At 35.6% G+C, this 72,089-nt stretch overlaps 1 protein-coding gene and 1 long non-coding RNA gene across 2 annotated transcripts; both read left to right on the top strand.

Moving 5' to 3' along the window:
* The first annotated feature begins 47,975 nt into the window (after positions 1 to 47,975).
* Positions 47,976 to 56,547, top strand: LOC145665745 (uncharacterized). Its single transcript, XR_014127631.1, has 2 exons — positions 47,976 to 48,081; positions 56,443 to 56,547. It is a non-coding gene; the product is annotated as an uncharacterized LOC145665745 (long non-coding RNA).
* A 13,447-nt stretch (positions 56,548 to 69,994) lies between these two features.
* On the top strand, positions 69,995 to 70,720 carry LOC145666024 (uncharacterized). Its single transcript, XM_081733127.1, has one exon. The coding sequence runs from the start codon at positions 69,995 to 69,997 to the stop codon at positions 70,718 to 70,720; it is 726 nt and encodes a 241-aa protein (XP_081589253.1).
* The last annotated feature ends 1,369 nt before the right edge of the window (positions 70,721 to 72,089 follow it).

Genomic DNA, 72,089 nt, shown 5'->3' with positions numbered 1-72,089 from the left:
TTTGGAGAAACGAGAGGGTCCACCAAGACTTACGTCGCAGACGCGACGCACACACACACATGTGCATATTCATCTGTTTGCTGAGAGAAAATCTCTTCAGTGTGCTTTTATACGAGGTTCACTTAAAAATTAAAATTTTCTTAAATAACATTCAAGGAGTATATGGTTACAACTTTTTTACTATGTTTCTAAAAGGAAAATTCTTCTGTGGTCACCGCGGTGGTTTTAAGCAGAAGAAAGCTGCAGCGAATAGAGGCAGACAGTTAGACTGCCGAAACAGTATCATAAACAAGATAATTGCTCGAAAATGTTTCTTGTGATTTAACTGCCGGTTCTCAAACCTAAGTACCATAATAATACAATCTCGTACATCGGCCTACATAATTTTATTTTGAATTTAATTTATTTAGGAGGCAGACTCGTGTTTCTAATCGCTCTGACTTCCTGGCGCCTAGGATTTTTCGAACTTGAACAAGAGAAATATTGACAAAAATTCGTTGTATATTAGATCTCCTGTATTGTTATCAGGAAAATCTCTCGTATAGTTCTTACTCTTACCACAGTTGAAATGTTCATTCTATCAGACTTTAAATTCTATCCAACAACTAAGCAGAATTCTATAACGTGGTTAGCAGCTAATACGATACAATATATATTATACACCTCAAAACTACGCTACAGCATCAACTATCGAGATTTTCCGTGCATTCAATACAGACACTTTCCTCCTACTAGAAAGAAAAAGTTATTTGCAAACTACTTGAACATTGCACTTTCTTAATATATATGAATTTCCAAATCAAGAAAAAACTTGTCAAAAGACTTCGGTAGTTTATTCTTTCACACTATTATCTATATCTGTGTGTGATTCCCTTTCAGTATATACATTTTTCCTTTCCACTAATATCATATTAATCCTTTAATTAATGTAATATTAATGTTAATGTATTGCTGTTATATTACTATTGTATTTCATATGTAAATTACTATGTAACAATAAAACAAGTCTAATAATAAAAACTGAAAAAAATGATTATCACATTTTACTTCTACTCGGGACATCCGGGTTCAAAACCCCACCAGTTTCAAACTTTTTTCAAATGTTTCAATTTCAATTTCAGTGCATAATCAGTGACAAGCAAGATCTTCTCTCCAGAAAAAAAAATGTTGAAATGAGGAGAATTGGAGGAGGTCTGTCAATGGAGGCAATGACTTACAAACTTTTTCCTGCAGTTGTTTTAGATTGATATTTTCAAGCATTTTCTGATTCATGCGTAGTTTGAATATACTGTGTATAATGAAATAATACATTACGTACACAACAATATTAAGATTAATATATGGTGCTCCATTGAACAACACACTCTGAACCATAGAGATTGATTTTAGAATGAAGAACTGTTTCGTTTGTCGCCTACTCTACAATTTTACCTATATAAACACCTGGCTCAGTGCTATCAACTGCTCTCAGTGCCGAGAAAAGTTACGTGTAATTTGTGTTGCATCTGTATGGGCGTTTTCACAACTGCAAATTATATGTACATCAAGTAATGGAATTAGAGCACTCAGGTGGGAGGGGAGATATTTCTGCTGGTGGCTGTACATTATCATTTCAGGATGAGGTGCTTCAATATTTTTCTTCTTGCTAAGTATTGGATTCTGTTCATATATTATATAACACACGATTGTTATTTCTCTTGTAAGTATGTATTCATTATAATATAATAAAAGAAGAAGGTCGCTTTATTCCAATAATACTTTAGTTACTTTTGTCTTTAACCCCTTACCGCATACCGTGCCATACTCTTTTTTCACTTTAGCTTTTGTGTGATTTATCAAAGGCACCAAATGACTGTTTTGTCTGTTGTGTGAGATATTGACGTGTATGAATAAGAGATTTTGGTCTCATCTGGCATGTTCTTTGTAAGTTGTAAGTGTGTCATATATGGCACTTATTTCTCGTCGGAATTAAGTGAAAAATCTAAAATTCAAGTTTTAATTCATTTTTCAAGTTCCCATATGAGGAGTTCCAATACTGATTGTTTTTTTTTCGCTAAAAGAAAAAAATCATGCAGAAAGGGGTTAGTGGGAAACCTCTACTAATATTAACCTGTATATTATTACTTCAGAATAATTGTCTGTAATTTACGTATACGGGTCATTCCATGTCAAATCAGCTAGAGCACTGTGCTTCAACGTCTCAGATTCTCTTCAATTTTTTTCATACATAAATAATAATGAAATTATGCTACCTTAATTTTCTTCCGATTTTTTGGATGAGAAATGGACCGGTGAGAAATTTTTAAAAAATGTGAATTTTGCTTTAATTTCACTTTTTCGCACTTAGCATCATGGAATTAAATTACCAGAACTTCCTTATTTTTGAGGTTTCCAGGTGTCAAATGAAAAAATAGTTTTTGCTCTTTCAGTAGATCTTAAGCAACCTTGCCAAAGGTTACACTATCAGACATTAATGGGCATACAAAGCAAATTTCAGGCATTTTACAAATTGTGCCATTACTCAAAAGTTACAACTATGAAACTATTGAAACTTCTTTTGTACATTCATCTTAACACGTACATGGTAGGTTTAAAAAAAACAAAGAGGGTGTTTTTTGTATTTTTTGTAATTATTATTTTTTATGTACGGAAATACACAGTTTTAAGTTTTGTTACAAATTGTGTCATTGCTCGTAAGTTACAACTATGAAACTTTTGAAACTTTTTTAATAGAATCATCTTAACACATACATGACATGATTAGAAAATAAAAAGGCTGCTTTTGGTATTTTTGTAATTATTATTCTTTTTGGTATTTTACATGTACGGAAATATACAGTTTTAAGTTTTGTTACAAATTTTGTCATTGCTCGTAAGTTACAACTGTGAAACTCTTGAAATCTGTTTTATAGGATCATTTTAGTACATACATGATATGGTTAAAGTATAAAAAGGGTGCTCTTGGTATTTTTGTAATTATTATTTTTGTTCGTCAGAGTGCAATTCATGAATCGCCCTGGGCTTTCTATATTCTACTGACCAGAAAATGAAGACTTTTGTTGGATACCTTTTGAAAATATCGTCTGGGAAGTTCCTGTTCCCTCTCTTACAAGCCAATCAGCCCGGACCTCAACTGAAAACAAAATTAAAAGAAGACATATCTTCAATGAAAAGAATGAGCTGTGAAATAAAGGACACAACATTTTGTATGTAAATCTATGTAATTCTAAGAAGTATTACTGGTATGTATGTTTATTGTTTTCATCTATGTACACAATTCTATTATTTCTTATTTCTGTTGATAGGGTTTGTAATAATCACTCAATCCCTTACATTGGTAGGCCTATATTTTCCATTCACAAAACTGCAAGATTATTACAAAAAAGGTATCTCTTTTTGTTATTTAATCATACCTAGTAAATTAATGCTATAAAAAGTTACAAAAGTTTGATAGTTATAAGCGGTGGTAGGTACAATTGGGAAAAACGTTGAAAGTCATAATGAAAGTACAAAAATATAATATTATGGTGATACCAAAACTACACATTACACCAGTTCTATTTTTAAGCATACCTAATATTTACTAAGATGATTATTTGAAAGTTTTAAAGTGTGACAGTTGTCACTTCAGAGCAGGGATGGCCAAAATTTTCCGAAATGGGAAATTTCCTGAATTTTTCCGAATTCCATATTTTTGCGAATTCCGAAATGTTTCCGATTTTACTTTCCGGAATCCGGAAAGAAAAATTACTGAATTGGCCATCACTACTTCAGGGGAAAGGTATAATCTGTTAACAACAGTAAATCCGTATATTTCTGTACATTTAAAACACAAATAATAATAATAATAATAATAATAATAATAATTACAAAAACACCAAAAGCACCTTTTTTATTTTTTAACCATATCATGTATGTGATAAAATCATTTTATAAAAAGAAGTTTCAAGGGAATCATAGTTGTAACTTATGAGCAATGACACAATTTGTAACAAAACTTAAGACAGTATATTCCCATACACGTAAAATTAAAAAAAAGAAAAAAATACAAAAATATGAAAAGAACCCTTTTTACATTTTAACCATATCATGTATGAGCTAAGATAATTCTATTAGAAAGTTTCAAAAGTTTCATAGTTGTACCTTCCGAGCAATGACACAATTTGTAACAAAACTTAGAACTGTATATTTCAATACATGTAAAATACCAAAAAAATAATAATTACAAAAATACCAAAAGCACCCTTTTTATTTTTTAACCATATCATATATGTGCTAAGATGATTCTATTTATAAAGTTTCAAAAGTTTCATAGTTTTAACTTACGAGCATTGACACAATTTGTAACAAAACTTAAAACTGTATATTTCCGTACATAAAAAATAATAATTACAAAAATACAAAAAACACCCTCTTTATTTTTTAACCATACCATGTACGTGTTAAGATGAATGTACAAAAAAAGTTTTAAAAGTTTCATAGTTGTAACTTTTGAGCAACGGCACAATTTGTAAAAAAAAAAAAAAAAAAAAAAAATGTTTTGTATTCCCATTAACGATTGATAGTGTAACTTTTTGCAGGGTTACTTAGAATCTACTGAAAGAGCAAAAATTAACCTTTCATTTGACACCCGGATGAGACCAATAACTTCAAAAATACGGAATTTTAGTTCTATGATGCTGAGTGCCGGAAAGTGAAATTGAAGCAAAATTCACATTTTTTAAAAATTTCTCACCGGCCCATTTCTCATCCAAAAAATCGAAAAACAAAAAAATAATTTAGCATAAGTTCATTGGTATTAATGTATAAAAAAAAATTGAAGAAAATATGAGACATTGAAGCACGGTTATGTTTCAAAATTAGGTGATTTGACGTGGAATGACCCATACTCTATTTGAGAAATAATAAATTCTCACCGCTTTTGCATCCAGTGGCGGAATAAAGTATCTTAAAATTCTAGAAATTTATACATTTCTAAAAATTGACGCAAGAATTAAATTTTCTTAGAATCTTAAAAATTCATAAAACGTAATTTTAATAAACTCAATCTATTGCAAGTTCCTAGTCATATATTAGACTGCAAGATTGAATTTCAAATTAAGAGAAAAAAGAAAAAGTAGTAACCAAACTTACAGTGATAGGTTATTCACTCAGTATTGCAATCATTAATGAAAAATCATCGCATAATTTATGAACATTTAGTTTTCGGTAATTTTATGAACTACCTAGAGAATTGATTTACTCCCTTTCTAGCAACTGGTGGGAATATAGCAACTAGTACTTACTTCCCTTGTAAAATCTGAACCTGGAATATTTAAGTCACGACAATTCGCACTTGATCGATTTCTTTTATATTGACAATTCGTACTTGACCAAATGAAAATTCGAAGTCCTCCACTTTGGACATTTAGCATGGACTCTTGTTTCATGCCTCACACCTCAACCCCACAACTATTGAATAAATAATTTCTTCACTGATTTCAGAATCTCTAGAAGAACACTGCTGAAATATGTCAGTACAATTCTCTGCAAATATTGCATCTTCCCTTTAAGTGTTCTCTTTTCAATAGTTCAGAAAACAGTCAATTCATCTGAATAAGATTTTCATTTCGTAGCAGAAAATTGTGTTCTTTTTCCATTAAAAAGAGAAAAAAGTACTTGAATTTGCCAATTGGTTAGAAAATTAATTGTAAGAAAATGTGTCGGCAAGGCAATAAGGCAAACGTAAGGGAATGTGTAGGCAGGGCAAATATTTTCAATGTAAGGAGTGCAAATATTTCCAGTGTGTTGGTGAAATACATAGCAAGAGTACTACTTGTTTATTATACAGTATATTCTTTATCAATTATTTTTGAACTAAGTAATTAATTTGGATTACTATAAAGTCAAAACAATAAAATCTTTCTACATTTAGGATCATTAAATTGTTTCTTTATATCATACAATATCACACAACAATCAATTCAAGTAGTTTGCTCCAACTGTTTTCTGACTGACTTTTGAGAGAACTTTAGTTAAATTGTCGAAATATTTGAAATTATACTATACTAAAACCATATAGTGATGAGGAATGCAATTTCCAAGGTTCTATATTTAAAAAGTTAAATAGAGGAAAACTACAGTAAATTAAACAATAATAGTAATTTATAGTAACAAAAGTAGTCTCAAGAACCTTTCTCGAGGTGACGGGTTCGACTCGTGGAAAGAAATCATTGAAATTTAAACACATTACGTTGATTTAGATTTCTCTTTAAATAGTAGGCCCAGGTTTCACATAGCTTTGTTGCTGGTAGAACTTAATGAATATTCAAATAAGAAACAAATACTTCATTGATGTGTTTCTTGGTGTAACAAATTGAAGCATATCAAACCAACGTTGTTTACGATTCCAATTACTCACTTTAAGCATATTAATTTTAATTAGACTATAAATGTTATCAACATTTAAGTTGTTTATATAATTTGCTCGACTCGGATGTTTTAAGGACGACTTCTGGTCAACTTATACTCCGGCCTATAGAGCGGTTCTCAGAGTGAGGAGCCCAACCTACAGTAAAGATGTAGGCGTGCTAGCTGCAATAGTGGGTAACGACGGAAACCAGTAAAGTATCGGCCAAAACGCGCATTCCTAACCGGTAAGAAGCAACGGGAATACGCATCACTCCCAAGAACACATTGCATGGGAATGTTGATTTTTAAAACTTAACTATCCCAAATGAGTAGAGCAAGAAACTCAATTCTATACTGCAAAAGCATCAGCTTGACTGATTGATGGAGAGCAGAGCACCATAATACATATTGGACGATTGAACAGACTGAACGTGGAATATAGTGAGGATCAGCGAGGTAAAATGGAAAGAACAAGATGATTTCTAGTCAAGAGAATATAGAATTATTAGTTCGAGAAAGGAAGACGGAGTCGCAGGGTTTATAATAAATCAGAAAATAGGACAACGAGTATGAAGTTACTAGATACTAAAGGACAAAGTCACATCAGTTAAACTAGCTACCATATCTCGAGACACAACTATAATTCAGCTATGTATGCCAACGACATTGCACATTAATGAAGAAGTAGAGCAAGCATATGGATCAAATGAAAACATTGTGAAAGTCGTAAAAGGAGAAAATCTTATTTTTACAGCAGATTGAAATTCGATCATAGGAGAAGGCGCAGAAGGGAAAATAGTAGGAAAATACTGACCAGAAAAACAAACGAAACAGGAAAAAAAGTTGAATTTTGGACGAAAAGCAAACTTATGCACGAAGAAGAAACATAGGCGCAAGATTTATATACGGAAAATGCAAGGACGTCAAAATAGATACAAATGGATTACATACTCAATAAGGAAAATTTCAGAAATCAAATTAAAAACTGAGAAAGTTACCCAGGTGCAAATATGGACAGTAGCCATAATTTGATAATGATGAGTAAGTTGAAATTTAAATACAGAATAGCTAAAGAACAAAGGAATTGAAGAAAGTTAAAATCCCCAGAATTAAAGTTGGAAGTGGGTTTACCTTCACGTTCCTGATTGTTGTCAACCTCAATAGACCACATTAACAAGTCTCAAGCAAAGCACACGCATTGTTTTATATCAGTTTAATGATTTCTGGGAAAGGATATTTAAACTTTCTTTTTAAAAATAATAATGGATGAATTTCAGTCCCTTTTCGTAATAGAATTTAACTCCAAGTAATAGACCCATTGGGACAATAAATTTCAAAGATAGCACAGGCTATGCTTTACGAAACAGGGTAATTTTAGTAAAGCTGTCGGTAAGAATGTTTATAGGGATTAATAGAAGGGCAATAGGGTAAATGAAAGAAAAAATAGAGAAGACTAAGATAATAATCATCTCATCACGAAATTAGCAGCGTTATTTCCTCTCCTGAGGGAGATGTAGAACTACATGTAGCTTGAATTCCGCGTTAACTTTCAAATTCTAACTTGATTCACTTCGATGAAAAAAAAAACAAATAAAAAAATAAAAAATAAACAAAACTTAAGTCTGTCATACTATGAAGAGGAAAGTAGTAAAATATGATATGCACTTTAATGTCCTAATACACAACTGTATGTACTGCAAGCAGTATTATCAGAAGACTGTAGTCATCTAGTTATAGAATATTCTATTTATCATCTTAAATTTCAAAATCATATCAATAAGTAACTGTTGCAGTACAGAAACGAAAACCTTACTTTAGTTAAAAATATTGCGTTATATAGAGGTTGTTCAGCCTACGTTTGGCCGATTTCGTTTCTTCCCCCTCCCGGGCAGAATGGACTCACCCGACCTGGCTCGTGGCGTCCTGCAGTGTTGTGCAGTGGCTTCCTGAGAACGGAGTTGTTTTTCCGCGCGGACGACAATAACGCACAAAACAGGACCATTGTTGTGAGTGTTGTATTAAATTTGTTTCCAAGTGTATGAGTTTCCGCTCTGTGACCAAAATGCCGCCCAAACTAAGCCGGTTTTGGGAAGGCTATGCTGCGGCTCTTTATGACGCCCACTTTAGTGTTTCTGTCATTAGAAAACAGTGCAAGAAGAATGGATGCAACATCAGTTTAAGTGGAATAAAAAATGCTATTAAAAAGTACAAGGGCAACGAAGCTCCACCATTTGGATCACAAACGAAGTTGCGTAGGAAGCGGGAATGAACTAAGGCCACCTCCACCATGCAGAGGAAACTTCGCAAAATTGCAATCTAAGAAAATCCGCCAAACACAAAGGTGTATGGCTAATCCTCTTGACGTGTCTTTGGGGAATGTGAGCCGGAAGTTACACCATCAACTCAAACTGGAAAAAGTCATGAAAGCTCGCGGCCATCTCACGGATGCCCACCAAAAGGAACGAAAGTGTAACGCCCGGAAGCTGTACGAACGGCATCTGGCAAGACAAAGGTGGATGTACGTCGTAACGGTCGATGAAGTATGGATTTACCTTTCCGACTGGGGCAAACCGAGAGCCATCATGTACCGAGAGAAAGGTGCCAAGAACTTCAGAAGGTGGGTCCGTGTCTGTAAAGAATCCTTCTCAAAATGGTTCATGGTCATTACTGGCTACTGTTACCGAGTTAAACTGAATATTCGTAGGGTGGCCAAGAACTGCAAAATAAATTCGCAGTATTTTCAAGAGCAGATCATGCGGCCAACCTAGGAGCATGAGATTCCAACAATGTACGGAAATGACGCCAATCTGGTGCACATTCACATGGACAAGGCCTCGTCCCTCGCATTCTACAGGGAGTTGGAGGAGGCAAGTGGTACACAGGTGATACCTTTCAATGAGGTACATGTTAAATCTCCAGATGCAAGTCCTATGGACTATTGTGGATTTGGATTGCTGAAGCAGGCTTTGGGAAAACGGCGTGTGACAACTGTGGAAGGACTTTGCAAAGCTGTGCAAAGGGAATGGGACAAGATTCCCCTCCCAGTTCTTCAGAGAAGACTATTACAGTGGAAATTACGCTGTCGGGCTATTGTTAGGAACCAAGGGAAACACATCGAGCACTTACGGAGCTGGCGCCATGGTTTCTTCTAAATTTTTAGGTAAGTCGAAATTGGCCAAATGTAGACTGAACAAGCTCTGTAGTAATTCCAAGCTTGTGATTCTGCAACCTTACGGTTATTAGAAATACGTTTCACTACTTTATGTATTGTTTCACACACTATTTAGTAAATTTCTCAACTGGGATGACCATATTCAGTCACAATGGAGAAAGGCATTTGGAATATTACGCAACCTGTACAGGTTTTGCAAAGATTTCACAGCTACTTGTAAATTACGGCTCGTTCAAACACTAGTTTGGTCACTTTTTGATAATTGCGATACTCTTTATGGTCCCAAATTACCAAAGAAACTTGCTTACAAAATTCAACTAGTTCAAAATTCTACGTTAAGACACGCTTTCTTACAATGTTTCATAGAAGATGTTTGCTTTATATACAGAATCTTAATAACTGAGAAACCAGATTATTTGTTCAATAAGTTGACTAAACGTTTTAATGTACACAATCATTATACATGTAATAAATACAAACTTGATTTTCCCCATTATAAAACAAATAAACGTCATGCATCCTTTTCAGTGTCAACGCCAAGAGTGTGGAATACACTTGCTGAGAAATTTGTCTCTATTTCGAACTTTGTAATATTCAAAAATGCAGTGCAACATTTACTGAGGCAGAAGCAGAAGCTTCAAAACGGAACACATAACCAATAAATCGAACTGTTTAGCCTTCTTTCCTTCAACTCCCTATTTCCTCGGTCTCTTTTTTTATTACTATATTTTATAATATGTGTTTTGTTCGTATTTGTTATCGTTTATTAATTTGTATTCTGTAACTATGTATATTTTTATTATTCATAGGGTGGCAAGCACCAACCAAGAGTAAGTGAAACTAAAGCAGTAAGTTACTAAGAGAGAAGGAAATCGGCGACTTCCAGTCGAGAGAACTGAACTAAAGGAGTAAATTACTACAGGAGTATTTTTTTCATTTACTCCTGTAGTAAATTTATTTACTCCATAACTGCTGGAGTGCACCATCAAAGAGTACGTTACTACATTAGTAACTTAAGGAGGAAATAAGGCAAAAATTTACTCCTAAGCAGTAGTAGGAGTAAAGTTAGAGAGTAAGATGTTTTCTTTGATTTCTGTGTATTAAATATCGAATTCTATGGATTATCTGGACTACGAAGAATATATAGAGATGTAGGAAGAAGTAGGCAACCCAAGAATGAGGATTTTAATGGATAGAAGAAATCCATTTGCGATGTATAACAACCATGATTTCAAAGAGCGGTTTCGGTTTCGTAAGGAATTTTTTGAGTCGCTGCTTGGTATGCTGGAGCCATTACTGTATCATAATTCTGATAGGAACCGTGCTTTGTTTCCTAGGCTGCAACTTTTTTGTGGATTGCGAATCTTTCGCATTGGTATTTATCAAATCGTAGCAGGGGATCTCATTAACATCGATCATACTACTGCTGGAAGAGCTTTTAACTGTGTGATAAAAATTTTAATTGCCTTAAAGCCACTGTATGTGTCCATTCCACAGAACAAAGAAAATATATATTTTATTTTATTTATTGAACAAATTCCCAGATACAGCATAACTTTGCCATTTTACACAGGGACATGCTAACAAAAGAAAGAAAAAAAGCAAGACAACAATAACAACAATATAGAAAAAAGAGTGTAAAAGTAAAACTATTCCGTCAAAACTCGTTTAATTGCTCTTTCAAACACTGGGTAGCTCGAAAAAATATCCACATCAGTTGTTACTTGATTATAACAATTTGGTATTCTATAAAAAAGAGACATCTGTATAATAGCCAACCTAGGACGGGCAAGATGGAATAGGTGAGATGGAATGGGAGAGCAGTATTCGATCTTGGGCGCTATTAAAGTTTTATAAAAAGTTGCTAATGAAGAAATAGTGCGTAGTTCGGTGAATCGATAAAGAAGTCCCAACATGCGCATTGAATTCTTTAGTATTGAGGGGATGTGGTCAGAGAATGTGAGTTTTGAATCAAAGATGACACCAAGATCATTATGACTAGCAGAATGTGTGATAGGGGAATCGTTGATATGGTAACTGGAGGGAACTGGAGACTTTTTCTAAGTAATAGTAATACTGTCACATTTCTTACTGTTGAGTTTCAAGTGCCACATTTCACACCAGCCTATAAGGTAATTTATGTCTTCCTGTAGAGCAATTGTGTCATGGAGACACGATATTTCTCTGTATAACTTACAATCATCAGCAAAAAGCAGAAGGCCACTAAGTTGAGCTGGTACGTGCGTGTAGACATCATCCATATACAGGACCAACAGCAGAGGCCCAAGTACACTCCCCTGAGGCACCCCTGAGATCAAGGGTTGGGGTTAGAAGTCGCCCCTGAAAGAACAACTCTCTGTTTACGGTCCTTCAAGTAGCTTGTGATTAGAGAGAGAAATTTGCCATGTACATTAAATCTATTGGAGAGCTTATGAAGAAAATGAATGTGACTGACAGAATCAAAGGCCTTCGAGAGATCAAAGTAGAATACATCTAATTGAGTATTTTTATTCATACATTTGACTCTTGACTTGAGAGACTTGAGCTTTTCGGTAGAAAGCCGTGCTGAGAACTGTGGATGTAAGGTGAGGTGAATTTAAGTAGCCTGTCTTTGATTATATTTTTCGCAGATAATTGATATTACAGAAAGAAGAGATTTGGCCTATAGGAGGATACATGGTCTTTAAGTCCTGATTTATATATTGGGGTCACGTGAGCTAGTTTCCAACAGGTGGGATAATACCCTTCCTTGAAGCATCTATTGAATAAGATAGATAGAGGAACTGAAGCAGTTTTGTTGAGAAAGAGAGGACTAATTTTATCAGGTCCAAGTGATCTATGTGGAGATAACGATAGCAAGAGAGCCAGAACTTTGCCCGGGTTGGTAGAGAGATTGGATAAGGTGTCCGAACAGATGAGGCGGAGAGGGGGAAGATGGGTTGTAGAGGGAAGGGAAGTAAATGTTTTGCAGAAGTACTTATTGAAGAGGTCGGGTCTTTGATCACTACTCGCTTCAGTATTTTCATCTTGAACTGTTGCCGGTGTGCCCGGAGATTTTGTTCTAGATTTAATTACAGACCAAAAGACTTTAGGGTTACTAACAGCAAAATCACCAATTGAGTCCATGTATTCAAAATACTTACGCCGCTCTACCTTCTTGGCAAGACTTCTAATTTTAGCAAAATTTTTGTATGTGTAGTCACTCGGATGTGATTTCCATAGAGTCCAGGCAAGCTTTTTGTTTTTAAGAAGTTCATGAAGTTCATTGTCGTACCAGACCGGAAACCTGTTCGATTTTGATGCTTTCACCGGTACAAAGTCCTTTATGGCTGAGTGGACAACAGATGTAAATAAGTCCACAGCGTCGTGAACAGTTCCTACCTCTAACAAACACCAAGGAAACAATTCAATAGCCCGGCAGATGTCACCCCAGGGGGCTTTCTTCCAAAGAAGTTGTGACCTACTTTTGAGGGGCTGGGTTGTAGTAGTGGAGGGGAGGAAGTCGAAAGAAACATCTAAGGAATCGTGATCCGAGGGAAAAAGATTTCTGCATGGGACAACACAACGAGGTTCTAAGTTAGAGAGAATATAGTCAAGATTGCTATTATTGCGGGTATTATGCATATTATGTTGACCTAGACCAAGTCCGTGAATAAAATTGTCCATGAAATAACTGTCGTTTTCATCTTTAGCGACGCCATGTTTGCTGTCCTGCCACGTGATGGAAAGGTTGAAATCACCCAATAGGATGACATCACCGTGTGACAACGCATGTAACAGTGAGTCATGGCAAGCTTCTAAGATGTGCTGGAGGGTGTTCTTGTGCGACCTATAGAAGCACCCAATAAACACAGGACGACGCTTTGGAATAAACATTTCCTCCCAAATGGCAATCCCGTTCGAGATCCAGTCTTCTCTTGCTCTTCCACTTATTATTTACACAAATCATCATTCCACCTCCACGAGTTATGCGGTCTCTACGATAAATGGTGAAATTATTACAAAAGCTAATTTCACTGTCGTTCACTGATTCATTCAGCCACGATTCGGTCACTGCGAAACAATGCAGTTCCCTAATCTCACCTAGGTTGAACGAGCACTCAAGTAATTTTTTTTAATACTACGAACATTTTGATAATATATATTGAAAGCACTGATGTAATATGGACAGGGTGGGCCAGGGTTTACATGAATATCACCACAAAGGAGGAGAAAACAAACGAGAATGAGGCACTGTATTTTTGCTTTTGACTCATACCTTGGCACAAAATCACTGGTAGTTCCTCCGTCACTGTTAGCAGAGAGAGCACATGACGGTCTTCTTGGTATGAAGGCAGCAGCAATAAAATGGAAAGATCTTCCACTACACTTCAGTCCATGTTTCATTGGCAGTGCTTCACTTGGGAAAGTCACATCACCGATGGCGTGAAGACAGTAGAGCACGCACATAAACACTACACAAAACCACGAAAAAAGGTAAACAATAAGAGCACCACTTTGCATCGACTTCGAGCTTGACGCCATTGTGAGAAATCGGAGGAATATATCAAGGAACAAAAAGAAATTTAACGAATTGGTGGATTCTCGAATGTCATAGGGCCATAGATTATGTACACTCATATCCAAAATTATTGTCGCATGTCTATAAATATGTTATTCTAGGAATATAATTTGATAACGAATTCACCCGGTATTTCTTATAATGTTCATATGTGTATAATCGTAAATAAGAACAATAAAACGAAAATAAAATTTTCTTGTCCATTTAGCAACATTTTATTTTACTTATTATATTTTTTTCCTATGAAATTACCACAAATATACATTTCCCGATTATACACGTACTATCAGTATTAAAAGTACCCTGCAAAATCATTATCAAATTATATTCTTACAAGAAGACAGTTATAGATATGCGACAATAATTTTGGACATGAGTGTACAGTACATATACCTATACTTTGTCCTTCTGGAGCAAGCAGAGCTATACAGAAAATCAAGAATTTCTTTTCTAGTAAATCATTTCTGATGCCAATATGAAGATTTTGAACTTGGTAAGTCGCGGCTGGGTTTCACGTATGATGCATGCATTTGGGACATTGGTTATCTTATAGTTCTGTAGAATTTGAAAATGGACAGTATGATGGATTGTTTGTTGAAGATAGCGGATATGCTCTCTCCAAACATGTTATGACTCCTGAGTTTCGACCTCAGACAGGAGCCGAAGAGCGCTACAATAGAACCCATATTGCTACAAGATGTATAATAGAACGTTCATTCGGTGTTTGCAAGAAACGTTTCCAAATTTACACTGAAACAATGCGATATGGAAAAAAATGTGGGAATGTTATTGTGGCTGCTGCAGATCTGCACAACTCTGGAATAGAAGTTGGAGATGTGTTTCACCCTGGTGCTGTGCTTGTGAATGACATCAACCAATATGCATTTCAGCCAGAAGCAGATGCTGCAGGGCAAGCTGTCAGGTCTATTATACTTAATTACTTTAATTAATTGTATCTAATTTGCTAGTAGAATAAGAAGTTATTGTAAAGACTTTTCCCTTAAATGGATATAAGGTACTGGATCGTCACTACTGCAGTGAAATGTGACCCATTTTATTTATGTATAATTTTATAGCTATGGTTCTCTGTTTTCTTTCTTTCTTTTTTCTTTTTTTTCTTTTTTTTGCAACTAGGGGATTAACATTTTCATTTTATTTCTTACTTCAGTACGCAAAGTTATACAATAAAGATATTTTCATTATTTCTAAGAAAAACAAGACATCTATTCTTATAATTTTGCTAATACAAATAAATATTACTATGTGGTAATTAGAAAAATTAAATGTACTGATGCTGAAATAATAAACACAACATTACGTCATGTGAAAAACAAGACCATATTGCAGTGGTGCCCACCCCCCTTATGTCCATGACGCACCCCCCAATTGTCTATCCGTAGGTGTTCTTCCCTGAAAAAATCTTCTTTTCGATTTATTTTACCCCCCCAATCAAACATATATATATAGATTTTTAACCCCCCCCCCAAATATTTCAATGACGCAGTTTGCGTCATAGCCCCCCCTTGTGAGCACCCCTGCATATTGGAAAAAATATCAATCAAATAAAATATATATCATACATATAAAATATATTCATATTCATTTACAAAAACATAAATTTCTCGAGCACATTGCCTGAAGAACCGGAACCTAAAATTTGCTCCATTTCGTTGTTGAACTTATTCATAACTTATATTTTAAGGTTGCTTTCTTAGATTTCTCTCTGTCTTTTAATTAACAACAATTTTGCATTATTTTCCTCTCGTATTAAACGCATTTTCAACGAAAGAAGCTTATCTGCTTATCCCAACAACTTATGTTCTCCGCCTTTTTTCATGAGCGCATCTTTTCATAAGCTTCAGCTCCCGATAGCAAACGAGGGATACGGCTGTTTCGGTGTAGGATGTTTCGGTGTAGGATGTTTCGGTGTAGGATGTTTCGGTGTAGGATGTTTTGGTGTAGGACGTTTCGGTGTACGGGTGTCTCGGTGTAAGGACCTTTAGGTGTGAGGATGGTTCGGTGTAAAAGTTCCAATGTTTACACCGAAACGTCCACTCTTCAAAATGAAAATTATTCGTTAGGGAGAAATAAATTCATGAAATAGAAAATATAATTTAATAAATAAAATAAAAATTAAATGCTGCTATAATTGGAAGGGGTTACTGCGAGAAGGTTGCAGACCGATTTGAAACCCCTTTGTGTATTTATTTTAATGGAATGCTTGATTAAAGTGTCTCTACCTCCCACTATTCGAGGTGCTTATTTATAGTGAGTCCCCTCGCCTCACTCTATGTCAGAACTTCATATATCCTCAAATGTTATAATTATGAATTAATTGAGAAAACGTTTTACGGTAATGATATTCCGGGAAAAAAAGCGTGTGATGCATAAACCTTGTTTACACCACACACACGCCTTATTACGGCAATAACTGTGCACGAATCGCAAAATGCTGCACACTCTTTGAAAGGAAATTTTCAAACACAGGTGGTTTTTCTTCCAAATAACCGTTTTTGTATCATGCATACCCAATAAAATTAGCAAATCTAGAAGAAGAAAACTGATTATGAATCAGTGATGGGATGTTAATTTAATTATTACGGAGATGTCAATTCATGCTATAGTTGTAGAGGACAGTGTCAGAAAAATGTCTCAAGAAGTTTTCCACGGCCTAAAGAAGAACACATCAAGGGGCTGAATCCTACCAGTTGTTCCTGCAGGAATGGTTTTTATTATGAATTACTCTTTTGTTCTTAAAATAGGTTCAAAGTTGATGAATTGTGACCATATTTAGGGAGTGGAAAACTGCCATTCATTTACACATTTTGAACTTTTTAGTGCATTCCGTTAAACGCTCTAACTTTTCAGGTTTTAAAGATAATGAGTTCAAACCAAAGATATATGAAAGATAATGGAATGGACAATATTCTATATTCTGTGCACATTGAGACATGCTTCAGAACGTCGAGAAAAGAAGCTCTGAACATTGAGATTGGAAACCTAGAAATTGCAATTTTGGAATGTTCAATTTGAAACGAAATAAATGAGACTCATCTTCAATTCTTTTTCTACATAAAGACTAGATAATAGACAACGTCCTAAACAAGTTTCAGATCTGAGAACTATATACTTGATTTTTTGGAAATTTTTAAACATTGCAAATTTTCGAAAATCGTGTATTTTCACCATCAAATATCTCAGGAAGGACAGAAGTGAAAAAGCCAAATTTGCACAAAATAGACGATAGTTCTGCAGTAACAAGTGGACAAAATTGCATCACTAAGACTCGAGTAGTTTCTGAGTTATAAGGGTTTTCTTAACTCAGACTTAATATCATTTGGATTGACCCTGAAGTGTTCTTCATTGTTTACGGAGGTGTCGCTGGTTGTGTTGTGTAGTGGTAGTATTCTTGTTTGTAGAAACATTGCTTTCTGTGTTAGATGTTGTAATCTTAACTGCGTTACATCTGTTTTCTTCTTCTTTTTTCACTGTCTTCTTTTGGCTCATGCGCACCATGATTAGCTATTTGTATTAAGTGTGATTTATATAACACTTCTATAGAGAGTATGTGAGGAAGAAGGTGGCTCTGAAAAGTGCCAAACTTGCTAATGTAGAATTGTCGTGTATATAGAGTCAATACTCAAAAATATGTGAAATAGTGTGAGGCAAGAGCCAGACTTTTGGAAATTAAAACTAAATTCGAACTATGTAGTGGGGTTTTAAGTGGCTCTGAAAAGAGCCAGACTTGTTGGTGTGGTGATTGTGTGTGTATAGTCAGTCTATGGTGTGGGAAGGAGAGCACTTTACGCCAGACTGTCGGCAAGGCCTGTACAGCTTGAGAGTCAGTGCGAATCTTGACGTCTCTAGGGGTCTATAGCGCTTCATTTCCACACAAAATCTGACTGTAGTGTGTGCGAGTTCTGGCAGCGATTTTTTTTTCGAATATAATGCACATGGGCGCTTCTGTCCTGAAGCGAATCGTGTACTGTGAGTGGCTTCTGAAGTATTCACTTAATTGGTTGTGGGAGCTACGATACGCTTTGTCCGCCATCTTCCGCGTCTGTTCTCGAAGTGATCAGCGTACACATTCTGTGTGAACTAATTCCCTTTTGTAGTGCATTTCAGTGTCTAAATAGAAGCAAGAATTTGTTGACATTTTGCAGTTTTGGCCAATTAGAAGGAAGTCTTAGTTGCATTTTGATTGGCTGTCTTGAGAGCAAGCTGCATTCTGATTGGTTGTTTAGACCGTTACATTATCTTCTAATTGTATAAATTTTCAGCTGAATCAACGTTCTTCTTATTAGGCCTATCATAATGGCCAATTGTTTGAAAAGCAAACGCGGTGGTGAGAAGTTCGTTGATGAGGGATATATCTACGTGAAGGAAAGGCGTTATAAAGACAAGGTATGTTTGCTTGAATTGTATGTATTAGTAAGATATTTAGGGTGTATGTGATTGCTCCACAGTTTAAAGCCGTATTGCAATAAACACTGGAAACATTCGATTCATATATAATTGCTTATGTACATTGTTTAATGAATTAATATTGTAATAATACACCTTAGTTTGTATATTAAGCCATAATGAGGCTACTTGATTTATTTTATGAATCTGACTTTTAAAAGGAACTCTAAATTCTTTTTTCAATTATATCATTTTCATTTCAGGTGTATTGGCAGTATGAAGAAAAGTTTTTATGTAAAGCACGAATTCATACCTTAAATGGTATTGTCATAAAACGAGTAAATGAGCATTCTCATGCTCCAGATTCAGCAAAAGCATGCTCCAGATATGGAGGCAGGCTTTGCATATTCGGCAATGAAGGAGAGAGCTATGAAAACTTCCGAAACTAACCAATGTATTGTTTCGTCTGCATTGTCACAAATAAGTGTATTTGCAGCAAATGAACTACCAAAGATCGACAGCATAAAGAGGAGGCTCAGGTAAGATCTATTCTGCTACTTTCTTATATATGTTTGTTGGCTATTAAACTTGTAATGCCATATTGTTAATTTGCTGAAAAATATTTATATTCAGGAAAAGTATTTATATTTTTATTGTAAGCAGTACTTGAGTTTGTAAATATATTAAATAGATGTGAATTGTGAACGAGATTTTCGGTGAAAGATTCAGTTGGGGAAAATATTGGGAAAATCCCATAGCTGTAAAATAATATTGTGAACATATTTGTATTTTTGATTATTATTCCTATTGTGTAATTTCAGGGCGGTAAGATCGGTAAATGGTTGTTCAGCTCCTTTACCAAAACACTTGAGGGAAGTTGCTATACCTGAGAAATATCAAGTGACGAAATCTGGGGATACTTTCTTGTGGTTTGATTCTGGTTCTTGATTTCTGGAACTAAAAGAGGTATGAAGAAATTGGAAAGAACGTCATATTGGTATGCCGATGGAAAGTTTAAAGTGGTTCCCCCTCCATCTTTCAACTATATACCATACATGTCAATCATGATTCGGTGGTTATACCGGTGTTGTATGCACTACTAACAAGAAAGACTGAACGAGCCTATACCAGGCTCCTGGAAGCTATCATGCAAATTATTCCATCTGCTGATCCCGAGCACATTATGCTTGATATGGAGATGGCTGCCATAGCTGCTTTCCAGAAAAGATTTCAGTGCGAAATTCATACCTGCTTTTTTCACCTTACGCAAAATGTGTGGAGGAAGATTCAGGCTGAAGGTTTCCAGGGATTATACAGTAGTGACGCAGAATTCGCCATACAGTGCAGAATGATACCTACCCTTGCATTCGTGCCAGAAGTGGACGTTTCTACTGCTTTTGAAGTTTTATCTGCAAATTTAGAAAACACGTTGCAGCCTATACTGGACTACTTTGAAGACTATTATATTGGACGACCGCTTGGGAGGGGAGGACGACGAAACTCAAGGTAAGTGAATGTGTAAGTGTAGTCTACATAAATTAATTGTCACATTTTTGTTCGATTTCTTCTTTCACTGAAGGACTAGAATGAAATTTTGTCACATAAAATCAACGACAAAAGTTAGTTAGATGCCCTTATATGTTATTAAATTAAATAAAACAAAAAAGCGTAAGGTATTATACCGTAAATACATTAATTAAAGCTGTATGTATTTTTCAGTGAGTATTGTAGGCTTTCACAGATAGATTGAAAGACTGAGATGAACAGAAAAAAAATATAAAATATACCTAGGTAAATTAATATCGCACAATCAGTATATACTGTTTGAAAAAGTACACTAAAGTATGTCTTTGAATATGCAACGGAATATTATTTTCCTATTTATATGTATAGTAAGTTCCTACAATGGGCATGTTTAGTAATATTATATGAATGTATTTTCAGATATCCCATACACATGTGGAATCAACATTTTGCAGCTGTGATGGAAGTATCCAGAACGAACAACAGCATAGAAGCTTGGCATCGGGGATTCGAGTCGAATGTAACAGCTGCACACCCTTCGTTATGGAAGGTCCTAGATGCTTTGCAAAGAGAGGAATCTCTTAGTGTTGTTCGAATGGAACAAATAACTGGTGGACATGAAGTCAGAATAAACAAAAGATACGCCGACGTTACGAAGAGACTGAGCAACGTTTGTGAAAATTTCAAATCTGATGATGTAATTACATTTTTAAAAGGAATTGCATACAATTTTAGATTCTGAGTTAAGTGATTCTATGTAAACTGATTCTATGTAGTTTTAATTTCTTCAACAAAATTCCTTTCAAGTATTATTCAGTTTGTAAATATTATTACTATGTCTCAGGAACTTTGTGCAATATATTTATTTGTATTCAGAAATGATGTTGAAGGTTTTGCAGTAAATTAGAATTAAATTTGAGTTTTGAATTAGATTGGATTATTATTGTTCTATAAAAGTCGCCTGTAAACTAGTGATGCAAGGGCTCGGAGAAAAACCGGCTTTTTTGAAGAAAAAAAAACTCGGTTTTTTCTGCTTCGCTTTTTTGCTTGGGAAATTTTGGGCTTTTTTCAAAATTCTGCTTTAAATTGATAAACCAGATTTGGTTTCGCTTCTTTATAACACAAAAAGTCATTTAATTAGTGGTTGATGCAGATAATAATATAAAACCTCAAAAATAAACCATGAATTTCGAAAAGATAATTCAAAGAGTTTTACTTCTCAACATATTTACTTTATGAATTCCAAAGGATTAACCAATGTATATAATAAGAGTTTTTTAACCTCTTACATACAAAAGTAAGTAGGGTTGGTAAGAACCATGGTTGTTTTTGAAAATGCCAAAAACCCGTTTTTTTGGGGGGGGGAGTTTAAACTAGGTTTTTTGGTTGAAACCAGGTTTTTTTGGTTTAAACTAGTTTTTTTTGTTTAAACCAGGTCTTTTGGTTTAAACCAGTTTTTTTGGTTTAGATATTTTGCTTTATGCATTTATATTACATATTGACAGAAAAAAGTTTGTTTCGCCTTGGTGTTATTATGCAAAAACCGGGTTATGCTGGAAGAGGTCACATAAGCTTAAAGAAGTCCGGTCAGTAAATCTCTTAAATTGGGAAACTCCCGCTTTAGTCATCGGGAAAATCCCGTCATTACTTTAAATGTAAAACTAAACTCTTAGAAATGAAACACGGATGACAAATTGAAATGATCCCGAGAAAAAAAAATGTCGATAACTCAAAAGTTAAAATAAAGTTAAATAGCCTCTAAAATTACCTTCAAATACTACATTCTTCATGTTAGCTTTAATTCGTAAAACATGTGCTCCATCCATCTTTATAGTGAATTTTAGAACGAATTATGGCATTTAGGTCATGGAATTCTTATCTAACTATAGAATATACAGGGTGTCCGAGAATTATCTATACAACTTTACGACGTTATATTTAAAGAAGTTAATGTGATATTTACATGCGGTTTATTGCATTCAATGCAGAAAGTCTTAAAGTTTTTTCAACACAATGGAGCTCTGCCACACTGGTCTTTAGAAGTTCGAGAATACCTGGATGAGATGTTTCCCAATAGGTGGACTGATCGCGACGGTCCGATATCATGGCCTCCGTGGTCGCCGGATCTGACACCACTGGACTTCTTCCTGTGGGGGGTACCTTAAGGACATCATCTTCGCTACGAAGGTAGCAAACCTTGAACAGCACGGTGTTTGTCCATCACAAAGTCCACACGGTGCGAGCTGGGATCGAACCAGGGACCCCAAGCACCGGAGGGGAACGCTCTACCACTGAGCCACCGTGCCCCCTACATTGAAAGAGATCTGAATATGATACGATTCCATCCTCAAAGTATGAGGAATATAATTTTCATTAATGGTACATGAAAATGAGTGAATAAATTATAATAAAGTTAATTTTATTGAGTAAAATAATAGTCTATCTTTGTAGATGTGTTTACATGATATATAGTGAATTACATTGAGTAATCATTCAATTATGGAGGTGAGAAAAAAGAAAGTAACATTTTGAAAACACAGAAAGTTTAGAGAAATGGTTTTAACACATTTCTAGTAAAACACGCTAAGTTTGATGAGACTTCTGTTGACTCCTTAAACACTAATTAAATTGGAACATTACTACAATATATTAGCATTACAGCCTAAAATATTTTTCTACTAGCGGCAGTTAGGAATCACCCTATCAAAATCAAGAAAGAAAAACTGAATGAACAACACAAACTTTTGATGTAAAAATTCGCATAGGGGAGGTGGGGGCATAATGGACACCGTAAGGTTGAAATTGAAATAGCAACATTGCTATGAATGGAAAGTCGATGATTTTGCAGTACAATATTCTTTATTCTTTCTTCTACAAATGTAAAGACGTGTAAGATGTGAAAGTTTTATCAAACAAGTTGTATGTGCAAATAAATTCACCTATTGTGAATGACCGTTTTACTCCACCTCGCTGGGTAAAATAGCCCCATCCTTGGAGCATATACATATTATCCAAAATTATGTTCTGTTTCTACAATGAAATGCTAGTTTCCTTACTCATTGAAAATGTTAATGAAACAATTAGTCGTACAACTATAAATCAATAAGCGGAAAACTATAAAAACGAAAATAGTACTAAAATAAAACTAAATAAAAAACAAAATACAAAGTGAATAGAGGGGCCACGGGGTCTGTGGCGGGTGGACGAGGAGGACGCGTCCCCCCAATATTTTGAAGTACAAAATATTCAGTATTTTATTCTAATTTAATTTATTTACTAACGACAGAATACGATATAAATAATAATTATTATATTTATTTGGAATATAATTTTCAGGTTGTGAAACGATTATAACAGAGTTCTTGATATACCTGTGTCTCAGGGAGTCCGTGAAGGTAAACAGAAAGGTAACGAATGGTAGCGAAGATAATAAACAGGTGGGCTAGGTAATACCATTTAAGTCAGTTTCTTTGATGTCCCCCCAAATTTTACAACCCAGAGACGCCAGTGAGAGGGGCTATCAAATAAATTCGAGATAGGTCTCTAACATTCCAACAGATGACAACAAGACCACACGCTCGATCACATGGTGCTCTGAACACTGACCTTCCTAGTGGTAGCCTATTATGTGTATCGATAGTTGTGTATTCCGTGCTATTGTGACTACATGCGTTACCCCTTTTGCGATTTTAACATGAACGACAAGCTTGAGTGGCATGCGCGTTTCCAGATTGGAAGAACGTCAATGGAAGACGAAGAAAGATCAGGAAGACACTTCGAAGAAAGATCGGTCCCCTGTACAATTTTAAGAGGCCATTTTGCCCCAATCCCGATATAACTTTCAAAAACCCTTTATCGGCTATCTGCCATCTTCCACAAGGAAATCATGCCTGATTGTTTGGTGGACAAACCTTCTCACTATCAATGTGTGTAACATGTTTTATTCAAGTCATTACTTTTTTTTAGCAACAGGTAGAATATTCACTATATACCTTATATCGACATATCATGAAAATTGTTTTCTCCGCTTCTTTCGAGCTCCTCCGTGGCTAAGCGGTTAGCGTACGCGCCTTTGGCGCGGGAGACCCGGGTTCGATTCCCGGCGGGAGCTTATGTGGTTCGGATTCCACGTTAATCAGTAGGTCCACGTCTCACATAACCTCGCTGCTGAAAGGGACGCTAAACTGACATTCAACTCAACTCTCCGCTTCTTTCACACGCTGTTAAAGGTAGCGACGTCTCCCTTTCTTAACACTTCGCGCCACACTAACTACGGCTTGTACAGTTGTACGAGTTCTCTGTTATCAGAGGAATACCGTTATATACCGGGGTGACCATCTTGCTCCGGGGCATCATTAGGCCCCACATCACTTACTTATTGACTACACAAAGGTAATAACGCACAGTGATACCAATTTAGCCTATTTTTGGCTAAATCTAGCCTATTTGTAGAGGCTTTTAGCCATACAAATCTAGGAAATGCTTATAGCCTTAAATATAGCTCATTTTATGTAACTCTTTTGCCATTTTGGCTTTTTTAATCGTTAAATAAAGGGTTAATTCTAAAAAATACTTTTCTTTCAAACCACGGGCGTCATTTAGGGAGGGCAGGATAGGGCAATTGCCCCCCCCCCCCAAGAGTTTGAGGAATACATATGCTTTAATAGATTGTCTACTAATACACTAGTACAAAACGTGAGATTCTTATGTCAGTGGTGCTCTTGCCCCTCCCAAGCGAAGTCTGAAATGACGCCCCTGTTTCAAACCAAGTGTAATTTTTAAATTTATCCTATTTGTATATTGTATTATATTATTTATTGTCGTATTAATTTATTGCTCTAGACAGAGGGTGTTTTATTATGCAACAAACACTTGTTTTTCATTCTTGTTTTCTCTTCCCATCTACAGATTTACAACTACTTAACAATACTTACCGACTCAGAAAGAATTTTAATGTTGCTTCCGTAACATCTTCATTTGCTACTTTTTTTTCCGTAACTCTCCATTTGCTATTTTAAAAATATTTTAATTTTCGCATTTCATTGCAAGAATAAACGTTTTCTGATGCAAATTTAGTAAACTGTTCGGTTCTTTAAGCAACAGGGATTGTTTTTGTTTATGAAAGGAAACAAATAGGATATCTAATTAGATTGAAACTCTCAATGTAATCATGATTATTCATGTGTACGGAGAAATAAGAAGAAATGTTTGTAAGGACTTTGACCTGCCGAAAGCAGTACTACTTAAAATTGGGACAATGGCAGTTTACACAAACAAAACCAATCCACAATCCAACGATGGTGTATCCAGTTCCAACACCTCGGTTAGCTGCGATGTCATCGATGATGACTTATTTCAATTAAACTACAATTAAATATGGCTGTTGATTTTCACAAATCAGATGAGTTGATGGATTTTATTGTCATTTAGTCATGTATGTCTTGCTTGTTAGTCTTCAGTGAATAAAATTCAACATTTCATATTTTATTATTATTAATCTCACTTATAATCCTACACACAAAAAGGGGCTTTAAAATCTACAATGTGGGTTATAGGTTAGCAGTTCAAATTCTAGCCATTTTTTGTGTAAAAAAGCTTATTTTCTTCAGAGGTTGTTGGCAACACTGCTTATTTCAATTCAACTGATGTTGGCTTTCACAAATTAGATGAGTTGTTGATGAATTTTATTGTAATTTAGTCACCTATGTTGCTTGTTTGTCTTCAGCGGATAAAATACAACATTTCAAATTTTACTATAACTCAACACACATACACACACACACACACACACACAAAGAAGTTTTAAAATCTACAATGTTGGTTACAGGTTAGCAGTTCAAAATCTAGCCATTTTCTGCATAAAAAAGCTTATTTCTGAAGGCCATCTAGCCTATTTTCTTCAGAGGTTGTTGTCAACACTGATAACGCAAATGTCAGTCACGTTTTTGATGCGTTTTGCTATTCTTATAAAATAAGTGAGTAATGAAGTTCATTTATCAAAGCAACTTTTACAGCAGCATTTTTCTAAAGACGGACGATTTCCCAATCTCATTGATAATTTCATCATTAGAGATTTTTTAGCAGAACATTTCTTTCAATGGCCATAAGCATAAATGATTCCAGAATGTGATTTGACAAAGATGAATGCGTACGAATCTTAATTAACACTAGGAACACCAGGGTATTTTGAGGTCACATGGAACACCAACAGGGGGGAGGGGGCCTCTGAGGCCCACAGCATAAAGGTCCTTATTTCTCACGGAAAATAATTTATCTTGTCTGATACAAACTTGGGATGTCTAAGACATCACATAAGATTATTATTAGGTTTCTAAGTACAGTTTTGCCAACTATATGTGTGTAATTGTTGAAGTTACCATTTTTTATTTATATCAGTAACTATGACCTATTTATTTTATTTGTTTGTGTAAAAAAGCTATCAAACATATCAATAGCAATTTAATACAGTGTAGTATGTGTACAAAGGCGGCTTCTAAAAGCATTTTGGTGGTGCTGCAGTATAAGTGAGGTAGAATGGAGAAGAGTGGATTATACTTCAGTATTCCAATGAATTCAGGATTAATCTTTTATATTTTTATCCCCGTTATCTTTGGAATGGCGAAATTCTTTCAAATTTTGTTTCTGCGAAACGATAGACAGTGTGAGGCCGTTCATTGGACACTATAGGGGGGCACCAGAGAAGCAGTGTTGCCAACACAACACAAGTTACAATTTTTCTAGTAGCACAACGACAGATTTTTGCAGTTATGGAATGAACATGTAAAACGTAAGCAAAGAAGCTACGTCTTGTCTGTCAGTTTTGTAAACTAACACCACTACAACGTTACGAATATTATAAGGGATTCATTGCAAGAAACGTACCACTGCTTACATTTGTTCCATTTGCATTATCAAATAAAATGATCAAATCGCTGTCTTTTGCATCAAAATCTGACAAGGTTATTTCCACTTTGCTACAATATCTCTCGGTACAATATCTCTCGAAATATACAGATTAGCAAGTAGTAAGTGCGTCACCCTATCGCGTTTTTGATTATCCTCAATGAGGCGCACCAAGGCCTGGGGTCAATGACCTAGGGGTACTTAGGACCACCCCCTCTAGATTTTGGCAGGGGTACCATGACCCACCCCCTAAATTTTGGTAGGGGTGCATACGACCACCCCCTTAAATTTTGGAAATTACCAAATCTAAAAATTTGGTTGGTAGCCTAGGACCCTAGTATGTACCTCTAGTAGTATTGGGTGTCTATGTTGTTCCCTTTCATGGGTAAAAAATTGCCAAAAATTCAAATTTCGGAGGCTTTTGACCTAATTTATCCCCTTTGATGAGGTCTTATTACCCTATATAGTTATATGGGCGTATACAGGGGTCCATTACCTTTCATAAGATATGGGTACATTAATGCACCCCTTTAAAAATTTGGGAGGGGTACCATGGCCCACCCCTTAAATTTTGGAAATTGCCCAATTTAAACATTTGGTATTATAGGACTGGACCCTAATATGTAACATGATAAATTTGGATAGTCTACTTCGTTCCCTTTTAGGGGTACAAAATTGCCAAAAATATAAACGTAAGCAATACGTTGTACCACGTGTTTGGTTTTTGACCTAATTTATTTCCTTGGATGAGGTCCTATTACATTTTTGTACCCCTAAAAGGGAACGAGGTGGACCACACAAATTTATAGTGATCTATATTAGGGTCCTATACTATAATACCAAATGTTTAAATTGGGCAGTTTCCAAAATTAAAGGGGTGGGCCAAGGTACCCCTCCCAAAAATTTAAAGGGGTGCACAAATGTACCTATGTCTTATGATAGGGAATAGACCCCTATACATGACCATATAACTATATAGGGTAATAAGACCTCATCAAAGGGGATAAATTAGGTCAAAAAAATCCGAAATTTGAATTTTTGGCAATTTTTTACCCATGAAAGGGAACAACATAGACACCCAATACTACTAGAGGTACATACTAGGGTCCTAGGCTACCAACCGAATTTTTAGATTTGGCAATTTCCAAAATTTAAGGGGGTGGTCCTATGTACCCCTACCAAAATTTAGGGGGTGGGTCATGGTACCCCTGCCAAAATCTAGAGCTGGTGGTCCTAAGTACTCCTAGGTCATTGACCCCAGGCCTTGGTGCGCCTCATTGAGGATAATCAAAAACGTGATAGGGTGACGCACTTACTACTTAGCAATCAGAGATACATTTTATATATTTTTAATAAAGCTATCCAATGATACCAGAATCAACCCCCTATCGTCACCCCATTTGGGGGTAACTTTAAAATTTTAAATGGGAACCCCTATTTTTTATTGCATATTTTGATCCTTCAGGCAAAATGACGGAGATTTCACCCAGAATTGAAAACAGTGGCTTAACGGATTGGGCTTGAATCGACACACAAGAAAGGAAGGGTACCAATACATTATGAACATGCGACTTATCAGTCCCGTACTCCATGGCCATACAGTTAGCGTGCTGAACTGCGGCTTCAGAGGTCGTGATTTCGATTCCCGCGCAGATTAAAAATTTTTATGTGCATTTTTGTACCCAAATAATGAATTCATACATTTTAACTTTGATAAAAATAATCTATTTGTCCGACAACTTGGACGTAGTAGCTATCTGCACCTTGGGGTGCTTGATTAACGTGAGTCCCCTCGCCTCTCACAAATCGGGGTGCTTGATTAACGTGAGCCTTTCGCCTCTCACAAATCGGTGTGCTTGATTAATGTGAGCCCTCTCGCCTCTCACAAATCGAGGTACTTGATTATTGAGAGTCCCCTCGCGTCTCACAAACACTGAAACATGAAAGAAATTATGTCCGAAAATGTTAAAATTGGCCACCTGCCTGCTCTTGGCAATGTGCTAACCGAAAATACACTTCTTGCAAAACAGTTTCCAGTATCTCTGGTGTTGTCGACTTTGAAATATTGCGTATTCTTTCTTTCAGCTCGGCAATATTTTCCAGTTTGGTCTCGTAAACCGTACTTTTTAAAAATCCCCAACAAAAGAAGTCAAGAGGGGTTAAATCAGGTGATCTTGGTGGCCACTCTATTGCACCTCTTCGACCAATCCATCTTCGAGGGAAAATATTACTTAGTAAAATTCGTACAGCAAGCATATAGTACGGTGGAACTCCATCGTGTTGAAACCATACACGGTCAAATGCATTTCCAACGATTTCTTGTCTTGCAGGTATTATTGTGTCCTGTAACATATTGAAGTACCTTGCACCATTCAAATTTCCGGCAATAAAATGGCCCAACAATACGATTACACGAACGTCCTGCCCAAACGTTGAGTTTCTGCTGATATTGGCTATGAGAATATCTCATCCAGTGAGGATTTGTATCAGACCAATACCTCATATTATCCCTATTGACAGAACCATTTAACTCAAATGTAGCTTCGTCAGTGAAACAACTCCAGAAAAAAACTATCATCATTAACATACCGTTGCATCATAATGTCGCAAAATTCAAGTCTACGATCAAAGTCATCCTCTGCAAGTTCTTGTTCTAATTTAATTGTATAAGGATGATATTTTTGCAACTTGAGAACATTATGAACTGAACGTTCACTTATTGCTACATGTTGGGCTCTTTCCTAGTCGATGTATGACAATTGTCTTGAAAATGTAGTAACTCTTCCAATGACTTTTCATCATTTGTCTCACTTTGAGGTCTTCAAGGTCTTGGTTCGTCTTTACCCGAACCTGTTCGTTCAAAACGAGTCACTGTCCGAAATACAGTTGATTTAGAAATAGGTTGTCGTTCTGCATGAGTGTCATTGAATAGATCTGCAACTTCCTGGTATGATCGTAGTCTATCTCCATATCTCCTCATCATAAGGATAGTTATTCTTTCTCTTTCCGAAAGAGACATTGCCAAATAATTAGCGGTGGAGCTAAACAAACAACTCAAAACAGACCTAATAAATTGATAAAGGTTAATTTACCTATGGATTTGAAAGCAAAGTACAAAGCTGAGCTTTACTCTCAGCAAAAGATGTAAGCAGTTTAAACTCTGCAAGCAAACTGAAATCTGACCAATTGGACTGCCTTCTACTACATGCATAGGTCGCACAAGTCGCTCGCTATAAGCGTGAGAACTGAAATTGACATTTTTATTCCCTATGGCCACACGATCAGCGTGCTTCCCTTTAAGGTCCGGAGTTCGATCCGCGCTCAAGGCAACACTTTTTTGTTACTTCCCAAATAATAATTCCATACGTTTTAACTTCAATTATATAGTACTTTATTTAAGTTACATTCAAATTTTGATAATTGTTTTGCAAACTAGCGTTATAAAGTAGTTCCTAATAGTAGGGTTATTAGGATTAGAGTTCATAGGGTCATTTACAACATCACCATTTTGTAGCAATTTGTATTTTTTACAAGTTAATAAATTCTGGAGAAATACATTATTTTCAGCAAAGTTAGAATGTATGAATTCATTATTTCAGTAGAAAAAATACAATTAAAATTCTACTCTCCGCGGGAATCGACCTCAGAACCTCTACGTCTGCAGTGCAGCAGGCTAACCATACGGCCACGAACTACGGGACTAACAGATCGCGTTTTCATAATGTATTTGTACCCCCCCTTTCTTGTGTGTCGACTCAAGCCCCATCCGTGATGCAACTGTTTTCAATTCTGGGTGAAATCACCGTAATTTTGTCTGAAAAATCAAAATATGCCATAAAAATGGGGTTCCCATTTAAAATTTTAAAGTTACCCCCCAATGAGGTGACGATAGGGGGTTGATTCTAGTATCATTAAATAGCTTTTTTTTAAAAATATGTAAAACGCGTTTTGTTTTGTTTTGCTGATTTGTATATTTTGAGAGATATTGGACCGTTCCGGGACTTTTCAGCACCCTGTATATATAAATACGAGGCGTATTTCAAAAGTAAGGACCATTTGATGATTAAAAAGGAAAAAAACAGACGCTTGTGCGGAACGGGATTTATTGCTAGAAATAGGTGCCTACGCAGCTACTTCAATTTTCCACATAATCACCATGCCCTTCCAAACAGTTTTCCTAACTCTGCACCATCTTCCATATAACCTCCGAATAGAAGTTTGCCGCCTGGAATTGGAACCAGTTGGCAACAGTAGTCTTGAGATTCTCGTCGTTTTCAAGGAGTTGTCCAATAAGCCACCGTTTCAAATTCAAGAAGAAGAAGTAGTCGTTGGAGGCAAGGTCGGGACTATATGGAGAATGGTCGAACAGGTCCTAACGAAAATCTTCAATCTTCTTCTCGACGATGGCAGAGGTATGAGGACGCGCGTTGTCGTGAACGAGAATGATTCCGGACAACAGTCTCCCGCGGCGTCGAGTTTGAATCTGACGTCACACGTTGGTGAGCGGGTCGCAGTACACGGCAGCTTGTCCCACGTTCCAAGAAATCAACCAAGAGGACGCCCTTGTCCCAAAAGACGGTAGTCATCAGTTTGCGACTAGAGTGCGGCGATTTCTTAAATCTTTTTAGTTTGGGGGAACTTAAATGGTGCCACTGCATGGACTGTTGTTTGAATTCGGCGGTTGGTGTACGAGATCCACGTCTCGTCGCCCGTCAGAATGTGGGAAAACAAATCATCTCCCTGTTGTCGATAACGATCCAAAAACTGTAGAGCACTGCACATTCGTTGCTCTTTGATTGTGCTGGTCCGTTAGTATTTTCGACACCCACCTTGCACTCAACTTGTGATATCTAAGCGTTTCTGTGACAATTCTGTACATATAACATTAAAGTATAACTGATTTAATATTTGTTTAAAAAATTAATTTTTAGAAAAATCTCGTATAAAGGCAGCTCTGAGAAATTTCTCTTCGCAAACAGACAAAAGTGTATATGTATGTGTGCGACTTTGCGACGCAAAAAAATCCTTTCATTTCTCCGAACATGGTTATGGAATGTAACCCAAAGAGTAAATTTTCTCTGAATCCATTCTTAACCACAGTGCTTCATGGCTTTTGTTAACTATTACGTTATCCATTGCCTTGCATTGGTAGTTGGAAGCACCCTGCTGGGAAGAAACTGGCACCAGTGGATTCATTATAGAAGAAACACCTAAAAAAAGTGACTGCGGCTCGTGGTATCAACGTTGTCAACTCTTTAATAATTAAAATTATGAATTAATTGTGCTCCGTAACAGTGAGAAAGGAGACTGAACAACTGTCAGATGCAGGAATGATTGCCAAAAGTGTGTCTTCTTACGGACATGGATTCTTACAAACAAGTAAGTGTTAACGGGTTTTTCTCAATACGAATAGTGCGTGAACGCGATCGTGTGTACTATCAGGGCCTTGAATAAACTTAAATTCATACAATTAGTATAAAAAATAATTGTAACAAACGTGTTGTAAAATTTTAGTTGATATATATAAATGCATAATTATCCATGATTTCTTTGTGTTTATGTGAATTTCCATAGGCAGGAAAACAAAATCTTTTAAATGTGCATGTGATCAAAAAGTCAGTATAAACGTATAATTTAATGTGCAGTGTCAGAATCATAGATACAACATAAGGTAATTGTTTACAATGCTAGTTTGGCTATTCTAGCATATGTGGAGATCCCATATCGTTGTGGTATATATATTACACTGCTCAACAAGAAATTGTTTATCTTAATGTTTTTATATTTACCGAATGATTTTGACGTGCTAATTACGAATCTGGTATTAGTTTTCCTCAGATGTCGATTGTTTGGAAGGAATTTTACAAAACCGTCTTTGTTCAAGAACGTCATTTTAGAGAATTTCAGCCTTTATTTCCTCGGCTGTCCATAGAAGGCAACACAGAACAAACTCTTGTGGATTAATCAGCAAGTTCCGTTTCGTAATATATGCGTTCTATGATCACAAATTTTGAATACAGAATTTATTTTGAATGAAAATAACTGTCTAGAAAAATATAATTTCTTATTTTTCCCCTTACTTTTAGAAAAAATATTAACTAAAGTAAAGTTAGTAAATTTCTATATGATTCCACTTGGATAGTTAGCTGCATACAGTATTGAGTAATTATAGTGGTACCTATATCAGTGGCATTTGACTTAATTTCACTAGGTGCTGTGTGGAAGATAAAATGTCTACAAGTAGGCTTTGTAAAATATCAGCAGCCTCATTTTGTTATGTTTGTGGATATTCATAAGCCCCAAACAACTTAAACATAACATTGTGCTTGGAACAAAGTTCTGTGTTGCATATGAAGCTTACTTTCTAGTGCCCGTAGGTGATTAAGACAAACATTGGGCTCCGCATGTGTGTTGCGGTGGTTGCCGCTCTACATTAGAAGGTTGGTTACGGGGAACCAGAATGTGCATCACTGTTGCCACACTTGGTACAATTGTACCAAATTCAGCCCTTTTTGTCATTCGTCGGCCCGTTGGTACCACGCTGGCATTTTCAGCCCCTTTTGTGAAAAAGTTGGTACAATTCTACCAAATTCAGCACCATTTAACAAATACATGTCACATTTTCAAAAGTGTCAGTAAGACTTTCCCTACATCTCTTTCTTTTGATGTCTTTGATGGAAGGTTCTAGGACACTGGACCGGTTTTACATTTTTTACAAATGTCAGTTAACTTACCTTATATTCTTCTTACAGTGTATTATCCTTCTTTGGTCATGAAAGAAGCGAGAATAAGGTGCAATAACACTGGTCGGCATGAAAATCCTCCCACAAGGATGAAAGGGTGTACCGGATAGATTTCGAGACGCTGATTACGAATATCTCATCGAGAAAGTTCCAGCACGTAAGTTTTTTTTTTTTTTTTTTTTTTGGCGGGGTGCTGTTTCGGAGGTGACCAGACATCCCGTTTTAGCCGGGACAGTCCCTTTTTTCCAACCGTTGTCCCGTTTTTTCTCATTCTCGAACGGGACGCCTAAATGTCCCGTTTTTAAGTAAAAATGGCCTAAGTGTCCCGTAATTATTATTCAAAATATAAATCGTCAATGCAAATTCTACTCTCTTCCGTACCAACACTCGTTGCCAAGGTTCAGGCGTGTCTAGAACTTCTGAATTTTCAAATGGGAATTGAGTGTTCGTAGTTCAAGTGGAAATTGAGTGGGAATTCTGATTGTTCAACTAGGTAAAAGAATTGTTGGGTAGAACTTGCAATCGGGAACCATTATTTGTTGTGTGGTACACGTGAAGTTAGAAACGGTGTTATCACTCTTACTTGTGTATTTTGTAAATTAAGAACACTGCTGAGTCCCAAAATGCAATCTGGAAGTCAGATATCCCCTCCCCCCCGTAGCCGATTCGTATGCGTCCCGTTTTCGCAAGTGAAAATTCTGGTCACCTTGCTGTTTCCATAATTGACAGGAAAATCGTATTTTTCGTATTTAATATGTGTTTTCCGTGTTTGGAGTGCATAATTCTGAATTTTTATCTTAATCCACGAACTGTTACTAGGCTATATCCCAGGAACATTCTTTTCTCTAGCCCACGACCTCCCGGAAACGTACCCCCTCCCCTTGGGTTGCAAAGATTTATTGTCGTTCCACACTGCATACACTAAAACCTAGGCGTTATTGACGGAGAAAGGTTTCGTAATCAACTTGCGAACATTCGTCGGCTCCCTTTTGTCTAGACGACAGACAGATTGTTTAAAAAAGGCGCCAAGACATACACCACGTTGTCTCGTGAAACAAATATTTCAGTTTCGAGTTGATCTTCGTGTTAGAAGGTGGTGTTACGCTGTGTCTGTGTATACCGTAGTTGAAAAATATTTCTGCGTGAAATATTGACGTTTGTGTTAAACGAACATGCCGAGAACTTGCAACAATTCGACAGATTCATTCTGCTACATATGTGGGGAAATGATTTTCAAGGGACAAAGTAGGCCATTGTCACCGTTCCTGAAGACAGCCTGCCATCTGTACTTCTGGTGTAAAATCGGCGACCAGGATCGCGTTTGGGCTCCGAAACAAAGTTGTAACTCGTGTGTGGGTAGTCTCACAGGATGGTTGAAAGGTACACATAAATCGATGCCATTCGCCGTACCTATGTTTGACGCGAGCCCCGTGTTCATGTTTCAGACTGTTACTTCTGCCTGACTAATATAAAAGGTTTTTCAAAAAATATGAAGCATAAAATACAGTATCGTAACTTGGATTCCGCGAGGAGACCTGTGAAACATGATGTTTGTCTGCCTGTACCCGTACCACCAGACTCATACACCATGTGCAGTGTTTCATCCGATGAAGAACCTGCTGCTTGTGGGGATGTTGCACAATCTTCGAGTACACAGTCAGATCCCAATTACGCTAATGAACCACATGTGATAAGTCAGGAAGAGCTGAATGATCTGATCAGAGACTTAAACCTTCCCAAGTCTAAGGTCCTGCTGCTTGCATCACGACTTCAACAATGGAATCTAATAAACCAAGATGTGAATATATGGATGTATAGGAAAAGAGAGGTGAGCCTAGTTCCTAATTTTACAAAGGATGGTGATTTGGTATATTGCAGGACATTCCATTGCTTATGGGACAACTGAAGTTGAACTACAACACTGAAGATTGGAGGCTATTCGTAGATTCCTCTAGGATAAGTCTCAAGGCAGTGTTATTACACAATGGCAATGAAAAGCCAGCCATCCATATTGCTTATGTTGTACATATGAAAGAAACATACGAGAAAATGCGAAACCTATTGCAGAAAATAAAGTACGAACAGTTCCAGTGGTCTGTATGCGCTGACCTTAAAGTTATTGCCATCCTCACCGGTTTACAAGAAGGTTACATAAAGCACTGCTGCTTCTTGTGTCATTGGGATAGTCGAGCCAAAGATCAGTACACCATCACAAAATGGCCGCCAAGGAAGCCACTGGTTCCAGGGGAGATGAACGTGGCTAATGAACGTCTTGCGGATTCGGAGAAAATATTCTTACCATCCCTTCATATCAAATTAGGGCTCATAAAGGTCTTTGTCAAGGCCCTGAACCGGGATGGTGAAGCATTTGATCTAACTAACTAACTTTATGGCCTACGGAACGGAGGTTCAATGCCGCGTTCACAAAAGCTCTCCACTGACTTCTATCCTTAGCTAACTGCATCCAGTTTCTAAACATTTAATCATCTCAGAAAACTATTCCGAAGACTCAGCGAGGCCAAGGTAAAAGAAGGTGTTTTTACGAGACCTCAAAATAGAGACGTTTTTAAGGATGCTACATTTTCTTCTAAGCTTAATGAAGTGGAAAGTGAGGCTTGGGAGATCTTTCGAGAAATGTGCAGTAACTTTCTAGGGAATCATAAGTCACCTGATTACAAAGACATTGTGGGCAGGTTAATTACTTCATTTCGTAACATGGGATGTAATATGTTCCTAAAGTTACACTTCCTGCATTGCCACCTGGACTTCTTCCCTGAAATGTACAGCTTGGGGGAGGTCTCTGGCGAGCACGGGGAAAGGTTTCACCAGCAAATAGCTACCATGGAGAGGCGCTACAGTGGTAAATGGAGTGTGAATATGTTAGCAGACTTCTGTTGGAATGTGACACGCGAGACACCCTGTAGTAATTACAAAAGGAGTAGGAAAACCAAGTAACACGTAAGTGTGAAACTTTAACTTTTTATGCAATTTTATCTGCATAATTTATTTTGATATTTAAATTATAACATGCAAATTATTATGGGTGGAGAATAGCATCTTTGGGCGGAGATTGAAACCCCCTCCTCCCTGAAAACTGTACGTCCTGGAGAAAAACGGGTTATGGATTCGAACTCAGGAGCTCGAAACCTATAGGAATCACCTTTCTCGTTCGTGGGAGCGCAAAAAAGTTTCATTTTGCCGACCAGTGTAATTTATATTTTAATATTTTATTATAACGTACTGTTTACACACGAACTCGGAGATGATTGATTTGTTCCTAGTTTTATATTTTTTCATACATGGCCATAATACTTTTTTTTGTTTATTGGTCACTTTGAAATAGAGGAGCGTTTGGTTTCGTTAGAATACGTATCGAAGATGATAACTGTTTTCCCTTTTAATTTAATTTTCCCTTAACGGTCTCTGTTATACTTACTATGTGCGAGAAAAGTTTCATCTACTTCCAAGGTTGTTCGGGTTCCTTCTATTTAGATGTTTTTAAAAAGTAATTTTTAAAAAGAGCACTTTCTTCATTTGCTCTCTTGGAAGAGGGGGTGGGAGTGTTCTAGAACTTCACCTCTTTTAGTTTCGTGTTATAGGGTCAGGGGTGGATCCAGGGGCGATCGGGGCGATCGTCCCCCCAAGAGAGGAAATTTTCTTATTTTATATATATAAATAAAGCCCATCCCAAAGTTTGAAGCCCTTAAAAGTAGCAGTATGACAACCCACCACCCCCCAGAAGTCGGTCCTGGATCTGCCCCTGTATAGGGTCATGTATTGATGAATTCAGCCCTTTTTGTTTCAATTTGGTACTATTTTTCAGCCCACTTCAGAGATAGGACTGTGGCAACACTGATGTGCATGCCATTTGCTATTTCTCGAATTTGGAGAGAGCCTACTAATCACCATAATGACTGCTACTTCTGTTTTGGTGACACTATAAAAACAAAAAGGAGAAAAAAATAGAATACCGCAGTTTACCTTCATTCATTGCTCCAGTTCCACACAGTGACGAACTTCCTGTACCCAAACCACCAGAGATATTGTCATCGGAAGGAGAGCCAGAGGAATCTTCCGTCTTGATATTAGTTTTTCGCATGAAACCAGGAAAAGGAACCACATTTGCTTAATCTGCAAGAACTTGATGACTTGATAAGAGATTTAGATCTTCCCAAATCAGAGGCAGAATTTCTTGCTTCACGTTTAAATTAGTGGAATTTTTTCCTTCCAACATGTAAAATACCAAAATATTGGTAAAGGCATGAGACTTTTCCACAATTCTTCAAAATGGAAGGAAGTTTGTGTTATTGTTGTGACGTTAGTGGTCTATTTGAAGCTATCGCTTTCCCACATCAACCAGAGGAATGGCGTCTTTTCATAGACAGTTGATCTAGAAGTTTGAAGGCAGTTCTTATGTACAATGGAAATGTGAATCCTTATGTACCAGTTGCACACTCAGTTCACATGAAGGAAGACTACGAAAACGTGAAATTATTGTTGGAAAAGATTGAGTGCCAAAAATATAAATGGGATATTTGTAGAGATTTTAAGATGATCGGTTTTCTTCTAGGTTTGCAGAATGGTAGTACTAAATATTCGTATTTTCTTTGCCCTTGGGATAGCAGAGCTACTGACCGTCATTATATATTCAAGGTGTGGCCAGAAAGGAAAGATTTACTTCCTGGCACTCACAATGTCATACATGAACCTTTAGTTGAAAGAGAAAAGATCTTACTGCCACCACTACATAAAATTCGGATTTGTAACAATTTGTAAGAGCATTAGATCCACATTCTGCAGCTCTTTCTTACATAAGAGAAATGTTTCCACAGTTAACTGACGCTGAAATCACAGCTGGTGTATTTACTGGCCCACAGATACGTGTGATGCTTTAGTCTGAAGAACTTAAGAATAGAATGACTCGAGAAAAAAGAAGTGCTTGGGAAGCTTTTAGGGCGGTAGTGCAAGGTTTTCTTGGTAAAAATAGGAGTGAAAAACTGTTAGATTTTAGAAAAAACTGTTATTAGATTCTTTGATTGACCTATATCGCAATTTAGGTTTTAGAATGTCGTTGAAATTGCATTTTTTGTTTTTCCATCTTAATTATTCCGTCCAGATTTAGCAGATTTGTGTGAAGAACATGGTGAACGCTTTCGTCAAGACATTGAACAAATGGAAAGAAGATACCAAGGGCGCTGGAACACCGCGATGATGGGAGATTACATTTGGATATTGATTTCTGATGACAAATCAGCTTCGCACAAGCGAAAAAGCAAACGTGCTCATTTTAAAAGTGTTCTGCATTATGTGCTTGTAGTGAAAGTAGATATATTTTACTAAGTTTTTATTTTGTACGCTGTGTTCGTACTCCATAGTGACCAAGTTAATTCTGCATAATTTCTTCAGTGAAGCATATTGTAAGAAGCAATTAGCTGTAAATTTCTCAATAAAAATTAAAACCGGGCCAAAAACTGCGGCTTATATAGACTAGACATTTAATATTCACTTCTGCGTACGAAAAGTGTTAGAAATGTAATATATTTTAGTTGAAAATAGATATTAGGAACTATTACACGGAAATGTAAAATGACATTTTTCATTTTTCTTTCTCAAGTTGCAGTTAATTTCATAACCAAATTTCTAATTTTGGCTCCAACATTTTGTGTCGTCTCGTGAATACCAATTTAAAAGTTACAGAATCATTTCTGATCCAAAAAAATATGATGTAATTTGACTAACTCTACAAACAGTGTTGCCAACTCCAGAAATAAAAAATACTTAATTTTGAGGAAAAATTTAGAATTTTCTCAAAATTTGTTGAATAAATTTTCTTTCGCATGTAATATTGCAAATAAACTTACACAGTTTAGAACCCTGTTCCTTTGCTTAAAAAGCAAGGCATTACCGGTTGTGTTAGGGCAAATGGTTTCATAGTTATTACGCTTTAACGAAAAATGAAGGAAAAATTCGACAAATTATCTGATTTCTAAGGTTAAAGACGAATTTTAAGGCGCTTTTTGACATTTCGGGAAAACTAAAGTTATGCACGTTATTAGTACCACCCAACGATATTGAAAAAAGAAAAGAAATCAGAAAAACATAAAGATGGTCAAAATTTGTTACCCAGTGTTATCGGTACCTTATTATGAAAAAGTGGTATCATGACATGTTGGCAATCAACAATGTGCCAAGTTACTCCCTCCTACAAAATAAAGAACCAAGAATACAAATAGTACAACGATATAGTATCTCCATACATACATCATCATAATCATACTATTACTACTACTACTACCAGCTGCGATTTCTCTTAATGTTTGCATGTTTGTACAAATCTCCTTCCAATATTTTCAATTTTTATTTGTGCTAAATCACTTTTCGTTTTATTGTCTACATCTGTTCCTTTGTTACAATGTTGCGTACCGTAACCAAGTCGCTATAGAGAGAGAGAGAGAAAACTTGCGCCTTGCCTAAATGCGAGATTGCCAAGTGGTCATATCTATTGGTTCTGTCAACCAAGTAAGATCAAGACAGCTAAGGATATACTAAAGGCGACCCCGTGAAGAGTGAAGACAAATTGAGGGTGTCGATATTTAATACACTCGTATAGAAGGAGTAGAAATTTGGCACCATTGATACAATGTTTTCCTTTTCATGTGTGTAGGTGAATGAGAAAATTGGAGGGCAATTTTTAGAAAAAGAGCGTTAATTGGGGAATTGGTGAGACTTTTAAAGCGGGTAGCGGACTTTGTAGTGTTGTATGTTTGTGTGTTGGTCTGTGTTGTTCATTGGTATATTGTTGCTGTAATTGCATAATTACGTGTCTGTCCCTGATATACGTGAACTATTCTAGCAGTGAATTCTAACGTCTCTGTTGAATTACCCGTTTTAGAAAAGAACTTCAGAAGCAAACCTACTTGTGAAAGACATCGGAAGACCGATTCCGACTCTCAATATAACGCAAGTAATTAGAAGTCAGAAACAAACATTTACAAGGAAGTTTAATCTCAACTTATACGAACAGCATAAGTGGTTATGTGAATGTGAAATTAAAAATGCTTTGTTTTGTTTTTCCTGTTTGTTGTTCGGGGCGGGGGAAGATACATGGAGTAAAAAAAGGTGCGGATATCCAGCATCTGCACGACAAAATAAATAAAAAAAATAAAACATGAAAATTCGTTAGCTCCTATAAGACACATTCTAATCTCACTGTGTTGAGAAGTGTGAATATTGCTGCTCAACTAGATGCTGGTTATAGGCGGTCCATTGAGAATCACAATCAAAAAGTGACGCAAAACAGGTACGTGCTCAATTTAATCATCAATTGCATTTGGTTTCGTGGCACCTTCGAATTGGCTTCAAGAGGACATGATGAAAAACAGATTCTTCTTCAAATCGAGGCGTATTTAATAGATTAATTAATTTCGATGCAGAACTTGACAGCGCTCCCAAGAGTCATTTAGACACCACAACAATTTTCAACAGTACATCAAAAATCATACAAAATGAGCTTCTCCATTGCATGCTTGAAGCATGCCATGAAGAAATCGCTATTATTATTTATACCAGTAGCAGAGCCAGAGGGTGATTGGCCCCCACAGAAGAGGAAACCTTTCTTTTACTTTATATATAAATAAAACCCATCCCAGAATTTGGAGCTTTTAAGAGTAGCTCTAAGTAGCAGTACTACAACCCACAGCCCTCGCTAGAAGTCGTCCTGGATCCGCCCCTGAATTATACTATTATTATTATTATTATTATTATTATTATTATTATTATTATTATTAAACTATTATTATTTACACTAATAATAATAATAATGAAAAAGGAGTGGTCATCCATTGTGCACCACCTAAAATTCAAAGCACGAGCCGCTACTGACTACTACTACTACTACTACTGACCCTACTTCTACTACTACTACTTATACTTACGTTGAGAACAGAACCCAACCTGCCTCTGCTGGGCTTCTACTACTATTGCTACTGCTACTACTATTACTAATACTTCTGTCGAGAACAGAACCCAGCCAACCTTTGTGGGGCTTCTAACCAGTTCCTACTACTATTACTACTACTACTAATACTACTATTACTCATACTTATGTCGAGAACAGAACCCAACCAACCCCTGCACGGCTTCTAGCCCGTTCCTACTACTAATACTACTACTACTGCTGGTACTGCTAATACTACTACTACTACTACTGCTACTAATACTACTACTATTGCTATTACTACTAGTACTACTACTACTACTATTACTACTATTACTTATACTTATGTTGAGAACAAAACGCAACCAATCCCTGCGGGGCTTCTAACCCGTTCTTACTACTAATACTACTACTACTGCTGCTACTGCTACTACTACTACTACTACCACTACTACTACTACTACTACTATTACTACTTATGCTTATGTTGGGAACAGAACCCAACCAACCCATGCGGGGCATCTAACCCGTTTCTACTACTATTACTACTACTACGGCTCGACTACTGCTATTACTACTACTACTTATGTTGAGAACAGAACCCAACCAACACCTGCGGGGCTTCTAACCGTTCCTACTACTGCTACTACTACTTATACTAAAGAAACCTTACTCTAAACTAAGCATTACAATGCTTAACTTACCTCACATTGTATGTAGGTATAGTCTACCGACCTCCAAAAGACTATACTTACTGATTTCGCACCCGTCACAAACTGGAATACGCATAAGAATCCTGCGTGCAATTTTCGATCTCAATCTACCACGCCTACTCGCCACACTAAATAGTTCTCGAATGTTTTTTCCTACTTAACACACTTCGGATTAATACACTGATAAGCTCGATCAGTGGCCACATATATATACGACAAGGCCACTCCAAGTATTGAATGCAATTAAACTTTAAAAATCATTTCAATGAAATAAGGACCTCATACTTCACAACACGCAATACCATTTAATATTTAAAAATTCAAAGAAAAATAATCAATGAATTATAATTTTCTGCATGAAGCAACGAACTACATACTAGTTTAAGTGTTCCGCCACACTCCAGAAATACAACTTGCGCTACATGCGCGCGCACACACCCACTACAATGTAAACAATCAACATAGCTTCCAGCCGTCAAATTGTATTACGCAAAATCTTTTGTAATTTTTAAATTAAATTTAAAGCTACTTATAGATAATCTGCAATCTTCGTTACCACCCATATTAAATCGACGACATATCTACATAAAAATAAAGCAGAAAGTGCACTGCTACCTACTCGGGAAGTACCACACCAGCGTCGTAATATATTAATCAACTTTATATTGCGCCGTTACAAAGAGTTACACGAGCACGTTCTATTTCTCGAACTCTGGGTTTGACAGGTCAGAAGTGATTGTTGTGGCGAGTAAATTTTGTGAGTGCCTCTAGGTTTATCTGTGCGCGAATCTAGTATTCAATATAAAACGGTAGCCTACCATTGGATGGTGGACTCGTGTAAAGTGTACTTCGAGGAACCAGCAAAGTAAACAATAGTGCAAGGTATATTTGTGTCCTTTTGTTGGCTAATGAAATGGTATTCTTTCTAACCACTAAAACTAAAATAAAAACCTGTCGGAAACACTATACAATCACTCACCGATCAGCTTGTACGGTGTATGTTAATGTTAAAAGTAACAAAATACGTCCAACGAGTAATAAACCATAGACTGCTATATAGATAGTGGTACTATATGATGGCCGTGCAACGTGAGGAAAGTCATGAGCCAGGGCTTTGATCGTCTATGCCGATCACTTGGCAGTTTTTGGTGCAGTTGCTCCACGTGATCATCCGTCTGAACACTAGGCCTGCCACTCCGGTCTTCATCGTGCTCATTGGTGCAACCATATTGAAACTCGTGACACCATTTGCGAACCTTTCCTGGCCTCATTACGTAGGTTCATACACTAGGCACAATTCCTGGTGGTTATCAGCAGCATGAAGTTCCTTTTGCAAGCAAAAGTCGTATCACACAAGCACTTCACAAGTAGCGTAAGAAAAAATTCTCGCGGCCATTGCGATCTGCCTTGCATGGCTGCCAAACTCTCACTGACTCAAGACAACCTCTGCAGTGACTTCGTCAGTACTCATTCGTTGGCGCTGCATGCGTGAAATTGTGTTCCTGCCTACCCCAATTTTACTATACTGTGAAGTAACTGTGTATTAGATGTGAAGTGACCATGAGATAATTGTGTAAACTCCTAACTTAATTCGCTAAATTCATTTATTTTATTAAATTGGATTATTAACGATAGAATCATGAACTTATGAAAATTCATCTTAAGAAAACTTTGATCAAGATGGTACATTCTCAGACAGCTTTTGTAAACTCATATTTGTTAATAAACGCGACTAGTTTCCTCATTGTCTTTCCGCATACCTTCAAACATAGCCTCATACTTCCCGATTCTTTGAACACCAAAGTCATCATTCCTCAGCGACACAAAACGAAGGGGGACACAACAAAAAGGGGTGTTCGCCACGAAGTTGAGGAATCAGAGACCAGCAAATCCCACCATTGGAGGACGACCGTAGATGTAGAAGCGTCTTTTCTTCGAATATCGGGGTTGGATTAACAAGTACAATGTGGCTATAGAAATTTTCAGTTTTAAAGTTTCGGCGTAAAAGGTATATCGACCAGATAAGGTTGAGTGGAAATTAGTCGCAATTCGGTGTATAAGTGAAGACGAATAGTGTAATGACATCGATGCGTATTGATATCTTGCGAAACTTCATAAATACGTCCACATATTATTTAGTAATGTTACTATAGCATATATTTACAATATTTCCAATAACGAGCAAGATTTAGTAAGGAAAAAGTAATACACATTAACACATCCTATGGTTTTTTTTCGTTATTTCGATATTTTCCAGTTTTTTTTTTTTTTTTACTTTATTTTCATTTGAATTAAGTACTTTCTTCCTACTTTGTTTTCGTGTGAAAGGAAATTTTCATCTCCTTGTATACTTCATGGCGTTTGTCATGATTCCTTTGGAGCAGAGCGATGTCGTGATGTGAAGGGACATGTGTGGAGCTCGCAGTAAGAAAGTTGAACGTTATTTTCCATCACCGATGGAGTTGTACTATAACTATCCGATTTAATTTTAAGCTTTCCTCCGGACATGTTATTTATCTCTTATTGACGCTTGCTGACATTCTGACTGCTTTGGTAAAAACGCTAATCTATTGTCAAATTTCGGGATGAAGAATTGATAATGATGATGATTTACAGAAAAAAGAATATATTTACTTAGTTCACCTTTTGATTATAGTAATTTTTTTAAAATTTAAATTTCTTAAACTGGATTTTTTGGGGGGTTCCTTTCTAATATCTTCTTTGCTTTTTAACCGACTTTTGGTGGTAACCAAGTTTGTTTGTTATATAGAATTTGTTTGTAAATTCCATTTCTGAAGGTCGTCTAGCGGAGACGGAATAACTTAGGCGCAGGTACTAACGGGGAACTTTCTAACGGTCGTCCTCCTTCTTATCTCTGCTTGGTCACAGACTTATAGCGGGTTTCAGGATAGTATAATCGGTCTGTATTGTGAGGACCATACGTGTCTGAGGTCTATGACTAATTGTTTCGGTTTAAGTCAACAAATGGTTGCAAGTTTTTGTTATTTTCTACTACCTAAAATTGTTCGTTATTATTATTATTATTATTATTATTATTATTATTATTATTATTATTATTATTATTATTATTATTATTATTATTTTGTTACTTCGGTTCTTTTCCTCGTATCTCTGATCAATGATGACTTCAAGATGTCGATTATTTAAAATCTAAGAAGCTAGCGTTATTAGGAATGGGGGGAAAGGATAAATTCTAAATTACTTGATATTTTTATCGGCTTGGAGGCATTCGATGTTCGTTCTTTGAATATCTTTCTTTCTTATCTCTTTCCTCGAACTAAAAATTTTGCCAGTTTGTATACTCTTTGATATAAACATTTTTTTTATTTATGATAGAGACATCTCTAACAGATGACATGTTGAATATATACAAATATTTCATCTAAAAGAACCTATAACTGAGGTTCTGGGATTTTAGTTCCGAAATGGGTTCGTGATCTTGGAAGTCGTTTTCCATATTGCTGAGAAATTATTCTACATTAAATATACCTGTAACCCGATATTAATCCTGGTTCAACAGATTATATTTCTGCCAGTTATAGCGAAATAGTATCATCAACATCAGCTAGGCCTAGCTAATCACCAATAAGGAGGAATATTAATCACCTGCGTACGCAATTAACATTACTTTTTTTAATTTTGTAAAATACCTTGATGAGTTAAAAGAAACTGTTTATTGATTAAAAACCTTGGGTTGGAGATTTGCTGAAGTTTCTTTTTTATTTTTATGTATTGTTGATTTGTAATAATTAACGTCCTTACGAGAATACTACTGTATATGTCTACAAGCTTCTGTTATTACGAATTTAAAAGTTTTACTATAATATTTTTGTAACTAACTTAGTATACCCTTTTACTAGACGGGGACTGTACAGCAGTATCTGTAGTTGAATGTAATTATCAGAAATGTTATTTCGTACCGTAATACTTATGTTTAAGACTTCTAGTCAATTAAATAAGAAATTTTTTTGTAAATTGCTTGTTTGCACTTCAGTCTCAATTTTCTGCGCCGTCTCACTTAATCAGCGATGAGTATACAGACGACATTTTCTAGAACTGCAGCTATGTTACGAAATTTCACGGATCTGCAGCCATGTTTCAGGAACTATGAAAATTTTCGTAATCAGTGAAGAATCTGTAGCAATCATTCCATCACAAAACAAAAATTCAAAACCCAAATTAAAAGTTTAATTTGCGTTAATTTTGTGCGTTCAACTTTATAAAACAGTGTTTCCATAATTATTTATTTGCAGTTGTCATAGTGCGAAATCACATCCGATTTATATCTTTCTAGAAGTGCAAATAGTAACAGGTTAACACAGATATCCAAATATGTCGGAATCAAAATAAAGTTTACATATCATTAGTATATAATTTCAATAAACCCAAGGATGTTATAAAATAATATATAAATGTTATTTTATAACATCCTTGGATAAACCGGAATAATGTACTGAGAATATATCTAGATTATGAATCACCATGAATTTAAATATGTCCAAATTACAGTGAAACGGTTAATGGCAAGGAATTAGTAATTTACTGGAACTGTGATTTACTAAATTTTATTCATAAATACACCGTCTTCTTCACAAACAAATAGTTTGCCTAAAGATATATATTGACAACACAGTGGAACAGTTTCTTATATATATGTATATGTATATATATCAATTGTTCTGCAATAACTCTGAAAGAATATGAAAAAATTGAAATATATTTAATGCTATGGAACATTTCCCTGCGCAATGTTATTAAAAATTTTTCATGAAACCTTCCCTGTCAAGTAAAGCCATAGAAGATATTTTTTTCTTTCTATCTTTAACCATTGACTGTTTTGAAAATCACTTGATACTACGAATCTTATGTAAAATATTGCTAAAACCATATTATTGTTTCCTTGCGTTGTGGACGGAGGTATTTCCATTTTGAAAAATATTAGTGTGTTTATTTCGAAGTTCAATATTTTTCTTTAATTTGAATATGTCGAATTATTTATTAAATGTAAATAAAAATTCCAGCTAGAAAAATGTTTCTTTATTTTCTATAATTTGTAAACGAATGCATCCTAGCAACTAATGGTAGTTTAGTAAGATTTTAATTTATTTGCTTATTTATATATGTTATATTGATGTGGTGGTGTGGATTTACTCCGTTTTGGTTATAAAGAATTTTTCAATAGTGAATGATTATACATATATGAGAGTAGAATCAATACCCAGCTTAGGCATGCACTGAAAACAGTATCAATCGAACTTATCTTTTATCTTGCTTTCCTTCTTTCATTTCTTTCCTAGTCATACTCATGTCATCTTATTCTAAAGACATTTCGTTTGGAATGTTTTTTTTTTTCCTTCGGTGAAGTGGCCGCCTTATTCAACACACGGTTAATATTTGCTATGTTTCTACGGAGATCGTTCCTATGCAGATGACATGATATATGGGGTTAGAAGTGCTATATATGTAAACACTTTCATTTACCTAATTTTAGACCTTTATTATAAATCGGCTTCTTTTATTTTCAACTTTGCATAATTTTGAATTAAATATACTTTGTGATATTTTTCCTTTTTAAAGATAAATTACCTTAGTAGAGTTGGGAGAATAGATGCAATTGAAACGTCAGTTAAGTGATGCGGTGGCAGTGAAGTACAGTTACTGTGGTCTAAAATTAAAGAACGCATTTGGAAAATTAAGAATGAAAGTTGTTTTTGGTAAGTAAATAGTACAGAATGCCTGGATAGTTTTTCCTACTTGCTCCATTTACTTTATGATATATTGTCGGTTTTAAGGGGAAATACTTAACTGACATGGGTGTTGCATGGAATAATCCACCATTTGTTTTCTCGATAAAATATTTTTAGTATGGATAGTGTAATGGGATTAGTATTAAAAAACACACTGTAAAGAAATGTTTGTTTTCAGAACATGTAGAATATAAGCGCCTGTTTGATTTTGAACTTTTAAGTGAACATGGATATTATTGGTTACCAGACAATACGGAAACTTAACATCATGTGCTTTTGTGATAGGCATCACTTGTTTGAATGGTGTGGTTAACAAGCAAAATGTGCGCTTTGGACTAATGTGAATCCCGGATTGCTCGATAAAAGCATCATGCTTTGAGGGTAGCCATGGACTGATTTAAAACTTTATTTTGATTTACAGTCTTAACTCATGCGACTATTTTTCTAGGGGAAGAGACAGGAGAATAAAAGTATTCCCGAAAATTTGATGTAGCTCAGAAGACTTCATGCGTGCAGAGAAATCGTGGAAAACGTGCCGTTGTAATCAGTATCATTCATGTTCTCTTAAATAATATTTAGATTCAAAATGGGGGCCATATGAAATATGGTCAGCGTTCGAACATTTCTATCAAAGGTAGTCTCATTACAATAGCTTTGCAACTAAAAGCTTTATCGGCAAATCAAATAATGGATTATTTTGTGCGAGACCCAATGTCAGTTCTTGTTTTGGACCGTTGATATGTGGCTGGGTTATTCCATGTCAACACAGTCCATAACCCATCATCTCCAGAATTAAATGACATTTGCAGTACTGTCCTACCAGAAATGCAGTGTTAGGTTCATACGTGTAGCATCTTGCCAGAGGCACATGTCTGAAATATAAAAAATGTCAAAAATATTGTATCATCAATTTGGTTTTAGTCTTAATGTTGGGCGTTATAACTTGTACCGAAATCATGGCGATCCATCCTCTCATGGTTCGCCCTTTTAAAACTGAAACATGGCGTAAACTATGAGTGCTAGTTTATTGTACTTGATTTTTCATTGACCGTGATTTTATTTTTTATATCGGACTTCCGAAGAATAAATAAGAGATCACGCCTTTAGTTTTTAAATAAAGGAAGAAGAAAGAAGAAGAAGAAAGGGGAAATGAAAGAGGAGAAGAGGAAAAGAAGAAAAGAAATAGGGAAGGAAAGTGAAGAGAGAAATACGGAATGATTACGGAAAAACGATAAAAGATTATATTAATTGTTGAAAAATAACCAAATTTAATGAACTACTGACAGTGAATTCAATTTGAAGTGATTTAGAGTGGACACATGTTCCCACATACAACCCAGACCTGGGTCCAGGTAACTACACAAGAGAGATTTATCCGAACCTAGCCCCGGTGATGAGAAAATTTAATTAAATTAGCTGTTAATTATTTTGTAATGCCAATAATCCAACTAATATTTAGCATTCGTTGATCACAGTTGAGATAGTTTGCACATCTGAGCTATTGAGCAAAAAATATATTATATCAATATTTATTTAATTTAATAACTGTCTTTTCTTTTATAGATGAAAGTTCTGGACATTTAATAAGATCGTCGTTTATTTTAGTATATCGTATCAATTTGGTTGATCGAGTTATCTTATTGGCTTAACTGTTTCTCAGAGCCGATTTAACTTTAATTGAAGGTTAGATTGTATGATATACAAAACAAATTAACATACATAAATCACCTTATACGACTATAATTGTTTTAAATACTACAAATAAGTCTTAAATTCTAAACTTAACACTAAATACGATTCCCACTCACAATCACACCATACAGGACAGTGATATCATAGTCAAATGAAACAAAACAACTGCAGTGGGTTATACATTTATTAATATCTATTATGAAACATTATGCAACATGCACTATTTACACATATATTAGTACATCAACATTACGATTAATATATAAAATAAAACATACATCGTCTTACTAACGCATTCGACATATACATATGTATATCTGACAAAAGAAAGAAAAAAACTTTTAGGTTTGTTTATTTAACGTACAATTAGATCACATCACATATTTAACGTACTTCACATACATAGCTTGAATCATTGGTTGAGAAAGAAAAAAATATAAATGAAAAAAAAACTGGATTTTAGATAAAGGTGAGTCCTTTCTCACTCCATCACTTTATATAAATTTAAATTGAAGTTTTATTGGAATATCATGAGTCCATTTCTCATTTGATGAAATGCTTACTAATTCCACAATTTAAGTGTTTACTAATACCACTAAGACCACAGGGAACTACTACCCTTTTGGGTATCGTTCAATAATTTTATCCCTGCATTATACAATAATTATGTAGTCTCTGGGTTCTCACTTTAACACCCTCGGTAAATAAATAAACACACACACACACACACACACACACATATATATATATATATATATATATATATATATATATATATATATATATATATATATATATATATATATATATATATATATATATAATCGAGACTTTTTACTCTACGAGGAATACGTATCAATATATTTTCTTTACTATAGCCATATTCGTCATATTCACTCATATTATCGCATAGTCGATATGGTATGTGTGAACACACATATTTTCACTCCGAGTCCAAGGAAGAATTCACTTTATTTTATTTATTCGATGAAGAAAACATAAGAACTACACTGATCTTGCTTGGAGGATAGCGAGACAGGTAAAATATTTCAAATATGGATGTATAAGATTATTTGATTTGCAACGAATTTTCTTATGAATGATGTCACAGAAATAGGGGATAGCCTGTCTGCAGTTAAACTGACATGCCATTTATAATAACAACCATTAGTTTCTTACTGAGATTAAATTATTCAAGGAGAATCATGCACAGAAGATGGCGGTATTCTTACTACTACTGTATGTCGGATCTTTGTTACTATGGCAACCAACTAATTTTCGGGGTTAGGCACGACGACATTTTATATATATATATATATATATATATATATATATATATATTTACTTAATTCATCAACAAATATTAAATTACTTTTACACCATAATCATCCGTCGTTCATAATAATTCATCATACATACTCTAATATATATATATATATATATATATATCAGTGGCGTATTTAGGGGGGTGGCTTCCGGGCTTAAGCCCCCCCCGAAATCACTTAGTATAGTAAAGTAAATGAAATATCTTGCAGAATTTTCACATTTCCAGGCAAAGCCCCCCCCGAAAGTTAGCAAAGCCCCTCCCGAAACAAAATCGTAAATACGCCACTGATATATATATATATATATATATATATATATATATATATTCAATAAACATTCATTAAATATTCATATTCTCTGTAATATCCGCAACCCCGATCAGTAAACTTTTCTTCGGTTGCATTACATTTTACATTACATTAATTTTACATTAATGAAAGAAAGAATAAAATCCGACACCAAGTATAAATGTTTTAATAAATACCCGCACATACACAATATTAAAGAATAGGATATACTTTTCAGAAATAAAATGTTATTGATTATTTCCGGCAGGCATGTGAGTACAATATATATATATATATATATATATATATATATATATATATATATATATATATATATATATATATATATATATATATTTAAATGGTAACAAACCTACGTTGATATACTAAGTTCTTTTGGGCCCAAACTATTACTATGTGAATATTTATTTTAGTTAACTGAAAACAGGTATCGATATGATCCATCTTTTAGCATGAAATAAAAAAAATGAGACAAGGCTGAAGAAAACGGACGTAAAAAAAATAATTTAAAAGTACAAAAGAACCATAGACGCTTCTGCGGCAGGTCAAATCAGGATGAAACCCGGTTCCTTGTTACGATGTATTATTGAATTACCTCCACGAATTACGTCCTACAATAGCTCATTTTTTAGATTTGAAATGTAAACATATACTAGGCAATGAAAAAATGATAAGGTTCAAACTTTTTTTGGGGGGGAAAGTTGAAATTTAAAAAAAACCTTTACAGAAGGAGTAGAAGAAAGAATAGGTAAAAAGAGAGCAGACAGAACACTACAACTACGAAAGATAAGTGGTCGAACTTACGTATACAACATACTATAACCAAATATTTTCTTTTATGCCAAAAGGGGTTTGGCTTACGAAATAAATAGCCGAAAAACAAATATCTTCAACAACGAGGCGAGTCTGTGCCCTCAATGGGATTTTCGGAAAGACAAAAGCTTTAGGGAAATCCCACCACTCACCGTATCCGGTCAGCACCAATGAAGACCCCGGAATCACCGGAAGGTTGGTGTAGCTTCTAATTTAGAATTTCAAAATAAAAATTCATCCGACCCCTTAGAAGTCTAAGAGGTTCAAGGATAGAGCGGAAACTAAAGTGAACTACGATAAGAATAGGAAAACCTAATTAGGGATTTGCCAAAATTAAAAAAATAAATAAACCTAATTTTGTACTGGCGATTTAAACAGCCAAATAACGCCAGTGGCAGTCTTGAGGTGGCTATCAAATTTCACAACTACTTAATTTAAAACTAAAAGAGAATGAAAATGTGTGGCGGGAGAAAATTGACACCTGCGTACGGTATATCGAAAGTCTACTGTATATTTTATCTAATTTCTTATTACCATACAAATTATTTCCGCCTTGAGCAATATAAACAATAGTAAAATAGGCTTGTTCAGTGACGCGAAAAAAACTAAATTACAGAGTTACGCTGAACCAAAATACAGGGATTTCATCAAACTATGTTTTCAGCTGGTCAATAAATTCCATGAATATTCTAAAAATGTTTTGTAATTCAACCATATAATACTATTTACAATGTCAGACCTAATTTTCAATGTTGTATGTCAATGTAAACCAATCTTCCCCCAAACTGTGAAGTAGAAAGGTAGCCTTCTGTATTTGCACAAACCTCTTCATACAGGACTCGGGTGTGAAAATCAATACCCGAAATAATCATAATAACACTAATAATCCCACATTACATCACATATGTTTCTCGAAGTGCCTTCTTATTCATAAATATTTACTTCACTATAATCAATAATCATATTTATCATTCATATTCATATATACTCATAATTAATATGTCGTCGATTTACTAATAGGCACCCTATACTCCATATTACTGACTGTTCGAGGCAGTCATATTCATTTAATATACTTATATTCAACTAAAATTCAATAAAATCGTAGTATTGATTAACACACGGAAACCATGTATGAACTCAAGACCATTTAGCTTTAAAACCTAATACATTTCCCCTCACATCCAAGAAAATTATATGTTTATGCAGTTAAGAAAGAGAAATTATCAAAACTGATTCTCTATTTTATGCAATTTGTTTCAACTATAACAATGAACTTTCATTCTGCGGTTACGAATCAAAATAAAATTTATGTTATGGTCTGACTTGAAACACGAGTTTATATGGCTGAAATGCTATTTAAGGAAATAAGTGAAGTTTATTAACGTTAATATTTCAGTTGTTTGATTAGATAGAACGTCAAGATTTTCAGTGATGTTGTATCAAGGATCAATATAGCCACCAAATGGTTTATCTAAGCCAGAAACGGTATAGAATTTTAAATAATAACTAATTTACCACGAATGTCGACGAACCTATTTCACTAATGAAGTACGAAATTTGGTCACAACGGCGCTGTAGTCGCATGTGAATTCTCCTTGTTCTCAGTCTATTAATTCGCTGCTAAAATTACTGAAATACTTTGACATTCATGTTCACGAACTATAATGGAAAATTTGGTACTGAACAACACATTGCCCAGTCCTGCACACTCATATCCCATACTCATCAACATACTACAATTAACTACCATTCACATCACTACACAATTACACCTACTAATACATATAACTCGACACATACTACCCCAAATTAAATGCACACCAAAACCACAAATAAGTCATCACTAAACCGGCTCTGAATTCAAAGAATAAACTGATCTAGGACCTGGTGGCCCTACTTATAATTACTACATATTTACCAAAACAAAACAGAAGATGATTTGGAAATCCCCTTCTTGAAGGGAAGTCTCCCGAAAACTGGTAATTCAACCCATTTTTTGGTGGGAAACGGTATTCATTCTAGAAATCTGAGCGGGAGCCCCTATCTAAATTTACTCCAGCATAATCACTGAAATTACCCTAACGACATAAAATACTAGAGATACCGCCATGTTATAAATAATACAAATTATACTAACTACACATATGAATCTACTTTAGGACAGGCTATTAATTGACTCTGGGGAAGGATTTAGAAGGAAATTTTGAAATAAAATGAACTGTACACTATTTCTCACTAATTCCAATTCCTGTCCTGTCCTGCTATTGCTTTCGAAACATGGCAGGTCACTAATCCACCGTTTAGTAGTGATATCCAAAAATACTGTTCTGATTACTGATTAATTAATTCATTTGCTTCTTTTGATGAACTATACTGTTTTAACTATATAAATAATATCAATTTACCTTCACTCAGCCACAAAATCCAGGTAAAACTTAATGTTTGACGAATGGCTATAACAGTTTGACTTACCACCACAGAATCCAATGCCAAAGTACGCAAGCAACCTCTTCATTACCCATAATCCCCAAATAAAATTGTACCAATCAAAGCAAGGAACTTGGTGTTGAGAAAATAAACCGAATAAATATTTACTAAAATTCTAAATATAACTGAATTTTAACATAATTAAAGTATATCAAACTAAGTGGAAGGGGATTTAAAATATTCTTTTAAATTCAGATTAGTGTTTAAAGCCAAAAATTTTACCAAATGGCGGATATATAATTTCAACTAGGAGTGAAACGGTACTACCCATAATTCTCTGTAATAAATGCGTTTGCTTCTAAAACTATCATATACTAATGTAAAATAAAAGTAATTTTCCCTCAAAATATAATTTCTACCGATTTGTAGTTTAAATAAATACTAATTTGGAGAATAATAATAATCAAATAACTAAAATATACCGACCGAAAAATATATTTAAAAAAAATTAGCGAGGTATACTCGGGGTAAAAAGTGCGTTCCCTCCCAACAAAAATTCTGTACTATTAGTGCTGTGACAGTATGTCACATTAATATTTAAAGGTTAAATTGTAAGCTATAATGAACGTAGATAAAATTGTAATTGATTTGGTCATTTCTTATAAGACAGTTAATGAAATTTTTATCCAGGATAACACGGAAATAAAATGTAGTTGAAAGAAAATGGTCGGGTTGAAAATGGGCTGTAGTGTGACAATTTGACGTTCAATGACTCAAATATGTTTATCTCCTTTAAAAATAATAGTACAGGTAAATTTCCAGAATATATGAAAAAGTATTAAAGCAGTTCACATCGTTGACATATATATTAGGAAGAGTAAACTAAATAGATATTAACACAGTATTAGGGGGCTGATATTTGTTCTTTTTCTGCTTGCCATCTTTTGCGTTAGTGTTTTTTTCTTTTTATGTTGCACGTTTAATGTGCGATAAATATATTTTCATAGGAAATGGGCTAATGTTAGATAGATAAAATTTTTGAGGTCGATTACAAATATCTACCTCATAACATTTTTCCTTTCAATTACACATAATATATCATGTCTTGCTCTAAATTAGTTACAGCCAGGGCCGTAACTTAGATTTCTTGTGGGGGGGGGGCAAGCATTAATATTTGAGCCCCCTCCAAAAGATTGTTTTGGACCCTCCTACAAAATTCGAAAATATACCTTTTTTTCCATCTTTCTCTTACTCTTTTTGGGCCCTCCAGCACTCTGCAGGATTCATTCCATACATGACATATTAAATGAAAAAACAATATTTACAAATCTCAAAGCCATAAGAATAAATATTATTTCTGGGGCACTTAATAGTAGACAATTTTTACTGAAGTGGGTCCAAGACTCATTTTTATTTTACCTACCTTTTGTGTGCTGTTTTGTTTATGTAATGTAGTAAACCTGTTTGATGCTTCATTTATAATTACATGTACAGTATATGGAATAAAAAATATCTTAAAGTGGGCACCCTCGAACGGCGGGGAGTTTTGCTGGAGGGGCAGTTGCCCTTCCTGACCCCGCAAGTTAAGGCCCTGGTTAGAGGCGAACAGTCACGATTATGTCAATTGCTGCAAAATTCTTTAGTTGCTGTTTATACATTTTCTGGTTGTAACTAGTTTAGATCTCATAGATTTGCAGATGTTAGAATGTCAAAATAATACACACAGACTCAACTATAACACATATTCTTGTTTCCACAGAATCCATAGGAAAAGCTTGCGGGACAGTTACAGAGAAAAAGTGGAGGCGATAATTCAGAAGTGGCTGCGACGAACGAAGGAGAGACAGGAGGGAAGAGAACAAAGGCTAGTTGTTATGATATATTGAGCAAGTGTATTTTTAAGTTACAAAATTCCACAAATTTCCAAAGTAGTAAAATGATGTTACGGTTGTTTTAATGGATTGCGCAGAACATCAGGTAGACGAACAAGATAACGTACAGAATAGAAACTGAACTTTAATGTACTCTGGCAACAAACTCTACGATACTAAGAAGCTATGTTGTATTGAGGAATTAGTATACTTGTTTACAGTTACCCGTTTAATTTAATTTTTAAAAAATGTCAGCGTGTTTACTCAGTGTTTAACAACAGTTTTAAAAACAAAAAGTCATAGTTTCACCGAACAGCTTGATATTCATTTGTATTCATGCTACATAAATAGTAGATTATGATACGAAACTATAAATAAATGTATAGAAATGTTTAAACCTTTTAGGATTTCCATATTTTGAGTTAAATTGAGACTTTCACTCGAACAGCTACATCTTCGTTAATATTTGTCGTAGGATCACGGTTCATACCTTGTTTCTTAAGGATAGGGAATACTTTCCAATGATATCACTCGCTTGTCCGTATTATATACTGGAATCGGAGAAAAACTGGGAGATTTTTTGGAAAAAAGAAATCGAAATTTTTGCGCTCTTCTTCTCGGGCCTGGGCCGACATATATACATATTTAAAAAAATGTACTGCGTCATTACTATCTGACCTAGAATCATGGTTCAAACGTCATTTTCTTCAGTATAACGAGCTCTTTCCAACGACACCACTACATGTCCGTATCGTACACATGAACCGGAACAATGGGAAAATCGGAATTTTTTCTGAAAAACTCACCCGCTCGGACCCCTCCGAAAAACACTTGAGCCCCTCGTACCCGACCCTGGTTTCACATAGGGATCTCAAAAAAATTGAGAAATACCTAATGGTGCACGCAGTCCGTATGCAAAGTTTCAGTCTGATATCTTGAAAATAAAAGGCGTAAAAAATTTCTGAAATTTGCTTTAAGAAAATTGTCACGCGCCTCCGCCCCCACTTGGCGTCGCCAAGTTCACCATCCGGTTCTCAAACGCATCTGGGGTGTTCTTTGGTCCATCCTAGACTTGACCAATAAAAAAAAATCCGGCTTAAATATTTGTTATAAAACCTAAATAAGCAATCAAATACGATACTACGCCGTGGTAACAAAAGTTACTATAAAGCCTAAAAGGGTTAAGCTTTGGAAACAACGCCACTGTTGAGCTTCGCATTGCCGCCACCTGTACATATATTATTTCGGAAAGGTGGAGATTATCTCGTACTTACAGTATATGTTTTTCCGATATTTTAGAAAATAATCCCCTTCCTTTAACCATGGGCGGCGCTTCGGGGGGGGGGCAAAGGGGGCAGTTGCCCCCCACTTTTTTGGAATTACCCATTAATGTATATAGTTTCATTTGGAAATATAAAGTTTTGTAGGTATTATTGGTTCATAGAATAAAAGTGGTGCCACAAAATATTTGTCGTTCTATTAGTACGTATTGGTTGTCTTCCCGTGGAATTAAGAAAGCTACAGGTATTGCGTTTGTCCTGCCACCAAAAATGGTCCAAAAATTAACCTATTGGAGCGCCACAATTCTAGCTTATTTTCATTTCTTCTTGTAATTGATCGATATGTTAGTCAGCCGCTCTGGAACTAATTGAGGTAACATTTCGCAAGAAAAGAAGTCCTTCACAAGTTATTCTTTAATTGTACAAAAATCGACAGTTCCTAAAATGTATTTTCTTCTTTCTAATAATAATATTTTGATTTGATTTTATCAGTTTAACATCCAGTTCAGCAGAGTTATATGAGACGTGGACTTAATGATCAACGTGGAGTCCGAACCACGTAAGCTCCCCCCGGGAATCGAGCCCGGGTCTCCCACGTCTAAGGCATGTACGCTAACCGCTTAGCCACGGAGGAGCTCAGTAAGGAATATTAATTTTGCAGTGTAATATACGAGTTTAGGGGGTGTACATATACAGGCTTGTATATACAATTAAATTTAGTGAATTCAGCATAGTTCTAGGTTTTAGGATTATTTTGTATAACTTAAATGTGGAGTGACTAAGTATTGCTGAGTTTTGATACATGTTTCGGGAAGCTGTAAAAGTATTTCTTTAAATGTCATAGCATATGCTTACAGTATTCACTGTCATTCTAAGAGTAATAACACATATAATAGCATTCGTGGAATTAAAAATATAAGTTGTTCATTAATTTCCAGTTCCAATATAACTTTTGCAAAACAAGCCTCATTATACATTACTATGATTATTTCATTAATATCATTCTTTCTGTTCATTTGTTTTGCAAATTTGTTATTAAATAGGCCCCTAATCTGATCACACAATTTTCCAGACAGATATTCATGAGCAAGGAATCAAAGGGCTAGTATCTACTTGCGTTGCTCTTGTCAATTTACTTAATAAAATATGAAACAAGATATACGGTATAACTGAAAAAGACAGTATCCTAATAGTTATACAACCTTTCGTCAAACAAAGTGTTACAAGCAACCAGGAAAACTAACATTGATATCAAATATTCATATCATGTCTGGCCCCCTTCACTTTTAACGTCCAATCGCCGCCACTGCCGTTAACATTCTTCGATCTTACAATGGAATAAGAAAGCCTGTTTCTTAGATTGAACGACTTTTGGAAGTTAAACGTGAAATTTGAGATTCATTGTATTGTGCTTGAACAGAATAAAGTATGAAAAGGAAACATTTTGTGGCCCAAGGCTGCAAGAAAAAAGTAGATTTTTAAAACTTGAAACTGCCGCTAATAATACATTTTGTAATTTGTAGTTCAATTTGAAATTTGTAATTGTAACTTTGTATACCTTTGAGTCCCGTTTGTATAGTTTATAGACAAAAGGTCCCAGGTTGAATCCGTCACATAATTTTTACTCTTTAAAGTTAAACATAAAGAACCTTACTTAACAGCAACCTCATAATCTGATTTGAATTTTGATCGTACTGATGTTGATTATACCTAGAATTAATTTTTCCATTTTCTTAATTTCAGAAAAAATAAAAATGGAGCACACGAAGAATCTCATGATATGTCAGTGAATCATTGTAATATAATATAATAGTTAAATATAATATATCCATACATCTATGTAAACTAAAATGGTTATGTATATATTTACTCCTACTTCTAGAAGATTAAAGTTCACTTGTTTTTAAGAAGTAGTTATTTTAGTAACAATATTATGAGTTTATGATCTCAAGAATAAAACAGGTATACCAAACTTTTGATATCATTGATATGCGAAAAAATCGTATTACAATCTTATTCAATATATTAAAAAGACAAAACTGTGGAGCAGTATATCTACAGAAGCTCAAATATAAAAAGCACTGTTAAGAACTTCTAGATGTAATTAGAGGTAATCCAATAAAGTATATTATCTTATTCGTTTCTTTCTATGTTACGCCTTTCTTATTCTTTAGTGTATATAATTTCAATAATTTGAAACGTTCTCGGCCATTAACGTACGGCATGTTTTGATTGAAGTTAATGTTTCTCCTATGAGTATGATACTATGCAAAAAAAAAAGAAAAAGAAAAAAGAAAAAGAAAAGAAAAAGAAAAAAGTTTTTGGGATAGTGTTAAAAAGTTTTGGTCATCATTTGTTTCAATATAAGAAGTGAAGCGTGGCTGTCTTGTCTGTTCTCAATACTAAGGAAAAGAGAGAACTGATATTTTACAAATGAATTTGAAATTTTAGAGTGAATCGACGGAGATTTTTACATCAAACTTCGAAATAGGGAAAGTGGGCAGCAGGGAAACAAAGGTGTTGAATTCTTGTCTGAAAAATCAAAATATGCAGTAAAAAAATAGGGTTCCCATTTAAAATTTTAGTTACCCCCGAATGGGGTGTCGGTTCTGGTATCATTGGATAGCTTTTTTAAAAAATATGTAAAAAGTGTTTTGTTTTGTTTTGCTGATTTGTATATTTCGAGAGATATTGCACCGTTCCGGGACTTTTTCCGCACCTGTATATATGAATACGAGGGTTATTTCAAAAGTAAGGGTCGTTTGATGATTAAAAAGAAGAAAACAGACGCTTCTGCGGAACGTGATTTATTGCTAGAAATAAGTGCCTACGGAGCTATTTCAATTTTCCACATAATCACAATGCCCTTCCAAACACTTTTCTCAACGCTGCACCATCTTCCATAAAAGATCTGAATGGAAGGTTGCCACCTGGAATTGGAACCAGTAGGCAATATCAGTCTGGGGATTCTCGTCGTTTTCAAGCAGTTGTCCAATAAGCCACCGTTTCAAATTCAAGAAGAAGAAGTAATCGTTGGAGGCAAAGTCGGGACTGTATGGAGAATGGTCAAACAGGTCCTAACGAAAATCTTCACTCTTCTTCTCGACGATGGCAGCGGTATGAGGACGCGCGTTGTCATGGACGGGGATGATTGCGGACAAAAGCCTCCCGCGGCGTCGATTTTGAATCTTACGTCACACGTTGGTGAGCGTGTCGCAATACACGGCAGCCTGTCCCACGTTCCAAGAAATCAACCAATAGGACGCCCTTGTCCCAAAAGACAGTAGCCATCAGTTTCCGACTCGAGTGCGGCAATTTCTTGAATCTTTTTAGTTTGGGGTAACTTGAATGGTGTCACTACATGGACTGTTGTTTGATTTCGGTGTTGGTGTACGAGATCCTCGCCCCGTCGCCCGTCAGAATTTTTGAAAACAAATCATCTCCCTGTTCTCGATACCGATTCAAAAACGGTTCGTTAGTATTTTCGATACCCATCTTGCACTCAACTTGTTATATCCAAGCGTTTCTGTGACAATTCTGTACATATAACATTAAGTATAACTGATTTAATATTTTTAAATAAATCTCTTATAAAGGCAGCTCTGAGAAATTTCTGTTCGCAAACAGACAAAAGGAATATGTATGTGTGCGACTTTGCGACGGAAAAAAATCCTTTCATTTCTCCGAATATGGTTATGGAATGTAACCCAAAGAGTAAATATTCTCTGAATGCATTCCTAACCACAGTGCTTCATGGCTTTTTTTTAACTATTTCGTTATCCATCGCCTTGCATTGGTAGTTGGAAGCACCCTGCTGGGAAGAAACTGGCACCAGTGGATTCATTATAGAAGAAACACCTAAAAAAAGTGACTGCGGCTCGTGGCATCAACGTTGTCAACTCTTTAATAATTAAAATTATCAATTAATTGTGCTCCGTAACAGTGAGAAAGGAGACTGAACAACTGTCAAATGCAGGAATGATTGCCAAAAGTGTGTCTTCTTACGGACATGGATTCTTGCAAACAAGTAACTGTTAACGGATTTTTCTCAATACGAATAGTGCGTGAACGCGATCGTGTGTACTATCAGGGCCTTGAATAAACTTAGATTCATACAATTAGTATAAAACATAATTGTAACAAACGTGTAATGAAATGAAATGAAAATGTCTTTATTGAAGCGGGCGAGGTTCAGCCATGGCTGCTCTACCACCTAACCCTTGTCAAAAGAATACAATATTAAACATTACACATCAAAAGGAACAGAAAAAAAACTAAAAAAAATACAAGTAAAAGAATAAATCAGAAAATAAACAAGTGACATATGCAATAAAAAGTATCGATATTGTTGGATTTAGCTAAGCTGTTACATAAAACTGTACATGTCGTAAGTGCCAGAGGCCAGTCGCTGGGATTTCATCAAATGTGATTTTAATGAATTTCGAAATGAATTAAATGACTTTATTTCCGTGAGAGCTTTTGGTATCGCATTCCATACTCTCGGACCTGCTCTAGAAAATGATCCTTGTACTATCTTCAGTTTAGGTCTTTGTACATTGAATTTCTCACTGTTACGCGTAACGTGAGAGTGAATTTGTGACCGCTTTGTAAATTTACAATATAAATATTGTGGGGATTGAGTTTTAAGGATTTTATATATCAGACAACTATAGCGTAGGTATCTTCTTCTCGACATTGTTAAAATGTCGTTTCTATTTAGCACTGGTAGGATATGTTCCGATTTCTTTAAGTTAAAGGCAAACCTAATGCACGAGTTCTGTATTTTCTGTATAGTTTTAGAATTGTAAACAGAGAGAGATGGTCCATATACAGCGTCACAGTAGTCTAATAACGGTAAAACAAGAACTTGCATGAGATATAATTTCATAGACTGAGATAGAAAGTCTTTGGCTTTGTAAAGTCGACGTAATAAAGTAATAGCTTTATTACACTGAGTAGATATATGATTATTATAGTTTAGTTCCTTATCCAATATGAGTCCTAAGCTTTTCACATGGGTAGAATAAGAAATATAAGTGTTCATAATTTTTATTTTTAGATCCGATGCCTTGATTTTACTCAACTGTTGTGAGGTTCCTATAATCGTAAATGTACACTTACTTGGGTTGATGGCAAGACCGTTATCAGTACACCATTCAGATACAGAGGTCAAATCTCTATTAACAAGTTCTACAGTTTGTTCAATATTTTGTGGTGATGACATGATGCAAAGTTGTGTGTCATCCGCGTAGCAATGCACAGTAGAGTATTTAATGGAATCTATGAGGTCAGCAATGTAAATAGAAAATAAAAGGGGACCCAAGATTGATCCTTGAGGTACTCCTTTGTTTATAACGAGTGCCGAAGATAAGGGATTTTGAGTTGTCCTAAGACATACTTGTTGCTTCCTGCCTAGTAAGTAGCTTTCAATCCAGTTTATGACGGTATCAGAAAATTTATAATACCTTAGTTTAGCCAACAACAGGTTATGATTAACTAGATCGAAGGCCTTGGTTAGGTCTAAGAGGACTATGATTGCAACTTGAGAGTTATCAATTGCGTTTAATATCCCATCTGTTACCTCGAGCATCGCACTGACAGTACTATGATGCTTACGAAAACCGGATTGAATAATAGGGATAATATTATTATGATTTACATAGTCGTATAATTGCTGGTTTACTAATTTTTCTACGATCTTTGACATTATTGGTAAGATACTAATTGGACGTAGCTCGTTTAAGGAAGTTACGCGGGGTTTCTTTGGTAGCGGTACCACTTTTGCTGTTTTCCAGGCAGTAGGAAAGCAGCCGTTAACTAATGAATAATTAATTATTTTCGTAAGAGGTGATAGTATGAATGGCAACGCTAATTTGATCATTTTAGTGCTTATTGCATCAAGGCCAGCTGAGTTAGATTTTATGCTGTGTACCGCCTTTCTCACATCGGATTCATTTATTGGGTTAAATAAAAATGTCTGTAGCTGTGGATGTTTTTTAGACAGAAATTTCTTAGTTTGATTGTCAACTCTCTCAGAATTAATAGGAGGCAAACCAGGGAGACTGACGAAATGATCATTAATAACATTTGGATCATTGATTTCACTGGAAAGTGCTACATCATTGTTCCTGTTACAAAGACCCAGCTCTTGTATTACTTTCCATTTGTCTTTAACTGCAGTGCAGTTTTTAATACGATAAGAGAAGTAAGCATTTTTTCTTGTCGAACCACTGACGTTGTAAAGTTCCTAAGCCTTTTAAACTCTTCCCAATCTTGTTGGGTTTTGGTACGCTTGAACTTGAGATGTGCTCGATCACGCAATTTCATTAATAGCTCGGTATTACTTGAGAGATATGGGAGTTTAGTTTTAGAAAGTTTGATCTTTTTAATAGGAGCATGTACATCGAATATATGTGTTAATGCGTCCTGTACAAAGGAAACCTTACCGTCTATTGTTTCAAATGACTCAATGTTTTCCCAGTGTATGTATTGAGCATCGCTAAAGAAAAGGTTTTCATCAAAACTACCATAATCTCGACAGCTAAGAATTTCAGGTTTCGGGCTAGGCGGTTTATTAATATCAAGAACCATGTATATAACACAGTGATTAGAATTTCCAATAGGGGGACTAACACCATGCAACGCCAGTCTGTCTCTGTTATCAGTAAGAATAACATATAACAAAGATTCACTTGTTTCAGTTATCCTAGTAGGCTCATTAATTATTTGAATAAGATTTAACCTATTTAATATTGAGTTTAAATATACCGTTTCAGGTTTGCTTATGCAAGTTTGGTCACAGTTCAGGTCGCCAATTAAATACAGAGAATCGACCTGTGGATAGAGCTCGATGACAATATCTTCAATAATTGATAGTGAAGTATACGATATATTGGGTGATCTCTATAATGCAGCAAAACGTATTGAATAAGAGTTTATTTTTACAGTAAAGTTAAGAAATTCTATGTTTGGTCTCTCTAATCCGTCACCAGAGCTGGATGCAAAAGTCATAAGTTCTAGGTTTTTAAGATAATATACTACTATCCCCCCACCCCTGCCCGTGTCTTGTCGTAAAACGGAATACCCTTGTACATCAATTTGTTCAGTATTAACAGATTTATCTAACCATGATTCAGTTACAATAAATATAGCACATTCATTCGTAGCGATAAGAGATCTTACTTCATCAATTTTCGGAAGAAGTGAGCGAACATTAGCATGCATAACGGTAAATTTTCTTTTGACATCTGCAGGTATTGTGCATACCACAGCACGGTTTCTGTTAATAACAGAGAGGTCAAGAATATGAGAATGTCCAGTAGAGTTACCCATAGTCGTACTCATAGTTACATTTATGACATACGGTACATATTATGTATATTATAATATCTAACCCAGTGATTATCCTCCTGGCACTTACCTCAGATATGAGACAGAAGTTTGTAGGATATTTTGAACTTCTTACAATTTCCCGAGAATTCATACTTAGTAAGCCTAAGATACAATAAAACCATTTAAACGATATTACATAGTAAGAACGTAAAAAGCAGTAATGAGACATTTTGTGAGTATCTACAGTACAGTTGCAGTCAGGCTGCAAATGAACAAAGGGGGCTTTCATCGGTGGCTTAGATTGAGAAAAGGGGCACAGATAATGGAAACCACAAGCAACTACACACTATAACATTTTAGATACAATGCAACACACTCACTAAATAAAGAATATAGGCACACAACGTATAAGATATTCACTATATATGAAACACGCTCCAGTTTATTGTCCATTTTCGAGCAAACATTTTTGTAATAAGGTTTTAAGCATGATTGTCTGCACATAATGAATATTAAAGAGTAAGTTATTTTGCACAGAAAGTTGCTGGTAATAAAAGCAGTCAAAACGAGATAATGTACAAAGGGGGAGTCAGTTTTTACACACAGAGGTAGTACTTCTGCCTTGCACTTTATAAGAAGGACGGCACTAACCATTGGTTAAAAAAATATTAGTGAAATAAAAATATAATAATAATAGAAAGAAACATAAAAGCACTTCCCAGTTTTGTTCTTCTGTGTAATTACACCGACAGAAGTTCCTTAGCTGTGGTTATGAAATGCTTTACCTTGTCTCTTATGATGACGATTTTCCCATCCTGTGTATATACGTCCCTTGTACCGAATTTCGTTGTCGCCATCTTAAGGAGTGTTAATCTTGACTGGCACAGATCTTCTCTTATGGTGATTCCGCTGGATTTTAGTTTCCTTTTGTTTCTGAAGACCAAAGCTCTGTTTCTGTAGCTCGTGAACTTAACAATAATAGGCCTTGTTTTGCCACGAACTTTAGGACCAATTCTATGAGATCTGCAGATATCCGTAGGCTCAAGTTTAATTCCTAGTTTAGTCTCGAAGACTGACAAGGAAACGTTATCTGTACTTTCTTGTTCTTTTTCAGGCACTCCGAAAATTCTTATACTATTTCTCCTTTGGTATTGTTCAAGTTCAACTACACTTTCTTCCAGAGAAGCGATTCTATTTTCTTTTTCCTTCAACTTGGATTTCAGCTCTGACACTGAAGCCTTCATTTCTTCTACTACTTCTGTATTAAAATCGATAGTTTCTTTTAGTTTCTGCACCACAACTTTCGTTACTGTCTCAATAATAGCTTCTACAATCACATTTGTTACTTCCGGTGTTTGTACTGCTGCCTTCACTTCACTACAAATTTGTTTCATAAAGTCTTCTTTTGATGGACTTGACGCCTTTGTATCGCGTGGAGTTGTTGAGCATTTAGGTGGCATTTTGTAAATAGGTATTAATAACAACAAAAAGAAAGAAAAAAAAACTTAGTACACAGCACTTCACTACTTTAAGATTATTATTTGTTGAAAAAAATCAGTCAGTTTTTCCTAAGAGCGCTTCATAAACTGATATTAACTGGGAGCTTCACGCACGCAACTACTTAACGTCCGCCATCTTTTCCGAGTTTGTAGTTGGAGTGTAGTAAAATTGTAGTTGATATATATAAAAATGCGTAATTATGCACGATTTCTTTGTGTTTTTATGAATCTCCATAGGCATAAAAACAAAATCTTTTAAATGTGCGTGTGATCAAGAAGTCTGTATAAACGTATAATTTAATGTGCAGTGTCAGAATCATAGATACAACATAAGGTAATTGTTTACAAAGCTAGTTTGGCTACTCTAGCATATGTGGAGATCCCATATCGTTGTGGTATATGTATTATCGGTACCTTATTATGAAAAAGTGGTAACATGACATGTTGGCAATCAACAATGTGCCAAGTTACCCCCTCCCACAAAATAAAGAGCCAAGAATACAAATAGTACAACGATATAGTATCTTCATACACACATCATCATAATTATACTACTACTACTGACCCTATTCTCTGTTTCACCTTATGAAGAATATAAAACGGAATATATATCTTCAGATGCGTCAAACCAGTGTAGCCAGTAGCAAAAGTGCACTTTTCTGTCAGCAAAGATTAAAAACATGTGCATATAGTCTCGTACAACAAGGTTACGGTTGCCTCTATTCGTGGAACAAGTGGGAAGTGAACGACGCAAGTCACTTTATGTAGATATTTATAACAGTATGTTTAGTTAAACAACTTAATAGTGTGTGTGTAATACAATTTTCTGTATGGCCAAACGGCAAAGCAGAATGAAAAGATTTTCGGTTTGTATTAGACCTCAATGCCAATTGAGATTGTTATCATATTACTTTGATTATGACACTATACCAAGAAAAAAAAAGAGTATTTCACTAGCCACTCAACTTAGAAAGCTGAAATTAGCCTTTTCTTTTAATAAGCAGATAGCCTTGCAATTTTAGTTGTTTATAATTCCCTTCATATTCTACACCCTTCTAACATTCAATTTTCTTACACACTCCTTGATACAAAAGGAATGCAATTCTATCTTCAAATCCAATTCTATCAATCAGTATTATACCTCGCCGTAACTTAGATTTTTTCTGGGGGGGGGGAAATCATTAATACGCGTATTTGGGCCCCCTAGAAAAATTGTTTTACTAATTCTTGGGCCTCCTCTTTCCATCTTTATCTTACACTTTATGCCCCCCCCCACGGAGCCTGAGGATACTCCCGCACCGCAAGGTCTGCTGGGCCGTTAGTACGCCCCTGGCTCCATTCCATACATGACAATTTAATCAAGGGGACAATATTGACAAACCTCAAAGCTATACGAATAAATATTATTTCTAGGACACCCAATAGTAGACATTCTTTTTATTGAAATGAGCCCACGACTTATTTTAATTATCTTTTTTGTGCTGTTTTGTTTATGTAATGTAGTGAACTTGTTTGATGCTTTATTTATAATTTCATGTTCATATCGTATATCTAGTAAGAAAATTTCGTCTTAAAATGGGCACCCTTCAAATGGCGGGGAGCTTCCCTGGGGAGGGCAGTTTCTCCTCCTGCCTCCCTTCACAAGTTACGGCCCTAGTATCATATGTTTATTAAAAGTGTTAGGTTTGCTGATTTATTAGTACAAAAACGAGCCGGTTTAAAACCAAAAATGGTTTTGGTGAATTCAGTTAGTGACAGAATTTAAAATGTTTTCCAAGATTTGGTAAAAACAAATTAAACTGTAGAGTTGACTCGCGTGGCAGTTTATATATTGTTCGAGTGTCCAGCGTAGCTAGTACGTTCAGCTAGCACAATAATATAAGTACTTTAAGGTGACCAGACGTCCCGTTTTAGCCGGGACAGTCCCTTTTTTCCAACCGTTGTCCCGTTTTTTTCTGATTCTCCAACGGGACGCCAAAATGTCCCGTTTTTAAGTAAAAATGACCTAGGTGTCTCGTAATTATTAATCAAAATATAAATCGTTAATGGAAATTCTACTCTCTTCCGTACCAACACTCGTTGCCAAAGTTCAGCCTTGTCTCGAACTTCTGAATTTTCAAATGGGAATTGAGTGTTTGTGGTTCAAGTGGAAATTGAGTGGGAATTCTGAGTGTTCAACTAGTTAAAAGAATTGTTGGGTAAAACTTGCTATCGGAAACCATGATTTGTTGTGTGGTCCACGTAAAGTTAGAAACGGTGTGTTATCACTCTTACTTGTGTATTTTGTAAATTGAGAACACTGCTGAGTCCCAAAATGGAATCTGAAAGTCAGACATCCCTCCTCCCCCGTAGCCGATTCGTATGCGTCTCGTTTTCACAAGTGAAAATTCTGGTCACCTTGAAGTACTTGCAACCCTAACTGTAGCCGATGACAAAAGAAAAAGCATGACGCAAGTAAGATTGTCAAATTTACTCTCATTAAAATATCAAAGTATCGAAATACTTTTTAAAATGTAGAAACTTTTGCAGCAGATAAACAAAGAAAGTAAGACTGATTGTTAGAATAACAATAGAGGTATGCAAAGTCATTCTTTATCAGTTAAACTTCTTACGATAGGGTAAGTTTGGCAACATGAGCTCAGTTGTTGCCTCGTCACTGGTCGTCGGAAGCGCTACGCATGACAGTTTTGATTCATTTTGATCTGTGCTAGTTCAGTGAATTTTTGGTGCGCGTATCTTCTGTTTTGTTTTATTTTGTATATTTTTCTTGTTATAGTTACTTCGTGTGTTATCTATTTTATTATTAGTGTTGTTACTAGTTAATTTTGTGTTTAACTGCTATAGTGCTGTTTTTTTTTTTTTTTTTTTTGAGAGAGAGAGAGAGAATGACTGAAAATTCCCCACATTGTTATAAGAAGCAAAGAGAGAAAGGGAAACCTCTTTCTACTGGTGAGAAAACAATGTTATTAAACGTGTATTCATATTTTCGAAACCAGGCAGTGAAAGGGGGTATTGAAACTGTTTCAGAAGCAATGAGGAAGACCTCTGAAGCAACACTAGTGGGAATCACAACTATATCGAAAATGCGTCAGGAATTCCATCGCACTAAAGGAAAAGTTTCTACTCCACGCAAGAAAAGACCAAGCGACAATAAAAATGCAAGGCTGGAGAAATATGACTCTTTTATCCAAGCAGCAATACGCCGCAAAATTCATAAAATGTATAGAGACAATGAGTTTCCTTCTTTGCGGAAAATTCATCGTATTATTGCAGAGGACGACGACCTGCCTACTTGATCATTATCGACGTTGCATCGCCTTCTACCTGACATGGGATTCAGCTGTATGTCTCGAAAGCGCCGATCTGTGTTGATTGAGAGAGAGGACATTATCGCATGGAGGCATCGATGTTTGAAGAATATTAAGCAACGGAGGCAAGAAGGTAAGTGCATTGTTTATACTGACGCTGGTCACACAAAGTCAAAGGCATGGCATGATACTACTATGAAAACAGCCAACCAAGCTTGGAGAGAAGGTTTGTCCTCAGGCGTCAAGGCACCTTCTGGAAAGGGGGGGAGGGTATTAGTTATTCATGCAATGACTGAGAGTGGGTTAATTCCTGGAGCTGACCTCCTTTTTCGCGGCACAAAAACAGGTGATTATCACGGAGAATTAGATTCAGCAAAATATGAACAATATTTCCAAGAAAAACTCCTTCCGAATGTACCACCAAATTCCGTGATTGTAATTGACAATGCTCCCACACACTCAGTAAAGGACGAAAAAATCCCAACGAAATCATGTAGTAAAAAAGAAATTGTGGAGTGGTTAAAAACTAAAGGTGTTGAATGTGATTCAAACTGGAACAAATTTGAAGTAATAGAAATGTTAAATAAGGTTGCCTCTAATATAGAAGTCTCCTATAGAATAGACCGTATTGCTAAGGAAGCCGGACGTGAAGTACTTCGTCTGTCCCCTTATCATTGTGAACTCTCTCCTATTGAACTTGTGTGGAGTAAAGTTAAGGGCCATGTTGCTTCAGAAAAAAACATTTAAATTGTCTGACGTTCAGATTTTGCTCGAGGAAGGGATAAAAAAAAATTAGTTCAGAAGACTGTAAAAACTATTTTGAACACATTAAAAAAAATGAGAAAGAAATGTGGGATGCAGATGGACTGATCGAAATTGTACATGACAGACTCATTATAGATTTAAATAGTGATTCAGAAAGTGAAAGTGACGAAGAAGCAGCCAACAGTTTCAATGAAGATCAGGACATGGACCTGGATGAAGACGTTTTGGGTGTTTCTTGCCTCCAAGAGTAAATTACGTATGGTAAGTACTTACACTTCTTCTTCTTCTTCTTTTATTATTATTATTATTATTATTATTGAGTCGCTTACCGCTGCGCTGTTTGGTTTATGTTCTTGTTTTCTCTCTCTCTCTCTCTCTCTCTCTCTCAAATCGGCCTCCTCACACTCATTATAAGTGGCAACGTCGCGCTCGTTGAACGTCATTTCCGTTTTATATTCTTCATAAGGTGAAACAGAGATTACTCCTACTACTACTTATACTTATGTTGAGAATAGAACCTAACCTGCCTCTGCGAGGCGTCTACTACTATTGCTACTACTACTACTACTATTGTTACTGCTACTACTATTACTAATACTTATGTCGAGAACAGAACCCAGCCAACCACTATGGGGCTTCTAACCAGTTCCTACTACTATTCCTACTACTACTCCTACTGCTACTACTACTACTACTACTGCTGCTGCTGCTACTACTCTACTGCTACTGCTATTATTACTCATACTCATGTCGAGAACAGAACCCAACCCCTGCGGGGCTTTTAACCCGTTCCTACTACTAATACTACTACTACTACTGCTATGATTATTACTACTACTACTACTAGTACTACTGATACTATTACTACCTCTACTAGTACTACTACTACTACTACTACTAATGTCGAGAACAGAACCCAACCAACCCCTGCGGGGCTTCTAACCCGTTCTTACTACTACTACTACTACTACTACCAGTGGCGGCGATTGGACGTTGAAGGTGAGGGGGCAAGACATGCTCTGAATATTTGTATATCATTGTTAGTTTTCCTGGTAGTTTCTAACACTTTGATTGACGAAAGGTTGCATAACTAATAGGATATTTTTTCAGTTAAAATACCGTATATCGTATTTTATATTTTAATAAGTAAATTGACAAGAGCAACGTAAGTAGGTACTAGTCCTTTCTACTCTTAAACAACGTAAGTGTAAGAAGAGATTTGATTCCTTGCTGATGAACATCTTAAATTCTGTCTGGAAAATTGTGTGATCAAGTTATTTAATAAAAATTTGTAAAAGAAATAAATAGAAAGGATAATATTAGTGATAGTAATGAATAATGAGGCTTGAGT

Source organism: Thermobia domestica, chromosome 12 (genome assembly GCF_964235325.1).
Source record: "Thermobia domestica chromosome 12, izTheDome1.hap1.1, whole genome shotgun sequence".
Classification (NCBI taxonomy): Eukaryota; Metazoa; Arthropoda; class Insecta; order Zygentoma; family Lepismatidae; genus Thermobia; species Thermobia domestica.
The sequence above is the reverse complement of the archived record's forward strand: the minus strand, read 5'-3'. Positions and strand labels throughout refer to the sequence as shown.

What these genes read in the sequence shown, in the direction of transcription:
- LOC145666024 (XM_081733127.1), top strand. Translation starts at nt 69,995, where the DNA reads ATGGGATTCAGCTGTATGTCTCGAAAGCGCCGATCTGTGTTGATTGAG.